The 62,425-nt window shown below is 47.0% G+C and overlaps 2 protein-coding genes across 2 annotated transcripts; both read left to right on the top strand.

Moving 5' to 3' along the window:
* Positions 1–10,056: 10,056 nt before the first annotated feature.
* Positions 10,057–15,089, top strand: LOC119365647 (peroxisome biogenesis protein 6-like). Its single transcript, XM_037631299.1, has 16 exons — positions 10,057–10,335; positions 10,829–11,476; positions 11,621–11,864; positions 11,958–12,099; positions 12,243–12,426; positions 12,534–12,725; positions 12,809–13,075; positions 13,214–13,285; positions 13,416–13,502; positions 13,617–13,739; positions 13,823–13,933; positions 14,050–14,088; positions 14,181–14,302; positions 14,384–14,528; positions 14,611–14,694; positions 14,781–15,089. Exons 1-16 carry the CDS (start codon positions 10,084–10,086, stop codon positions 14,868–14,870), a joined length of 2,802 nt encoding a protein of 933 aa, XP_037487196.1. The 5' UTR covers positions 10,057–10,083; the 3' UTR covers positions 14,871–15,089.
* Positions 15,090–17,827: 2,738 nt separating this feature from the next.
* LOC119368345 (structural maintenance of chromosomes protein 3-like) lies at positions 17,828–26,508 on the top strand. The gene is made up of 28 exons (XM_037633632.1): positions 17,828–17,890; positions 17,964–18,039; positions 18,214–18,252; positions 18,359–18,426; positions 18,506–18,577; positions 18,793–18,872; positions 18,960–19,038; positions 19,112–19,229; positions 19,313–19,488; positions 19,826–20,071; positions 20,149–20,270; positions 20,347–20,491; positions 20,588–20,760; positions 20,854–20,953; positions 21,531–21,670; positions 21,785–21,986; positions 22,710–22,797; positions 22,880–23,029; positions 23,645–23,796; positions 24,081–24,272; positions 24,362–24,545; positions 24,637–24,707; positions 24,795–24,946; positions 25,114–25,282; positions 25,368–25,514; positions 25,692–25,787; positions 25,934–26,108; positions 26,278–26,508. The coding sequence occupies exons 1-28, from the start codon at positions 17,876–17,878 to the stop codon at positions 26,466–26,468; spliced, it is 3,618 nt and encodes a 1,205-aa protein (XP_037489529.1). The 5' UTR covers positions 17,828–17,875; the 3' UTR covers positions 26,469–26,508.
* The last annotated feature ends 35,917 nt before the right edge of the window (positions 26,509–62,425 follow it).

The following is a 62,425-nucleotide window of genomic DNA, read 5'->3' as shown; positions in this document are numbered from 1 at the left end:
ATGTGTGCACGCTGGGTGAAAAAAAGTAGGGAACGTATGGGTGGAGGGGAAAAGAAGCATGACACCCCATGGACACAGATCTCCATTAGATAAGCATCAAGGCACATATGACATCAGAAGCCAAAGAAAAGAGAAAGTTACACATAATACCTTATTTTTTGCAAAGAGGATCCCCCTCCCCCGGCGCACACACACAATGTAAAAGGGAAGCAATTCAGTAAGAATCTGCCACCGGCCAAAACCCATCTCGCCAGCATCGAAGACAGCACCACTTGGGCCGACGAGACCTCCATGGACTCCATCCAAAAGCAAAACTACCTGCAACATGGCTGGGGGAGGGGGGAACTTGCCCCGCCATTCGGCTAAAAGATAGAATGGATCGTCCGAGAAGACCGGCGGCCACGCCGGGCACCGTAACTCTTCCATAACCACCATCCTTGACACTCATCATCCCCATCTGTATCTTCCAGCTCCCTGCAAATCCTGTGATGTACCTCCATACCACGACAGACCTGGTGGCCGAGGTTGAGCTAAGGCCCTCCTTCCGACTAAGGCGGGACACCAGCCTTGTCGGAAGCCCGTATCCGATGAGACACCACACCAGGCACTCGAGCCATGCCATGATTTCCTACCAAAGCCCATTCCATCACCTCAACGTTGATAAGAGAGGAGCAAACGACCACGGTGCCTCGTACCGATGGAACTGCATGCTTATTTGGGGAGTTCGAGCCAGATATGCCTCCCGTTCATCTCTGCCATGGAGGAAGAACAAAAGGACATGCTAGCGGCCATCGCAAGCATCGATAGACTGCACTCCAATGGCATGACACTAGTCGCCATCAAGGCAAATCCAGGCCACAACCTCATACCAAGCCTCTATGTAGGGAGGAGGGTCGATCCTCTCTCACTCCCTCTCTCTGGTCGGCGAGGCCACCGGAAAAGGAAGGGAGAAGAGTCAAGAGTACCGAGGAGACTCTCTAAAGAGGATAGAAGAGAGAGAAAAAGAGAAGAGAAATGAGAGCCCCCACCTATTAGTTATGCATCCTCCATGCAAGCAAAAAATCCAATCGATCGAGTACGTTACCGCGCCCCTCTCGTTGCTCCCGTCTCTAGCATGATGCTCCATCGTTCTCGCTTGCTTACCGCTCCATCCACCACGCCTAGGGCCCCCTCTGCAACTCCCTCTCCAAAGCCCCCTACATCATTTGATCCACGCACTGGTGCCAATCCCAATTAGGCTGTGTTCGGTTGACAGGGAATTGAAAGGAGTTTGACAGGGATTGAAGTGGATTGAATCCCCTGTAAGTCAAATCCCGCCCAAATCCCCTCCAATCCCCTTCAGGCAGGGTGTAACCGAACAAGGCCTTAGTTGGGTGTGATGGTTTGCAACACCAGACGACAACGCGATAGGTTGCTATGGTAGATGACACTCCTTGCACCTGCACTTGTCGATGTTGACAATGGCGGCAGAGGTGTGGCGGACTCAACGGCTCCGTCCAACACTGCCTCGTGTTCTCATATTGGCCTAGGTTTCGATCTATTCATGATTGCAAAGTGAACACTACAAAGAGTGCAATTGATCATCTATTACTGAAGTACAAATTTGGTACTTTTAAACTTTTTTTCAAATCCATTTGTGTTGATATTATTGTACTGCGCAGATTAATCTAATCGGGACCAACCGAGTTTGGCCAATGAAAACTTTAAAGAATGCAGTTTTTTTATAAAACACTACAAAAGTTTTAATAGCAGAACGTGAGTGCTTGCGAGCACGTGGCAAAAAATAAGGATAAATGAATAAACATAAACCAAATTAAGCGCTGTATCTTGGAAATCACTGCGATTACAAAGTCATTGCGGTATATACTTATAAATTAAGTACAAAGTCTTTGGAATAGCTTTGTGATTTGCTATGCATTCCAAAGCCTACCAAGTACTAGTAATCTGCAAGATTCCTCCTACGAGTAGCGGGTCCCAGGCTGAGGGTAGTAGTACGGCGAACTCGCCCCTTCCTCGCGGTGCCGTGTCCCCGGCGGAGGGTAGTAAGAGCCGGCGGAAGGCACCGGCGGGTAAGTGCTGCCGGGGTCATGAAACATGGGCGCCATGTATGGCAGTGCACGATCAACTGACCTTGACAAGACAGGAAACTCTGAGCCGGACTCTGGCGGCGGCGGATAGCTGCTGGCTGGAGGAGGGAAGCTGGAAGCCGGGAACTCCGGGTTCATCCGTGCTGGAGGTGGGTAGCCGCTCGGTGGTGGAGGAGGATAATAGCTCGGCAGTGGAGGTGGATAGCTGCTGATGTATTGTGCCGGAGGAGCCGGGCAGGCTGTGCACGACGGCGGCGGTGGCGGATATGCAGTGGCCGGTGCCGACGGCGGCGGGTAGCTACTGTTTGGTCCGAAATTTGACGACGGAAACAGTGAGCCCGTCGTTCCCGGCGGAGGGTAGCTGCTTGGCGGCAGAACGTCGTGTAGCGACGGATACAATGAAGACCCTGGCGGTAATGGAGATGGTGGTTGTGGGTAGCTGCTGCCGTGTGGCGCAAAGCTTGTTGTCGCCGGAGCTGGATAAGCCGAACTCGACGGCGGCGGAGGGTAGCTGCTGCCGTGTGGAGTAAAGTTTGTCATCGCCGGAGCTGGATAAGCCGAGCTCGACGGGGGCGGCGGAGGCGCGCAGCAAGAGCCGAGGTCTTGCTCCGGCGCGCCATAGATCTGCGGCTGCTGATACGCGCCGCCGCCGGTGAAGGCGTAGACGAAGCTGAGGCTGCCGTTGGGCTTACCGTCGGGGGCGAGCACCTGGTAGCTCGCGCGCCGCGGCGCCCCGCCGTCGCCGCCGAGATGGGACAGCGGCACGCAGGTCGTGCCGACGAGCTTGGTGCCGAGGAGCGGCACCTGCGCCTTGACCTCGAACTGCAGGAGCCCGCCGTCGCCGGCCTCTCCCGCGCCCGCGCCGTCGACGTCGAACGCGAAGACGGCGTCGTCCCAGTCCGGGTTCTCGCCGCCGTCCGGGTCGGCGGGCGTCTTCTCCCGGCGGCCGCCGAGGGACACGGCCGCGTAGAGCGGCGGCTTCTGGAAGGGGACAAAGGACTTGACCCCGCGGCAGGAGACGGACCTCACGGTGATGCGCCGGCCTGCTCCGGCGTCGGCCATGGCCGATTCCTTGAAGAATCCCGACTTTTCTTGGAAGGTTGTTGGTGGAGCAAACTTGTGGGCTGCCGTGGGGAGGCTGGTGGATCTGACTTTGTTTATCATGCAGCCATCAATTGCAGGTGCCGTGACATCATTGTTTGTCTGGTTTATTCTCAGATTGGAATACAGGTGGCTATCTTGCAATTTTGACCCTTTATTATAATGCAAAAATTATTTCGAAGCCTAATTATTGCTACTACTGATAATGAGCAAAATTGATGCAACGCAAAAAAATCTTGCAAAATCTTTGTGATTAAATTTCGGTGGATAGTGTGATTAATTTAGGATCCATAAAAATAAAAGTTACTCCTTTAACCATCACGGGAAGAAAGTCTTGCAAAACTTAGTACTAGCTTGTAGAGGGCAAATTCATTGTACTATCTACCCAAGGAAGCTTCGAGCCTTCGTGCCTGTTGTGATAGCTGCCATTCCTCTCCCAATTTTGTTCTTTCTTGGCAATGTGCCATGACTACACCTGTTTCCTTCCTCGTTTTCTCCTCCCATTCTATACTTGTTCTTTTCGTTCACCCTTTGATGTCATGTGTCCATGGGGTATGAAACATCGTTGTCAACGAGGAGTAAAAACTTAAAAGATGCTTTTTTATGCATAAAAGTACGTGTTGTCGTGGAAGCAACAAGAGATCGGGGGTATCTGCACGATCAAAGACGTTGGCTGCAGAGATGATAATATGTTACTGTAATTTTAATATCTTTTTAGCAAATCCAAGGTTATGGATAAATATTGCTCAAAATATACAAACAGAGGAGACACCATAGTTGAGCAAAGCAACTAGTACTCCCTCCGCCTCATAATGCAGTGTTAAAAAAAGTCTTACATTATGGGACGAAGGGAGTGGATAGCAAGATATATGGCAAACACCATAAATAATTAAGCACAAATAAGAGCGAGGATAGCAATAACCACAAGGCACCGAGACCAAGGTATGTCCCAAATTTACTTCTTTGAAGGGGACGAGTCTCCATTGAAGAGGCATGGGAACACAAAATATCACCAACGATAAAAAGTCCCACCTTTTTCCCCTCCTTTGAGCCTCGGCAAACAAAGTCTAAGCTCAAGGTACGCCTTGAAGTGACCTCCAACCTTTATAAATGTCCAGGGCAACAAAAAATCGGTGTCTCACCCGGTAACATCGACCCCTAGGAGTTTCCAAACTACAAGATTAACAAGATCGAGGGAGGCAGTGAAAATTTCTCAATTCACAAAAGATTGAGTGCAGTTCTTGGACTCCGGTGTATATGTTATCTTTACATACATTCTCTAAGATCCTTGAGAAAGGAGATACTTGGTTGCTCAGGGTCGGGAGGGTCGTGTGGAACTAGCTTGTCAAGGTTGATGGGGATTGTTTAACACGTTAGGTCACATTCTGTTTCCACATGTTGTCTATGTGGGTTCTTCCCGGTTACGTGTCACCGCCACCATTATATGGTGTTGTAAATTACGGAAGGGGGAAATTGTTGTTGCAATAGATATGTGCATGAGTGAGGGAGGGTTTGGTGTGTGTGTGTGTGTGTGTGGCTATGACCGACAACGTTTGGGAGACGTCCACTCATGCAACTCCTATTAGAAACCCAACACCAAAAGTTATTATGAAAAGTAAAATCTCTACTATTAAAGGGGAATCTGCAGTCGTCGTCGTGATGGTTCGACCACCTCGTTCGATCCCCCGCCTCGTACGATGCATCCACCCCTCGATGGCACGCAGTAAGAAAAACGCTGCATCCCGCACGCACAAGAAACCTGAAAAACCAGCACACGATCCCACACATCGTGACTCAATTTTTTTGAGAGAATAAACCGCCCCACCTCTCCCTGAGCCCTCGCTCCCAATCTTGTCACTCTCGTCTCCTGCCAAATACCGTCGCCGCCAGAGAGAGGAAGGAGCGCAACAGACGCACCGAGGAGCAGGGGGTCACCTCGCTCGCTTCTGTTGACCACCGCCACCTCCACCGCCGTCGACGCCGCGGCAGACGCGGTGAGTCCCAAGCCGCGGGACACTGGACGCGGCCACCCTGTCGCAGCGACAGGAAGAGCAGGGCCGCGGGAGCCGGCGACGGCTCCGGCCCGCCCCGAACCTGAGCTCCGCCCCCAGGCGAGCTCCGGGTCCGCCGCCCCGTAATCCGCTTGAGTCGCGCCTAACGCCATGGTTTATTGCAGGTGGAGGTGGAGTACGTGCCGGAGATGCCCGACCTCGGCGCCGACGACCCCCTCCCCCTCGGCGCCTTCGTGGCGGCCCCCGCCCCCAGGCGAGCTCCAGTTCCTCCGCCCCGTAATCTGCTCGAGCCGCGCGCCTAACGCCATGGCGGCGAGAGCATGGGCGGTCGCGGTGGTGAGGACTAACTCGAAGAGGAGGAGTCTGCCACTATGAGGACCTTGTTCAACAACACTACTCGGGCCTCCGGCAATGGCAGGTTGGGGATATCTGAGATGTGTCCTCTCCGCCTCCAGTAAAGATTTTGTGTGATTGTTTGGTTTGCAATATATTAGGCAGTGTTATTTCTTCATGTTATTAGCTGCCCATTTGAGACGTGAGGAAAAGAACAGCGGCAATGGACAACCCTACACAACGCCACTCGTTGTCATCTTGTCGGTCAAGTAGGTGCATCGGAGGCTGCTCCACGCCTCCACCATGGAATCAAATGGGTGAGGTCTTTTGCCCCTTTCCAAATTCAGAAGTCCTTACTTGTTACTCCAATGTTTTAATTAGTATAAGGGTGCATCGGCCATTCTATTCATTAGTTGATCCATCTCCCACTTTATATTGCCCCTCATCTCCCACTTTTTTTTATCACACAATTCAGCAGAAATTCTTTTTGGTCGTATCTTGCCAAACTGAAGTAATATATTCAAGCCAAAAATTGTACTGGCAACAATTGTAAATTCAGAAAGCAGGAAGAAAATAAACTTGCTGATAATGCAATCAGAACAGAGAGTTATGGACATCAGGACATGTTTCTTTACTTTTCGCGTACTTTTGCACCATCAATTATCAGTTGTAAATTGTGATCACTCGGTTCTTGTTGATCTTGGTCGCCGTTTCCAGTTTGCCCTGTCATCTTGCTCATAATGCAGTCAACTTTATTTCACTTTCAGCATCATGGATCATTCGATCCTTCTGCACACTCAATGAACAAGGGAGCTAGAGCGCTGAAACTTCCCGTATTTTTAGTTTGTTGATGCATGATTGTTTTTCTTGCTATCATTGTCATGACAATGACTGGCTAGGATGTGCTGATGTATTTTTTCATCCATGTTAACCACTAACCCACAGCTTAGCTAGACAGAGCTTCTTCTTTTTTTGCTATACAAACGCTTATGTACCTTACATATTCTTTTATTAGCATACAATTAATCAGTGTTGCACACTGATGGCAGGAATTCTACTATACAGGATTATAACAAGGGGAAAGGATAAGGAAGAAGGGGACTCTATGAATAAAGAACAAGAAGGTGTCCCTGAAAAATAAGCAGCTGGAGAACAACAAGCTTATTGTTGGCTTTCTACAGAAAATGTCGTAACACCTGAGAAAATTGCTGGTGAGAACATCACACATGTTCTTATAGTTTTTAAATGAAAAACTTCTTTGTTTATCTCTTTTTTACTAGAATAGTAGATAATGGGGCATACATATTTGAGAAGGCTTAGTGCAATTAATCCCTTTATCTTGCAGTACTTTACACATGGGCACATGGGTTCCATTATCAGAATAGGAGAGCCTAGCAGTACAAAATCAAGGCTCTGTACTATATCGTTGGCCAAAGGTTATACATATGTACCTATACTGATTTATTTATATTTGTAGCATTTGAGATGGTTGGCTTGTCAATGCTACAAATCGGTATTTCTACTTCTAGAGAAATGTATGTTCGTTTTCCGAATAACTGCTATTGACCTTACATGATTCTTTGAAGTCATACTAATTTGGATTTGTTACGACATACACTTGAACATTTATAGTAGAGATATCTGACTTTGTCTGTTGGAAATTGATATCAACCTACATGGATAGTGCTATTGTTCCTTTGCATAAGCCAAATTAGTCCTGACTATTATAGACTGCCATTTCTTATAGCACTAGGAAAAATGAATGTGGTTACTCACTGTTTCAGATGAGTTTGTCAATAATTTGGCAATGTGGTGTCGAAGTCTTCGCCCATGAGGTTACACCTTCAAGGGTGACATTGAAGAAGCATTCAGATGCACAGATATAAGAGAAGATCAACTTGCACGCACAAGTTGTGTTGCAGACGATGGGGCCATGCGGTTGAATGTGTCTGGTCAAGTTGAGCAAGAAGCATGATATCATTAACGAGATGTTCACAAAATTTCTTCAAAGTTTATTTGATGGTGTGGCATATTTTTTCCGGTTAAGTTTTCTGTATATTTCTATATTTATTTGTACAAACTGGAAGCTATAGATGAACTTCATATACTCTGCCAACTTCGTTCAATAAGATCAAAGTATGCAATATGTTTTTGAATAGTATATGTTCTATATGGTTCTGAATAGTATATGTATGTTCAACAATATTCAAATTCTTTCTTTTCAGAGGGAAATAATCTTTTCGATGGTAAATATATTCCAAAGCAATATAACTATCATTGGATTCACTAATTCATGCATTATTGATAGTGGTAGAGGCAGAGAAAATGTTGTCAAATTAGAAGAGTGTAGGTTGTTATATGGTGGTGGGTATGATTGTAGTGTGCAGCCTTGAGGTTTTACATGCCATCAGTACAGGATGCTAGCACTGCCTAAATTTGTTGCTCCGTGGCAACGCACGGGCATTCAGCTAGTATATATAGAAACCCTTCATAGCCAAGAAATGGCGCTGCAAGGTGTTCAACCATTTCTGGTGTGTGGTCGTTTGAAGTTATCTATTCGTGCATGTGTGTTTCGGCACTTCATTGTATGATAAATTGAAGTCACTCTGTATGCTAAGTTATCTATGTGCATGTGTGTAAAACTGATGATTGTTTTTATTATTATAATATGAAATCGAACAATGCCTTTCTTCTAAAGAATCATATATTCATGTGCTTTTTTCAATTCAACTTCCAAAATTGGACTACATTTGGGGTTAATCTAGGACGCTGATTTTTGGCTCATGGGAGCCCAAAAACCTATATTTGTAACAACCGTTATTTACTCGGGGTCTAAGTAAAGGTCCAAAATGTTTTTCCAGGGATATACAAGTTGAATGCACTAGTTAATATGAAGGGGCGGCTGATGTTTGCACTTGCAACACAGTGTCATTGATTTTGTCGCCTAAGCGCGGAGTAACGTGGCATTGGACATAACACCTGATAAAAGAAGATTCGATGTGAACAACATTTATGAAGATATTTAGCATTGCTTGATGTCTAACATCCGTCCATTGAGAATTGACATTGCATTATATAATCTTGATCACAAATTCGATGATGTCATAGATGTCCCAGATAGTTACTAACAGATACTCCCTCCGTTCTAAAATAGATGACTCAAGTTGAGTCATCTATTTTGGAACGGAGGGAGTAGTTACTAACTTAAACATAGGCTAGATTATGGGAGCCGAAGATTATAAATGATACTTCCTACGTTTCTGTTTATAAGTCGGGCACGGAATTTTGGGTCCTTAATTTGACTAATAAAATATGTATAATATGCCACAAATATTATACAGTTAGAAACTTCATTTGATGAAGAATATAAAGATATATTTTTATAAAACAATATACTTGTTTTACTAGTCAAATTGAATACCTAAGAACACTTGCCTGATTTATAAACCCAATCGGAGGGAGTAGAAGGTATCATGTAATTATTAATGTTACATTTAAAATTTAAATTTAGTTAAAAAACTTTTTCAAAAGAATTAGTATCATGCCATCTCACTTTTCTTTTCTTGAAAGAGACATTATTTCCAAGAATTAGTATCATGATATTATCCATAATTAACATCATGGAATTATTTATTTTTTCACTTAAAAGTTAAAAATGAGATTCCATTTACCAGATGCATCTTGAAAACATTCACGGAGCCAGTACCATGAAAATCTTAGTTTTATTTTCCCAGACAAAGATGATATTTGGGAATCAGTATCGCAATATTTACATCAAATATATCATGGAATTATTGGTTAGCCAACCCAACTAGAATTAAGCGTCACATTTATGATTCAAAATATGTGGCAGAAAAGCATCCACGGGCAGGTGGAGCCCACCCGTCATAGGTCAGACATTAGATGGTTCATGATCTACATGTCAACTTACGTTTATCTCCACATTCATAAATTATTAAGAGTTAAATACACATGAGGAAAAGTGACATTTCCCTCAAAAAAGAAGAAGGAAAAGTGACATTAATTTCTTTGAAATGATTAATGCAGGCAAACATAGATACTGGCATATGACCACCTTATGGAGGTCATGATTATTGGCTGCTGGAGCGTATGGATTCAAAGGAATGGGAAGATCTTCAGAAAGTAGCAACCATGACTTGATAGCTTGTAAATTTTTACTCTTGTTTTACTCTGTTTCTTTTCCACATGTACTTATCCCCGTTCATTGTAAAATATAAAATGACACGCTGTTTTTTGCTAAAAATAATATATTCACTATATCCGTCGGCTGACGCGTAGCGTTGCCTTATGTAAGATGGGCAGAACAGACGTTTGATTTGGTTGAGTGAGATCCAAGGAGTGGAGCTCGGATGCAATCACCGGTTAATCTAACGGCAACGCGCCACCGCCACGTCTTCGTCTTGGAATTTCTCCTCCGTTATCTCGTTGTGCTGATCCAAGTCAAACGGTCTCGTCCCCGTCTTCCTCCCGTCCCGTGGGCTCTCGACTCTCTCCGCTCCCTCTCTCCCTCTCCTCGGGGGGCCGCGGCCATGGTGGAGAGGCGGCCGCGGAGGAAGCCGCTGGTGCTCGCGTCCACGCAGGCGCTCCTCGACTCGCTCCCGGGGGAGCGCCGCGGGCCGGCCCCGCCGCCGCCGGAGCCGGTGCGCCTCAGGGCCGGCGTCCTCCGCTTCCCGGCCCGCCCCTCCGGCCCCGGATGCGGCGGCGAGTTCGGCGACCTCGCGTCCTTCGTTGCCCTCCCCGCGTCCGCGCTCCGCCGTCTCGCCGTCGTCACCGGCACGACGGTATGTGGTCCCGTTCGGCGTCTCTCCGACGAATTCCGGTTGGTCATGCTGCATGGCTGTCTGAATAATTATTGATACATTTGGTTCCAAACTTCCAATTAATAATTGTGGATGAACTAGGTGGCGCTTGCTGATTTCTTTAGTCTGACTGAGCTGTAGTCATAGGTATTCACTCAAGATGTGTACAACTTTGTTGCTGCAGGAGTGATCTCTGTGGGCACATATATGTTAACTGATATATATATCCTTTTCGTTTTTGCAATTTTCAGCACTCAAATTGGTAGACAGGACTACCTTCTGTTGAGACTAAATGTATTAAACAGCTAGTAATCTGCAGGTGCTTGGGCACATATATGTTATTTCCCTGTACTTTGTTCGGTCAATTTATTTTAACTGATATATTTCCTTGTTGTTGCTGTTGCAATTTTTTTTAGCTCAATTTGGTATATGAGATGAAATTAGTTAGATGTAATAAACATCTATTAATCTGCAGGTGCTTGTGAAGAATACCGATAATAATGTTGGTAGGATTGTCAAGGCAGTAGTATTGGATCGGCCATCCCTCGATGAGTCCAAGAGAGAGCATCCTGATTCTGAACCTGTGGCCTCAACCTCTTCTTCTGATCATGTGATGGGATTCTTACCTACTCGCTCATTTCCAGCTGATCGCTTTGCACCCTTGGATGAAGATGTTGCTTATGTTAGCCCACTTTTGGCGTTCAACCTGGGAGTGCATATTTCCTGTCTCAAGCTTCTTATCCAGAAAGGGGAGGAGCCTTTCAAGTTCTGCTCTAAAGTTTATGAGGATGGTTCTGCTGTCAGTGGGATTGGTATTTCTCTTCACTTAGAACTTCTCCCATGCCCACAAGTGCCTAAACATGCTTTGCACTTACGGGTTTCTATTGTGAGGATTCCTGATTGTGGTGTGCTTGCTTCCCTAAAGATAAATTCAGCCATTGGAGGAAGTGACTACCAAGATATGATAGATCAAGCTTTAAATGAACACTTCAAGTTTGATAGGTTCCTAGCAAGCGGGGATGTGTTTTGCATACATAATGACTGGAATTGTGGCATGATCTCTTGCCTAGCGTGCAATAAGGAGAATGATAGACTGCATCCTCCTAGCATGATATACTTTAAGGTAAATTACCCACTTTCCTTCATTCAGACATGTTTGAATGAAGAAACTAAGATACATAATAAATGTTATCTATCCTCTTAGCTTAGTTTTGCCCTCATTTTTTATCCATAAGTATTGGGTGTTAATATTGTAATTACTCACCAGGTAACCGGCATGGAACCATCAAATGAGCCGATTCTTCGTGTTAACCGTGATCAAACAGCCCTTGTCCTTGGGGGGAGTGCTTCTGCTCCAGTCCCTCCCTGCAGCTTCTTTTCTGCCAATGATGATTCAGTCCCTTTGCATGGCGAAGTGGTGGAGCAATTAGCATCCATCATCGCACCAGCATTGTGCCCTTCAAACATTTTACCAAGGATCAAGTTTTCCACTTTCTTGTACGGCCCATCAGGTTACTGCACTTTAATTGTAGTCTCATTCCTTTTCACATTTGTTACTTGACTTTGAACTGAACTTTTGTTCAAATCAAATGCTGGGGTTGCAGGATGTGGAAAAAGAACGGTAGTCAGGCATGTTGCGAACCATCTTGGTATGCATGTGGTTGAGTGTTGCTGTCATGATCTGATGACATCATCAGAAAGCGGGGCATCTGCTGCACTTGTGGCTGCCTTCAAAGAAGCTCAGAAGTACTCATCTTTTTGTCCTTTGTTATCTCTACAGAAATTAATTCCTGTCTTAGTTCGTAAACTGTTTTATTTAGTTTGTTTTACTTTTTCCAGGCGATGGTATTTACTTTGTTTCCTTCTTTGTTGAATATTATTTTTTGAAGGTATTCTCCTTCTATAATACTTCTTCGCCACTTTGACGCAATTGGGAATACATCCTCCAATGAAGGCCCACAATCTGAGCAATCTGGCATTGCAGCAAATGTTGAGTCTGTCATTAAGCAGTACACTGGACAGCGTTGGGTTGTGAAAGACTCGCTGCCAGCAAGGGATGTGATTGGAAATTCAGTAGGTCTTTGTTCCCCAAGCTTTTAGGTTTTAACAAGCCCTTAGGATATAAAATCATCTTTGTATCAACTATCAAGTACTTTATTATTGAACCTCTTTGTTTTCAGTACCTTGTGGAACCTGAATGTGTAAGCTCCGTTCAAGTTATACTAGTGGCAACTGCAGACAGTGCTGAAGGAATGCAGCAATCAATTAGGCGATGTTTCCGCCATGAGGTCAACATGAAGACTATAAATGAAGACCAGAGGAAGAACTTGATATCTGAAACACTCCATGGTGTCTCAGCAGTTGCCGATGAGGTGTTTTTTTGTTGTTGTTATGAACCATAAATGGAGTTTTATGCTTTTATTAAAGTTTCGTGCTTATATGGTTTCATTTTCAGAGTATCGATGACAAGTTCGTAAAAGATATATCAGTGCAAACGTCTGGGTTCATGCCTAGGGATATACTTGCATTGGTCGCAGACGCTGGTGTGTCATTTGCGCATAAAGTTGCAGTGGAGAAAAGCAGCAATGATGAGCTTGAGGGTGCTCTTACTGCAAGCTCTTCTACCACTCAGAAAGAAGAAAATTATTTCTGTAAAGAAGATATTTTGTCTTCCTTAGAACAGGCTAAGAAAAGGAATCGTGCTGCATTGGGCACACCAAAAGTAAAACACTTATCCCTGCCTTCCAATATCTTGTATCTTCTAGATTTCAGGCCCATCCGTGTACAACCCATGAAACCGTACATTTCAGCTTTAGCTTGCTTTCTGCAAGTCCTTGATTTGATTTTTTTTGTGATATAGGTTCCTGATGTCAAATGGGAGGATGTCGGTGGGCTTGAGGAAGTGAAGAAGGTTATTCTAGATACAATTCAGGTAAATTTTACTTGATTCATCTCTGAGCTAAGATATTGCATTCTATCGATGCAAATAAGATTTAGCTATACCAGAAGCTGGTTCATTTGGTTTGAAACTGCTAACTGTGTTCTCTTTTGTTGGTATTCAGTTACCTCTGTTGTACAAGCACCTTTTTTCTTCTAAATTGCCAAAGCGATCAGGTGTTCTGTTATATGGACCTCCAGGCACTGGGAAGGTAGGTGTAGTGAGTTTTATACTTTTCTTGAATTGAGTTTTCATTCCATTTGTCAAGTGATGGCTGTATCCAAGAGCAACATGCTCACGAGGATGTTTTCTTTTGTATTCTTAGACATTACTGGCGAAAGCAGTAGCGACTGAGTGCTCATTAAACTTTCTTAGCGTAAAAGGTCCAGAATTGATAAACATGTATGTTGGAGAATCAGAGAAGAATGTCAGGGACATCTTTGAGAAGGTATATCCATCTGCACAAGCGACGTAATTGCCATGAAATATTCACATATACTTAGGTTTTCAGTTTTTCACTGTCAATTTCAGGCTAGATCAGCACGCCCATGTGTGATTTTCTTCGATGAACTTGATTCCCTTGCTCCTGCACGAGGATCCTCTGCAGATTCTGGAGGTGTGATGGATAGAGTGGTTTCTCAGGTATAATTAACTTCATCAATGAGGTGGTGACTGGGTGTCTCAGTTTTCCCTCTTTTTTTTCAATATTAAAATGTTAGGGTCATCTAATTCACTCTCCCCTTTTATCTCTTTACTAGTTGCTGGTGGAGATTGATGGGTTAAGTGATAACAGCCAGGTTATTTCCTCATCTACGATATGCCTTTTTTTAACCTATATTCTCTAGATGCAGTAACATTAAAGGAAACCATTTTCCAAATTATTCTTTAGGACCTCTTCATTATTGGGGCTACCAATAGGCCTGACCTTCTTGATTCTGCACTTCTCCGCCCTGGCCGATTTGATAAGCTTCTCTACATTGGTGTAAATATTGAAGCATCATACAGGGAAAGGTAGTCATCGGTAGTTCTTTCTTTCACCAAATTTCAGGTTCGTTTAGACTAAACTGTGATCTCCCTATAATTGTTATGCAGGATACTGAAAGCACAGACTCGCAAGTACAAGCTCCACGAGAATGTATCTCTCTTGTCGATTGCTCAGCACTGTCCTCCAAACTTTACTGGTGCTGATATTTATGCATTATGCGCGGATGCATGGTTTCATGCTGCTAAGCGTTCCGTGAGTAGCTGTACTTCCCTGCTGCTGCCACATTATGTTTTTCATAGCTGTGCTCTGTCAGACTTACGCGCTTTATTTGAAGGTCAAAACGCTTGAAGCTGACCCTTTGAGAAATAACGAAGCCGGTGCAGAAGAAGTCATTGTCGAGACTGAAGATTTTATGACGGTAATATTCAAATCATTTTTCAGAAAGCACAATAAAAATCTCTGTGGTCATACCTTAGGAGCTTAACTAGTTCTCATATTACACAGGTGTTGGGTGATATCTCGCCGTCATTGTCAATGGAGGAGTTGCAAAACTATGAACAGCTGAGGCAGAAGATCGAAGGACCTTCTAGATGATGTTTGCTAAGACACTTTACTAGAAAAAGTGTGCTTTTCACCTCCCAGCTAATCAACTATTGCCTGAGTGTACAGCCCTCAGCTTTTTTGTGTTGAGTGGAGTTGGAAATAATAAATTGTTGCCAAAGCATCCCAAACTCCTTGCATGAATGACTCGATGGTTTCTCCTTATACAATTTCAGTGCATTTGACCGCGTGTTGGATGCACCTGCCAGTTAAGATTTTGTCATGTCTTCTAGTTTTACCGAGCAGGGATGTAAAACTCTGAAAATACTGTGTATAACCGAACTCTTATATTTCTTTACGGAGGGAGTAGGTTGTATATATATAGCTTAATAAAGCGTGACGATATACAGTCGGGATTTCCGTAAACTACAATGCAAAAGTTCAAAGATGAAAGTACAACAGTACACTACTTTACGTTTTTGCATTCCATGGTAGTCCCAGTCACGTAATTCTAGCTTATTAAAAAACTCGTTAGAATTTTTATTTGGATTGTCTACAAAATTAGAACGACGTAAGACATAAAAGAATTGTAAAACAAATGCAACTATATTGTTTTAGGGTCCCGATAACGTCCACACGTGTGGGCGTTAAGGGATCTGGCCACAAGTTTTGTGTGGTATCTAAAGAACCAGTCCACATGTTTACAGGCCACACGTTTTGTGTGGTATCTAAAGAACCAGTCCACATGTTTACGTGTGGGCAAAACAAGTAATGCCCACACGCCCGGTCTTTTGCCTCGTGGTCTCTCTCATACGTCTACGTGTGGACAAAATAGATAACGCCCACAAGCCCGTACTCACGGCCCTGCACGCTTCACATGACAGTCACCACGCGTCCCCGCAGTTGCCATGGTCCGGACCCTCTTTCATGTTCGTTTAATTGTAGTTGTCATGTTGCTGAACTACAGTTGCCATGTTTGATAACTACAGTTGCCATGGTTGCTCAACTGCAGTTGCCATCTCAGGTCAAGTGCCGGATGCCATTTTTGGACAACTGCGTCTATTGCCATGTATGGTTTGCTCTACTACAGTTGCCATGTTTTGAAAACTTTAGGAGTTGCCACCTATTAACACCAGGCAATTGCCATGTAGCACTATAAAAAAGGCATGGCAAAAACACATGTTCGGGTAAAGAGAGAGTTGCCATCTGCTTACAAGCACGCTAGGACAGTTGCCATGTACCCTGCAAAAACACATGGCAACTCGGGTAAAAGAGAGTTGCCATCTGCTTACAAGCACGCCAGGGCAGCTGCCATGTACCCTGCAAAACACATGTCAACTGACAGCTTTGGATGTGGGAGAGGAGACGGGCGTGTGGGCGAACTGATAAACGCCCACACACCAGCCCCTCTGTGTGCGTGAAAACTGGCGTGTGGGCGAACTGCTAAACGCCCACACACCAACCCCTATGCGTGCGTGAAAACTGGCGTGTGGGTGAACTGCTAAACGCCCACACACCAGCCCCTCCGTGTGGTGAAACGGACGTGTGGGCTACCGGATGAATGCCCACACATCAGCCCAGTCCTACGTGGCATAATTGTTTTTAACAAAATATGCCAAGATTCGTGCAAACACAAACGAACGTTGATCTATACGTGTGGGCGAGATACAAACGCCCACACGTGTGGGCGTTAGTATTTTCGTTGTTTTAACATGCCTAATCACTAGGGGGAGATAAGGTGGGGGGCAAAATAAAGAGAATAAGATCAACTTGATTGTTTGAAAATGCATAGGGAATTCAAATAGGGGAGAGTTTACCTTAGTTACTACTCTCTCCATTCCTTTATGTAAGGTGTATTATTTTTCGGCACGGTGACCAAGGCGCATAATTATAGAGGTATTAGGACAAAATTATCCTTGACAAATTTGTTTGTTAGTGGCAAGTAAATTAGTGAGTCCAGGAAAGTAAGAGATGTATGCAATCGAGAGAGAGATAGTTTCCTACTTTTGATACAAGGAGAGATACAAAAAATCAGGAGAGATACTTTTCTCTTTCTAGAGGGATAAAAAGGGAATTATGAGGATTTAAAAGAAATGCACCTTACATTATGAAATTTTATCAAAAAACAAATACACCTTATATAAAGGAACGGAGGGAGTATGGATGTGCGTGAGCTCTTATCATTAGTCCGGCTAAAACATAGGGGCTTCACCCGCAGAAAGAAAAAAAAGCCATATGTGGTTGATAATGGGTTCATGGTAATGTCGACGAGTTGTTTCGCACTATACAATCAACCTCCTAACCATCGAACCACGTGTTTGTTCACCGAGGCAAGGGATATAAAAAATGTGGTGGAGTGGTAGCCTAGTGTGTTCCTGATGAACGTTTTTTCCACGATGACAATGTCGAAATATATTGCTCGTCTCTCTTCATCAGTTTGGATTTTTGGATGAGTTAAATGAAGTATGAATTCAATAGACAATACACTCATTTCAGAAGGGTAGTAGGAGTACTATCTTTGGAGAAAATATGCTAAAAGGAAATTATATATTTGCTCTCTGGAGCCAAATTAACTCTCCCTCTTTTGCCGTAACTTCCTTTCTCCTCCGTCCTGATTTCCCGTGCCTTTCCTTCCTCTTTCCTCGCGAGTCGTCTACTACCATCGTGTCTCTCAACCCCTCCCGTAGTCCACCAACGGGCCGGATGCCCTAGAGCTCTGCCGCAACCGTGCCGTGCCTCGTAATCGTCATCGCCGACGCCTCCATCCCGCTCCGCGCTCCCACCCCCTCCAACACCCTCACCTCTCACGCACGTCACCACGATCACGTGCAGTTACCGTACGTGCTTCCTCTCCGGGAGGGACACCGCGTTCCCGCCGCCGTCGCCACCTTTCGGTTCTGAACCAAACATCACCACCTTGGTGCGCCCGGTAGTTCCACTCATTTGCCACAGTAGAATTTTTGTACTGAATCTGGATGCTCTCCTCACGACTGATCGTCCTATGTTTGGCAGAATTAAGTTGTGGTGTGATCTCTCTCTTTCTCTCCCGCATCTGAACCATGTATATCAAGAAGGTAACTCTGCTGGGCAACTGCCGTCATATCACTGCTTCATCTTGACGTAATTAATGGCTGTCTACGCATGCAGGTGGTAATCCAAGGGTTTAAGAGCTACAGGGAGGAGACATCGACTGACCCTTTCAGCCCCAAAGTTAACGTAGTTGGTAATCCATATTCCTCCCTGTAACCAACTTTATTGGCTTTAACTGGTGTTGATTTCAAATCTTTCCCGACTGGCATATCGGTTAACTATCAAATTCATTCCAAGTATGATAGAAATACACTTCATAATTTTTGCGCTCTTAATGAACTAACATTGATTTAACTGTTCGTCGCAGTTGGCGCAAATGGATCTGGCAAATCGAACTTTTTCCATGGTAATATTTCCAAACACACGATTATGCTGAATTACTATTCTTTTCTTATGCTTGTTGACACTTACACGCTGCTTTCTTCCTAATTTGGCCATGCTAAATGCTCTAGCTATACGCTTTGTCCTAAGCGACATGTTTCAGAACCTGCGCAGTGAGGATAGGGGAGCTCTTCTCCATGTATGCCTCGTATTTTCTTCGATCAAATCTGAATAGTTGAAACAAGTGACTGGTGTTTGATACTAGTGTCCATTTCCAGGAAGGCGCTGGACACTCAGTTATATCTGCCTTTGTTGAGATACTGTTTGATAATTCGGACAACCGTATTCCAGTAAGTCCTCTGATTTATTCAGCGTTAGTTTATTTGATTCAAAAAATCATCTACTTGACTCTGAAGCTGCGTCGTACTTCACCGAGAGAAGTGTCAATACTCATCCATATGACAGCGTGCAAATCATTACAAATACTACTTTGCTCTCCACCGGTATGGTTGCTCCAGAGACTCAGAAAGTACTCTAAAGTCTAAACTACTCAATTTTCCTGCAGGTTGATAGAGAAGAGGTACGCCTGCGGAGGACGGTTTCTTCAAAGAAGGATGAATACTACCTGGATGGGAAGCATGTTAGGTATGTCTTATACCATAAACCGGTTAAGCATTGTTGTATCTCATCGCTTGCTCGGATCCACTCACTTCTTATTGCTACCATGTTCAGTAAAACTGAAGTCATGAATCTGCTGGAGAGTGCAGGCTTCTCTCGCTCTAATCCATACTATATTTTACAGCAGGGGAAGGTAAAAACTATTCATCTGATTGTTCCCATGACGTATTAGAATATATAATAATTAACAAAGTTTTCATGTGTAGATTGCATCCCTTACTCTAATGAAAGATTCTGAACGACTGGATCTTCTCAAAGAGATTGGTGGTACGCGTGTTTATGAAGACAGACGTCGGGAGAGCTTGAAAATATTGCAAGAAACAGGCGAGTTTATTAAACAGCCAAAAAATATCAATATAATTTTTCTAATGATCTGTTGACATGTCCATTAATAATTGGATTAACAGCCCACAAAAGGAAGCAGATTGATCAAACTGTCCACTACCTGGAGGAAAGATTGAGAGAACTTGATGAAGAGAAAGAAGAACTGGAGAAGTACCAGGAGCTCGACAAAGAAAGAAGATCACTTGAGTATAATATATTGGACCATGAACTGAATGATGCTAAAAATGAATTAGTTTCGGTAAGACTTTCCCTTTTGTTGCATAAACGTTGAATGCTTATTTAGGATATTATTCTGTTCATCAGGCAAATTTGAATAGTCTGATTACAAAATGATAAAAGGCCTTGAGCTGAGTTTTGATGAACACATCATTAACATTTCCCACTCAAATGATCACCTGAGTATCTGTTTGATTTTCTTACGCAGTTCTACTCTGATGAAAAAACCTTGTGGTTGTAGACACCGCACAAGGCATTTTTCTCCAAAATGAGACACCATAGATCGAACGTACTTATATAATTGATCATGTTGTGTCCTGTAATTCTTATTCTACCCACTTCATTTGATTTATCTCTAGATCGATGATGGTCGAAGAAAATTTTCTGAAAGGTTGTCAATTGCGGATAATGAATTGGTAGATGTACGTGAGAAGGTCAGGCGTTTTGATAAGGAAATAAGAGTCTGTACAGAAGGGCTAAATGAAACTAACTCTCAAAAGGAAGATACTGAGGAGAAGCGTATTGAAGCACTAAGGGTAGTCACTCAGATTGAACTTGATTTGAAAGATATAGAAGATAGAATTTCGAATGAAAAGCGAGCAAAGGTGTGCCATTCTTTGGGTTTCTCATAATCTTTAGTAATTTTTGTGTTGTTGCCGCACTAAAAGGACTCGATCGTTAGGATGAAGCTGTGAAGGATTTACACAATGTGAGGAAAGAGAGTGAAAGGTCAAAGTCTGAATTGGCAGAAATTATTAGGGCGCACCAGGCCAAATTACAGGAAGAGGAGGACATAGCAAAAAGGTAAAATGTAGAGTAATAGATAAGTTTTACTTATTGGTGAATATTACTTTTGACACATTACGTTTTGCGGGGATAGCATAATGGACAGCGAGAATCAGCTGAGCATATTGTACCAAAAGCAGGGGAGGACAACTCAGTTTAAGAATGAGGCTGCTAGAGATAAGTGGCTTCAGAAAGAAATTCATGATCTTGAGCGTGTACTTTCATCAAACCGAAAGCAGGTATTAAACCAGTGACCGGTTTGATGCTTGAAGTCATTCTGGACCTTTGTTTTGATTTGCTACTTTGCTCATTACTTGGGTTTGCTACTATGACAGGAAAGCTTACTCCAAGAAGAAATTCAGAAGCTTAAATACGAAATTAGTAACTTGACGAACTACATCGAGTCTCGGACAAGTGAATCAGGCAAGTTAGAGTCTGCTCTTGCAAACAGACAAAAGGATTATAACGACTTTATGCAGCAGAAAAATGCACTTCAAGATGAAAGGAAGTATGCACATTTCTTAACATTTACAACTTTGTGATTTGATTGAAGATGTGTTGCTTTCGGCTTTATATACTAAGTAGAAAGTAAATGTCACAGGTCCCTGTGGAAGCAAGAAAACAGCATGACAGCTGAAATCGATAGGCTAAAGGAAGATATTTTGAAGGCACGGAAGAGTCTGGACTATGCCACACCCGGGGTATGCAAAACGTATCATTTTGTAATTACTTAGGGCTGCTGATAAATTACTTTCCAAGGATTACCCTCTTATTCCTACGTATATGCTTGCATATTGAATCTCAGATATGCATCTATAAATGATTCCTTGGACACAATACCGTATTAGAATTAAAAAGGGCATTCATTAGCTTGACTGTGCATTACTTGGTGTTTTGCTGTTAATAAATGCCTGTGTTTTTCTTTCGTAATGTTGCTGCTGCTTAGCCTGATTATTGGGAACGCGATATACTGATATGTGTTTACTCTAATGAGCCATTCTTAGTGATGCTGGTTCATGCTAGTCAGAAACATATAAACAAAAAAAACTCTGATTGTTGACAAAGAAATCAACAGTACTTTGTTGTGGTTCCTAGTGACCTTCTCTGACCTTGGTAACACTGAATTTGCACCGACGGAAGTGCTTATGACTAAATTTGCACTGGCGGATTTACGGAATTTGCATTGTCATAAGAAACCAGGTTTTGTAATATGCAGAGCTATTGAGTTAATGAGTTAAATCTATCTTTGCATGGTGCTAATTTGGTTTTCTTCCTCAGGAAATCAGGAGAGGCTTGAATTCTGTTAACAAAATTCTCAGGGAGAGGCCTCTTATTAAAGGAGTTTTTGGTCCAGTGTTAGAACTGGTTGACTGTGAAGAAAAGTTTTTTACAGCTGTTGAGGTCGCTGCTGGAAATAGGTCCTGGACTGTCTTTTTGTCTTGATTCCTTTTCCCTTCATTTCACCTTTTATTGGTGAGTGGCCTTTTATTTTTGAGGTGGTTTAGTAACCTATTCTTTGCACATGTGAATAGCTTGTTCCATGTGGTGGTTGAAAATGATGATATATCAAAGACGATAATTGACGTATTGAACAAGGAAAAAGGTGGACGGGTGACCTTCATACCGCTGAATAGGGTGCATGCTTCAAGCGTCAATATTCCACAAAGTTCTGATTTCGTTCCACTTTTAAAGAGGTTAAAGTATCATGCCGATCTTCGCCGCGCTTTTGAACAGGTATCATTCATGTTTTTTTTTCTGTTATTTTCTCCTTCCAATTGATGTCTGCATCTTTTACTGGGCTATCATTGTTAATTTAGTTCAGGCTGTATTTCGATCAAAATTACCCGTCATTTGCATTGAATGATGCCTTTTTGTTATCATCTCTTGTATCTGTCCCGCCTTTGTTTGCTTGAAGTCTTGGCACCCAACAAAAACTCATCTCTCGAGTTACAAGTGCAATGGAAAATTATCAAATAGTGGTATATGAATATCCTTGTTCACGCTGCTCTGCTGCATATTCGAGAAAATATCTTTGTTCGGTGATGTCTTGTGTATGTCCTTGATTGTAGTAGCATCATTTTAACATATTGGCAGGGTGTCAGTTGGATGCCGTTGGAGACTTGTTAAAAATTATACTATTCCCTCCGTTTGGACTAAAACCACGTCACTTATTTATGAGCGAGAGAGTATAAAATACGGTCTTCACCTGTGTAGATTCGAAATATTGTTCCCCTCATTCCCTTGTTCCCATTCGCGCATGTTTACCTTTTAGAGCACTTTTTTTAGAGTGGTTATGGCATTTCTACATGCTTATCAGTGACCCATCCTCATCTAGATTAAGTTGCTTCGCTTCTACAATCACCTAGGCTAGATTTTTATTAACTTATTCTTTCAAAGTTACACTTTTTCCCCCTTATACAATTCGTTTTTAGTAGCTAACTTTGAATCTTCTGCCAGATTTTTGGTAGGACAGTTGTATGCCGGGATCTGGAAATTGCGACCAGGGTTGCACGCAGCAATGATCTAGATTGCATCACACTTGATGGTAGCTCTAAACTTTTGCTCTTGACTTGTCCTCTTGTCATTATAATTGTTAACATATAAATTGACACTCTTATTATTCTCAGGTGATCAAGTTTCAAGGGATGGTGGTATGACAGGAGGTTTCTTTGACTATAGGCGCTCAAGACTGAAGTACATAAAAATAATTAGGGACAATGAAACAACAATCCAGGAAAAGACGGCCCATCTAGATAATGTGGGAAAAGAGCTACAGGATATCCTGATTTAGTTCAATGATATTCATATTTCTCTTGCAAGAGTCAAGTGCAAAGATTGCATGCTTTTTCCTTGTAGTGTCCGCTGCAGCTAAATATATATCTCCTAGTGCTTCTTACTGCAGGCCCGACATGCAAAATAGTTTAGGTTTTTCATTCTACATTTAATTTGAGGTTCCTTGCTTGCATTGGAGCTCATTTTCACTACTATTTACTTAGAAATAAGTATGCACCCTCATAGTAGAAATAAGTATGCGCCCTGCATAGGTTTAACAATTGCAGAATGTATGTACTCCCTCTGATCCATATTAACCGTCACTGATTTAGTACAAAGTTGTACTAAAATAGCGACAGTTAATATGGATCGAAGGAAGTAGTAATGATCTGGTGTTTATGCCACCTTACACTTGATCAAAGCATATGGATGTGTGCATACTCAGTTACCAGTACAACACAGTTATTATGACTTCGTGTTGCTTGCTTCTATTTGGTTGGCTCCATGTCCTAAATAATTTGAATATTTGAAGAAAATTTGATAAGTTATCAAGATGTTTACTGTTTAACTGCAAGAAAACTCTCATACATCCGAGAGCTCTCTTTCTTAACTTCGCATACATATAGATAGAAAACTCATGGATTTAGTTACCAAACATCAACAAGTGGATGCCGAACGTGATCATGCCAAGTCGGAGTTGGAACAGTTTAAAGATGATATTACCAGGGCAATGAAGCAAAAGGGATTGCTCGAGAAAGCCCTTGGAAAAAAGGTACTACTTAATTAGTTCTACCTTTTTTTTGCATTGCTGCTGGTAGATTCCCCTTCTTGTTATTGTTATAAGGAGTATTAGTAGTACTCCCTCCAATCCATATTAGTTGTCGCAGGAAAGGATGTATCTACATATTTCAGTGCTAGATACATCTGTTTGAGCGACAACCAATTTGGATCGGAGGGAGTACTAATATTGGTATAGATGTCTCTACATTTTTGAATCCTTATACACTCCTGATGTAATTGTGGCTGGAATGTAATCTTATAGTTTCTACCTTGCAGGAAAAATCACTCGGCAACATCCGCAACCAAATTGAGCAACTCCAATCTGGCATTGCAATGAAAAATGATGAGATGGGCACAGAACTAATTGACCAGCTAACAGTTGAAGAAAGGGATCTTCTTTCACAGCTGAATCCTGAAATCGCTGGATTGAAGGAGAAGTTTGTCTTGTGTAAAAACAGTCGCATTGATGTTGTCTAATGAAGTTTTGTAACCATGCTTGTACTGAGGCAGAGGTCTCTATTAGCTGTAACTAAAGTACAACTTATTATGTAATGTAGATTGAAACAAGAAAAGAAGAACTGGAGAACAATTTATCAACTAATCTGATGAGGCATCAGGAAGAGCTGGAAGCGATAATTTCATCTGTGGATTCTGAACTCTTGCCTCTTGAAGTCAGATCAAAAGAGCAGCAGCTGAAACAGTGGAAGAGCAATCTTGATGAGTTGACTACACTTCTGCAGGGTATAGCAGCATCGATTGACCTTTCTTTCGCTTTTGTGTTTTACTAGATGGAGATGCCCCTTGACTCTTAAATGATCCTTAACTTGGGCAGCTAATGTTGATGCTATTAATGACTTTATGCGAAAGATGGAGCAACTGAAAAAACAAAGGGATGATCTGAAGGTAACTTATACAGCAAGATTGTTTTCCGGGGTTTTAGTTTGTATAGTGTTTGACTTGTTATATAACGTGTACATATGAAACACACAGGTGGTTCAAGCTAATTTGGAGCAGACTGTGCAAGATGCAGCGAACGACTTGGAACAGTTGATGAACAGAAGGGGCATGCATCTGGCCAAGCAAGCTGAGTGTATGAAAAAGATGCGAGATTTGGGCTCGTTGCCCGCTGATGCTTTTGAAAAGTATGTTTCCATTTTTCTTAAGCTGCTAAACTTGCTGAGTCAGTTGCACAATGTGGAGCCCTTTTTTTCGTATGATTCATTATCATGTACTAGTGATTATCGGCACATAAATAAGGTGGTGCGATGATACCGTGTTAGCTCATCTTTTTTGCTGGCAAAAAATATAGGTACAAGGGAAAAGATAAGAATCTGCTGCAGAAGCTGCTTCATGACCGCAATGAGCAGTTGAAGCAATTTAGTCATGTCAACCAAATGGCTCTTGACCAGTATGTGAACTTCAATGAACAACGCGATCAACTGCGAAGAAGACGGGATGAACTTGCCCTTGGTGACGAGGTAAGCTTTTTGATCACTAAAACTTGTTTCCATTATGATCCTCCTAAGCCTGGAATCTCATAAAATCTGCTGCTTGGAATGGCAGAAAATTCGAGACTTGATATCGCTTTTAGACCAAAAAAAGGATGAATCGATCGAACGAACATTTAAAGGAGTTGCAAGGCACTTCCGCGAAGTGTTCTCTGAATTAGTGCAAGGTGGCCATGGAGCCTTGGTTATGATGAAGAAAAAGGTTTCTTTCCTCTGTTTGCACTGTTGGGCTTCTTATCCATTATGTATACTTCTTTATAAGAAGAATCGTCTTAATCTTTTGGGGTTTCTCTCAACACTCTGATTTTTGTTCTTTCACATGTGTCTTTGAAAGATAAATTATATTCTGGGACTTCCTAAGTCCCCTTGGTTTCTGTAGGATGGTGATGCTGAAGACGATGACAATGATGAGGACGGGCCTCATGAAGCAGATCCTAAAGGGAAAACCGGCAAGTATGTCGGCGTGAAAGTCAAGGCATGTGTTCTTTGCAGAGGTCTTCTATGCATTCATGAAATATATTCTAACCCCATCATGAAAATCCAGATGATGTTGTGATACTATTTCTGAGTTGTTGTGGTGATATCGCCCTGTTTGGATGATCGTGCTCAATCACGTTTCAGGTTTCCTTCACTGGCAAGGGAGACACTCAGTCCATGAAACAGTTGTCCGGGGGACAGAAGACAGTGGTGGCATTGACACTCATTTTTGCCATCCAACGATGTGATCCGGCTCCGTTCTACCTCTTCGACGAGATCGACGCCGCTCTGGATTCTCAGTACAGAACAGCCGTCGGCAGTATCCTTCAACCACTTCTTTTGCTTGACTGTTTATCATCACCATAGAAGAATCTTGATGTGCCTGTTTTTCTAACCAAGTCTCTGTAATATTTGTTCTAATGTTCATTAAGATAAAGCAGTCGTCTCCGAAGGAAGCTTATTGCTGTTTTCCTTAAGTGCCGTTGTAGATGTGGTGCGACGTCTGGCTGACATGGCGAACACACAGTTCATCGCAACCACATTCCGGCCGGAGATTCTGAAAGTCGCGGACAAGATCTACGGCGTGGCGCACAAGAGTAGGGTGAGCTACATCGACGTGGTATCCAAGGAGCAAGCGCTGGGCTTCATTGAGCAGGACCAAGCGCAAAATGCCAGCTGAGGAAAGGTGCCCTGGGAGTGTTTCAGCCCGGACATACTTATACTGTAGGCCACAGTTGATGTAGTTGTGTATATGAACTTGTTTAGGCATGCTTAGGGATCACCTACGTGTGTGTTCGTGGGAGATTCGCAGTGTTGTTCTTCGAGTACTATACCCTACTGATTATCCTTTATGTTGTTTTGCTCTGGAGTTAGCAGCATGTTTCTTTGTTGGTTGAATGTCACTACGCCAGGTTTGAAAGCAAGAAAATCAAGAAAAGTTTTACGTGTTTGGTTTGTTGGGTTATAACATGTTTGTTAGTTAGTCAGAGGTAACAACGCTACTTTGGTTCATAGTATTATTGGAGTAAAATGCACATAACCATCACTTTAGCGTCATAACTCTTGGAAAATCACCACTTAATAAAATGTGACACTTTGCAGTGGCAGAAAACACTGAGAGCGTTTTAACGTCGCCGATCACTCGCGGGCCGACAACGGTGATGGCGCGCCGCTAACGGCCGTGTCCGAAGCGAGGGTCAACCCTCACTCCCATCCCTCGCCATCTATCTTTCTCCTCTCTCGCGCAGGCAGGGCAGCGATGGCGGCTCCAGAACCATCGGCGAGGGAGTGGTGGTGGGGGGCAAGGTGTGGTGAATATAGCCAGCCACCTTGGCTCGCTGGCGTGGTAGGGGGCAACTGCATCAAGGAGGAAGATATGTGCGGCCACAACAAATTCATCCATCATAGAGTGCTCTCAGAGTCGCCACATTTAGAGGAAAATTCATTGAGCTCATGTCATATGGTGCTGTTCCAGCCCTCGGTGAGCTGCCCCCCTCTCTCTACTAGCAAATTTTGTTTGTGGAATTCTAGGGTTGCCAATCTGTAAACAAGTGTTTGCTGGAATTCTAGTAAATTTTGTTACACTGAATCTTGTTGTGAACTTATGCGGTTAACTGAGTATTCTTGTCTGTGACTGCACAAAGTTAACTGAATCTTGCTCTCTCTCACTATACCAAGGTGTTAATTAAACTAGTTAACCGAATCTTGCTCTCTGTGACTGAACCTAGGTGTTAATCCAAACTAGTTAACTGAATCTTGCTCTCTGTGACTGAACCTAGGTTAATTCAAACTACAAGATTCAGTTAACTGAATCCTGCTCAGTGTAACTAAACCTAGGTTAATTCAAACTACAAGATTCAGCTAACTAAATCCCGCTCACTGTGACTGAACCTAGATTAATTCAAACTACAAGATTCATATAACTTAATCTTGCTCACTATGACCGAACCTAGGTTAATTCAAGCTACAAGATTCAGATAACTCAATCTTGCTCACTGTGACTGAACCTAGGTAAATTCAAGCTACAAGATTTCGATAACTGAATCTTGCTCACTCTAACTGAATCTAGTTTAATTCAAGCTACAAGATTCAGATAAGCGAATCTTGCTCACAGTGACTGAACCTAGGTTAATTCAAACTACAAGATTCAGATAACTGAATCCCGCTCACTGTGACCGAACCTAGGTTAATTCAAACTACAAGATTTAATTAACTGAATCCTACTCACTCGGACTGAACCTAGGTTAATTCAAACTATAAGATTCAGTTAACTGAATCCTGCTCACTCTGACTGAACCTAGGTTAATTCAAACTACAAGATTCAGATAATTGAATCCTGCTCACTGTGACTTAACCTAGGTTAATTCAAACTACAAGATTCATATAACTTAATCTTGTTGACCGTGACTGAACCTAGGTTAATTCAAACTACAAGATTCAGACTGTGACTGAACCTAGGTTAATTCAAACTACAAGATTCAGATAACTGAATCCTGCTCACTCTGACTGAACCTAGGTTAATTCAAACTACAAGATTCAGATAACTGAATCCGGCTCACTGTGACTGAAGCTAGGTTAATTCAAATCACAAGATTCAGATAATTGAATCCTGTTCGCTGATGACCCACAAGTATATGGGGTCGATTGTAGCCTTTTCGATAAGTAAGAGTGTCGAACCCAACGAGGAGCAGAAGGAATGACAAGTGGTTTTCAGCAAGGTAATGTCTGCAAGTACTAAAATTTTAAGTAGCGGGGTAGTTTGATAGCAAGATAATTTGTAACGAGCAAGTAACGATCATAGTAATAAAAGTGCAGCAAGGCAGCCCAATCCTTTTGAGGCAAAGGACAGGCTAACATGGTCTCTTATTAAGCAAAGTGTTCTTGAGGTACACGGGAATTTCGTCTAGTCACTTTCATCATGTTGGCTTAATTCGTGTTCGCTACTTTGATAATTTGTTATGTGGGTGGAATGATGCTTAGGTGTTGTTCTTACTTGAACAAACCTCCTACTTATGATTAACCTTCTCGCAAGCATCCACAACCGCGAGAAAAGTATTAAGAATAAATTCTAACCATAGCATTAAATTTTTGGATCCAATCGGTCCCTTACGGAATATCGCATAAATTGGGGTTTAAGCTTCTGTCACTCTCGCAACCCACCATCTAATAACTACTCCACAATGAATTCTCTCAGGCCCAAATATGGTGAAGTGTCCTGTAGTCGACGTTCACATGACACCACTATGAGAATGTCAACATACATATCATCAAAATATCGAACACATATCAAGTTCACATGATTACTTGCAACATGATTTCTCCCGTGACCTCAAGAACGAAAGTAACTACTCACAAATGATAATCATGCTCAAGATCAGAGGGGTATTAAATACCATAATGGATCTGAACATATAATCTTCCATCAAATAAACCATATAGTAATCAACTACAAGATGTAATCAACAGTACTAGTCACCCACAAGCACCAATCTACAATTCTGGTACAAAGATTGAACACAAGAGATGAACTAGGGTTTGAGAGGAGTTGGTGTAGTTGAAGATGTTGATGAAGATAGCCCTCCCCAAGTAGGAGAGTTGTTGGTGATGATGATGACGATGATTTCGCCCTCCGGGAGGGAAGTTCCCCCGGCGAAATCGCTTCGCTGGAGGGCAAAAGTGCTCCTGCCCAAGTTCCGCCTCGAGGCGGCGGTGCTTCGTCCCGAAAGTCATCTTCTTATTTTTTTTTCTAGGTCAAAATGACTTATATACCAGAAGATGGGCACTGGAGGTGGGCCGAGGAGGGCACCCACCAGGGCGCGCCTGGGCCTCCTGGCACGCCCAGGTGGGTTGTGCCCACCTGGTGGCCCCCTCTGGTACTTATTTGCTCCAATATTTCTTAAATATTACATAAAAATCCTCGTGGAGTTTCAACTCATTTGGAGTTCTACAGAATAGGTAGCTTGACGTAGCTTTTTTAGGTCCAGATTTCCAGCTACCAGAATTCTCCCCCTTTGTGTATACCTTGCATATTATGAGAGAAAAGGCATTATAATTACCCAAAAAAGCATTATTATACAATAAAACATCATAAATAATAGTAGGAAAACATGATGCAATATGAATGTATCACTCACCATGACTGAACCTAGGTTAATTCAAAGTACAAGATTCATATAACTTAATCATGCTCACTGTGACTGAACCTAGGTCAATTCAAACTACAAGATTCAGTTAACTGAATCCTGCTTAGTGTGACTAAACCTAGGTTAATTGAAACTACAAGATTCGGATAACTAAATCTTGCTCACTGTGACTGAACCTAGGTTAATTCAAACTACAAGATTCATATAACTTAATCTTGCTTACTATGACTGAACCTAGGCTAATTCAAGCTACAAGATTCAGATAACTCAATCTTGCTCACTACGACTGAACCTAGGTTAATTCAAGATACAAGATTCAAATAACTGAATCTTGCTCACTATGACTGAACCTAGGTTAATTCAAGCTACAAGATTCAGATAACTGAATCTTGCTCACTGTGACTGACCCTAGGTTAATTCAAACTACAAGATTCAGATAACTGAATCCTGCTCACTATGACTGAACCTAGGATGCTCATTGTGACTGAACCTAGGTTAATTCAAACTAAAAGATTCAGTTAATGGAATCCTGCTCACTCTAACTGAACCTAGGTTAATTCAGACTACAAGATTCAGTTAATTGTATCTTGCTCACTTTGACTGAACCTAGGTTAATTCAAACTACAAGATTCAAATAACTGAATCCTGCTCACTCTGACTGAACCTATGTTAATTCAAACTACAAGATTCAGATAAGTGAATGCAACTCACTATGACTGAACCTAGGTTAATTCAAACTACAAGATTCAGATAATTGAATCCTGCTCACTGTGACTTAACCTAGGTAAATTCAAACTACAAGATTCATATAACTTAATCTTGTTGACCGTGACTGAACCTAGGTTAATTCAAACTACAAGATTCAGTCTGTGACTGAACCTAGGTTAATTCAAACTACAATATTCAGATAACTGAATTTTGCTCACTATGACTGAACCTAGGTTAATTCAAACTAAAAGATTCAGTTAACTGAATCTTGCTCACTATGACTGAACCTAGGTTAATTCAAACTACAAGATTAAGTTAACTTAATCTTGCTCACTGTGACTGAACCTAGGTTAATTCAAACTACAAGCTACTCAGTGTGATTGAACTAGGTTAATTAAAACTACAATATCCAGATAATTGAATCTTGCTCACTGTGACTGAACCTAGGTTAATTCAAACTGCAAGATTCATCTTGCTCATTGTGACTGAACCTTGGTTAATTCAAACTACAACATTCAGTTAACTGAATCTTGCTCACTATGACTGAACCTAGGTTAATTCAAACTACAAGATTCAGTGACCGAACCTAGGTTTATTCAAACTACAGGATTCAATTAACGAAATCTTGCTCACTGTGGCTGAATCTAGGTTAATTCAAACTACAAGATTCAGTTAACTGAATGAATGCAGTTAACTAAATCAAATCACAACAATGATGATTCAGTTAATTGAATCTTTACTGTTGTAAGTGAATTTTGATGTCCTATTTGACTGAATTTCAGGATTTGAAAAGGTTAATTATTCTAGGGTTAGTCATTTCACTGATTGATATATGTACTTGAACTATTCTTGTGGACTGAATGAAACCAACACTAAATGCCACTACTGAATTTTGTAGGGTGTTGTGAAGTGTGCATGAGTTAATTTTGGGTTGAGTGACGCAGTTGGACAAGTTGACCACAGAAGGAGTGAGTGAGTGTAACAGGGGTTTAAGTGATTTGGCTGATGTGAAGTGTCAGTAGGTGTGCTCAATTTAATGTTCAAACTGTTCCTAGCTAGGAGAGAACTTGCAATATTCAGACTTGCAATGATCAGACTTTATTAAATCCAACTATAATGATAGGAAAGAACTATAGTAAGTTGAATGGAAAATATCTTAAACTTGGATTTTATGACATTTTATCTTTGAAGTGGCATCTATAGCATAACTATAGTTCTTTGCATTGACACCTACAACATCATAGTGATCACAAAGTTTTGGATACTATGAGCACAAACATTCAGCTACTATGAGAACAACACCCAGAAACCATGACCACAAACATTCAGATAGATAGATATTAAAGATACATGAGTTCAGAAAGCACACATAATGATCTGTTGTTGCATAAATTATGTTTATAAACTAAGTACTTCATGTTGGAGATATGCCCTAGAGGCAATCATGTATGATGATATTTCCTATGTGTTTATGAATAAAGATAGTCCTTGAATGTAATCAATGATACTTGTTGGCAAGTACGTGACTTGTCTGTGAGATCTTGTGTTGTATGATACATCCTAAATTGTCCCTAGTCGCAAGTGACGTGTGGGCACACGTCGGACTAGACTAGCATATGACACGATGGATGGCTCGATCACTAGCCATGGAGCATTGGATGCTAACCGGATAATATGGACTCGGAAGGATCTGGTCAGATTCAATGTAGTCGAATCCGAGTCGAGATAAGGTCCGAGTCGGACAGACCCAACTATGATACACATCGATATGTCATCTGTGAGTCTCTAGTACAACATATGTTCTATGTCCTAAGACCTGAGCTGACGCATGTACTCGGGATGGTAACAGACTTGCTTTGGGCTGACCAAACGCTACTCTGTGACAGGGTAGTTACAAAGGTAGGTTTCGGGTTTGTTCAGTCCCATGCTGCGAGACATGGTCGAGCAAGATGGGATTTGTCCCTCCGATCAGGAGAGATATACTCCGGGCCCCTCGTGTGATCCGACCAGGATAAGCATGGCCATGCGGCAAGGATTATGAGATAATCCGGTTTGTGGTTGGTATCACTAGAACGAGAAAGAGCTCGGGCTAGCACAAGGATGATAGTCTCGCCTTGATCCCGACAACATATATCGTGAGGCAAAGGGAACAGAAGTGTGGCACATTGTATAGGTTCGCCTAACCAGCTTCATAGTTTGCTTGGTGGTTGGCATGCCCTGCTAGAGGCTGCTACCAACCATGCAGGTCGGAGGTGATCCGAACTTTGACCAAGCTGACTTGAACCTAAGGGGTCGTGCGCCTAAGGGAAGGTACCTGTGAGGTCGGATCGGACTCCACGAGTCAGATATCATCCAACTCAGACTCGGATCCTAGCCGAACAGATTTTGGGCTTTAGGGTCCGTGCGAGGCCCAAGTGTTGAGCCCGCGACGGACGCCTATATAAAGTGGAGGTGCGGCACACTCATTCGGTTGATTGCTTCGGCGCTGCGACTAGGGGTTTGCATGTGTTGCGAATAGCCACCTCCACTCGCCGCCAGTTGTGTGATCGAACCTAGAAGTCCGCCGCACGATGTTCCTCCGGCACGTGCGGATACTGTTAGAGGCGGTGCACTTGCGCTGCTCCGGCAAACCTGTTCACAGGATCCGATCAGCTAATTGGGAGACCGGCAAGGAGGAGACGACTCCGGGAACGCGCTACCTCAACTCTACTTCCGATGCATGGCACTGCGGGTCTAGTGGTAACGATCTGCGATCCATCTCCCGTAGCATGTTCCTGGATGTTCTGCACGTAGGAAATTTTAACTTGCAGTCGACGCACCCTACCGTAGAACCCAACACTTCAGACACTATGTTCAGGAACTAACTGAACCCATATATTGGTTCATATCTTGCTGCATAAATTAACAAGGACAGTGTTGCATCAAACTCACTCTTGATGCAACTCTTGCTAAAGCTTCAGAAGATGGAGAGATTGACGAACTGGCCCGATGATGCGAAGCTACTTCTTCTTCCTCAAGCTGCTTGTGCCTATCTCCACCTGCATATATTGCTGCTCAATCTGTTGCTGCTCCATCTTGGGCGCCTCCACCTACACCTGATGCTCCATCTGCAATGGCTGAATCTCGAACAAAGGAGCGAGGGGCAGCACTGGAACCAACCTTTTCGAGCATGTAGTCCACACAGAGTTAGTCGCGGTTATGGTACATGTACCAGTGTGCCCTCTAGTATGGATCCAAGGAATCCCTCGCCTCCCCCATCGCCTAGACGAAGTTCTTGATCAGTAGGCGGTGGAGGTCTAGCAATCAGGCGTACTCCTCATGGTTGGCAGCCACCCTCACTACGCGCTCATGGTTCTTCAGGATTTCAATGCTGGCATACCAAGTACTCACCTTGCATGCGTAGGAGAGCTTGGTGCTGCTGTCGTCGAAGATCTCTTGCATCATTTTGTCCCATCCGAGGCCAAATGCCATGGCGCGATGAAGGAGGTTTTCTTTGGTTTGGGTGGGAAAGAGGAAGTTGGATGGAGAAGAGCGATGGAAAGTGGTGGGTATTTGTGCCAGGACGGTGAATGTGAATGAATGCACTGTTTTTATGTGGAGACTGGGGTATTCTGGAGAAACCAAACGAGCACCTTCAATCGATCGAACTACCGCTACATTTTTTTAGAAGAATTGATCGCCCAGTAATTAGGAATGATTGAATGCATGTAGCCCAGCTCAGCCCAGCAAACCATCGAACGCGCCCAACCCAGCCCATCCTACCAGCTTTGCCCCGAGCCAAAAAAAGGCCGTGAACATCCGTTAGCGGTGCGCCGTCACTGTTGTCGGCCCGTGAGTGACCGGCCATGTCAAAACGCTCTCAGAAAAAGAATCAGTGTTTTTTGCCACTTTCAAAATTGTGGTGCGGTGCAAAGTATCATGTTTTTTAAGTGGTGGTTTTCCGAGATCTATGACGCTAAAGTGGTGGTTCTGTGCATTTTACTTGTATTACTGAAAGTTTGAAACATATCAAAAGGGAAAACACTAGTGTGCTTTTTTTGTTATGTTAACACATGGATAAGTGTTGATCTAGTTCCTAGTGTCGCCCCCTCCAGGGACCACTGTGTGCGTAGCGCCGTGTATTTCGTACCCGACACACAAACCGGTAGAATGCGATTTTATGCATAACTTTGTTTTGTAGGTTTGATGTGAGTAGTATGGCTCATGTGTATGTGATGCATGTGTGTAATTTATATATGGCCTGCGTGTCATGTTTGTCAGCCGGCAAGAGCCAAAGTGCTGTCATTATATTGTATAATGACCTGCGTGTCGACTTGTGACTCTATGTAAAATCCATTACTAGTTGTAGTAGTTGGATAATAGAGATCAGGTTGGTGGCTTGGCGTCCCAGCATGACAAACAAGATGGAGTTTCTAGATGGTCATCGGAGTCGGAGCCTACCTGGAAGAATGTCCATGAAGGAGTCATACTATTTCACAATATGTGTTTATTTGTGATTGTTATGCTTCTTTGTTTCTATGCATGTTAGAATGGTAGAAAGATCCCTCATGAATATCAAGTAAATTGCCATTCCCGATGTTACACCTTCGCACGTCAAGTACGTCTAGTAGTGGGCTCATAAAATTTGGGTGCTACTAGGTGTCCTTGAACTGAAGGGTTCGTGTCGGACATGGACATGCACTGCATCAGGTTAACTTGACAAGGCTATCAAAACGGTTTTGGGCCTTGTGGCAAAGAAGGCTGGGAGTCGGGGGTATAAGATACCTTCCCGATCGACAAGAGTCGTATAGAGATGCGATTAGGAAGGAGTTGCTTACCGAATAGGTATGTTGGCTAGCAGTGATACTAAAGCTCACTAGTCGCATGCTCTAGTCGGATCCTGAATCACTGAGAGTCTGCGGAGGGATGCTGACTTCAGTGGGAGTATTTCTGTTTAGGCTTGAATTACTCTACATAAACACATTGCATAGTGATTGCATATTTTTTGTTGTAGATCAATGGCACCACCTTCTCAACCCAACTTTGCATTGAAATCAATTCTGGAAAAGGATAAACTGAATGGAAAAAACTTTACCACCTGGTATAGAAATTTGAGAATTGTTCTCAAGCATGATAAAAAGGAACATGTTCTAGAGGATCCACTTCCAGAGGAACCTGCCGATAATGCTAATGCCACAACTAAGAATGCCTACCAGAAACTCGTTGATGAATCAACAGAGATCAGCTGTCTGATGCTGGCTTGTATGGAGCCCGATTTGCAACAGCATTTCGAAAATGTTGAGGCTTACTATATGATCGAGAGTCTCAAGAGCATGTTTCAGACACAGGCTTGGACCGAAAGGTTCAACGTCTGGTGATCCTTGATGGATTGCAAGCTGAAGGAAGGTGATCCACTGAGCCCACATGTGATCAAGATGATCGGATATGTGCAAGCTGTGGATCGGTTGGGCTTCCCGCTCTTGGATGAGCTTGCTACAGATGCAGTTATGGGTTCTATTCCGCCCAGCTATGGGACGTTCATCTCAAACTATCATATGCATGGCATGGATAAGAAGCTCACTGAATTCCATGGGATGCTCAAAGTGGCAGAGCAGGATATTAAGAAAGGCAAGCATCAAGTGTTGATGGTGTAGAAATTAGCTAAGTTCAAGAAGAGTTGGTCCAAGAAAAAGCCTAAGGCAAAGGGCACGGAGACGGTAACCTCCTCCGTTGTGTCGAAGTCTGGACCGGACTCGAAGACCGTTTGCTATCATTGCAAGGAAACTCGTCACTGGAAGAGGAACTGTAGCAAGTGGCTTGCAGAGCATGGCAAGAAGGCCGAAAATGCTTCTTCAGGCAAAGGTACACTTGTAGCATATGTTATTGACATTTATCTTGATGACATACCTAGTAGCTCTTGGGTATTTGAGATCGAATCGGTTGTTCATATTTGCAACTCGATGCAGGGGCTGGTAAGAACTAGGCGTGTGGCACAAGGGGAGATTGACATCAGGGTCGGCAACAAAGCAAGAGTTGCTGTGTTGGAGGTCGGCACGATGCAGCTCTAGTTTCCTTCCGGATTTATTATGGAATTGAATAATTGTTATTGCATTCCTGCACTTAGTCGGAACATTATTTCTGCCTCATGTTTGATGAGTCGAGGTTATGAATTCAATTTAAAGGACAATGGTTGTTCGATATTTTTGAATGGTATGTTCCACGGCTATGCACCCATTGTTGATGGACTATTCATTTTGAATCTGGAAACGGAACCTGTCTATAATATGAATGTCAAGAGGCATAAGCCTAATGATATAAATCCGACATACTTCTGGCATTGCCGGCTTGGACACATTAGTTTGAAACGCATGAAGAAGCTCCATGTTGATGGGCTCCTGACTTCGTCCGACTTCGGGTCGTTCGAGACATGTGAATCATGCTTGCTCGGCAAGATGACTAAGTCTCCTTTTGCAAAGAGTTGCGAGAGGGCGTCCGAGTTGTTGGAACTTATACATAGTGATGTGTGTGGTCCAATGAGCACAACTGCCAGAGGCGGCTATCAGTACTTCGTGACTTTTACCGACGACTTGAGTAGATATGGATATATCTATTTGATGAGGCACAAGTCAGAAACTTTTGAAAAGTTCAAAGAGTTTCAGAACGAGGTTGAGAATCAGCTCGACAAGACTATAAAGCTTCTGCGATCTAATCATGGAGGTGAGTACATGAGCCAGGAGTTTGATGATCATCTGAAAAGTCGAGGTATAGTACCTCAGCTCACACCTCCGGGTACGCCACAGAGAAACGGCATGTCAGAACGGAGGAATAGGACCTTGTTGGACATGGTCCGGTCTATGATGAGCAAATCGGATTTACCCTTGTCATTCTGGAGATACGCTCTAGAAACTGCAGCTTTCACACTTAACAGGGTACCATCAAAATCTGTAGACAAGACACCATATGAGATGTGGACCGAGAAGAGTCCCAGTTTGTCTTTTCTAAAGATTTGGGGTTGTGAAGCATTTTTCAAGCAACTTATGTCAGACAAGTTGACACCCAAGTTGGATAAATGCATATTCGTGGGATATCCGAGGGAAACCTTGGGATATAGCTTCTATAACTGGGAAGAGAACAAAGTGTTTGTTGCTCGGAACGGGGTTTTCCTTGAGAAAGAGTTTCTCAGTCGGGAGGCCAGTGGGAGGATGGTTCGACTCGAAGAAATTCGAGGACCACTCGGGGACGGCTCGGCTGGTGATGAGATCATACCGGAGTCAGTTAGGGAACCCGTAGTGGAAGCGGCACCGGAACCACGAAGGTCGGAAAGATTGCGCAGAGTGCGCGATGTATTTTTGCTAGAAAGCGACAAGCCGGCCACATATGCGGAAGCGATGGTGAGCCCAGATTCCGAGGCATGGCTGGAGGCCATGAGATCCGAGTTAAAGTCCATGGATGAGAATCAAGTCTGGGACTTGGTTGATCCGCCGCCTGGCGTAACAACCATTGGTTGCAACTGGGTCTTTAAAAAGAAAACCGATGTGGATGGAAATGTTCAGATCCACAAAGCTCGGCTTGTCGCTAAGGGTTATGGACAAGTTCCATGAATTGACTACGACGAGACTTACTCGCCGGTAGCGATGCTGAAGTTGGTGAGGATCGTACTAGCTATAGTTGCATATTTCGATTATGAGATATGGCAGATGGATGTCAAGACGGCTTTCCTTCATGGAAATTTAACTGAGGACGTGTATATGATACAGCCCGAGGGTTTTTTTGATCCGACTAGCGCTAGTAAGGTATGCAAGCTCAAGAGATCCATTTATGGGTTGAGGCAAGCATCTCGGAGCTGGAATATTCGTTTTGATGAGGTCGTCACTAGTCTCGGTTTCATCAAAAGCAAAGAGGACGCTTGTTTATACAAGAAGTTAAGTGGGAGCTCGATAGTGTTTTTGATCTTGTATGTGGATGACATATTGTTGACCGTGAACAATGTTTTGATGCTAAACTCGGTCAAGGAGTCATTGAATGGTAAGTTTTCGATGAAGGACCTTGGTGAGGCAGTCTATATTTTAGGCATTAAGATCTATAGAGATAGATCGAGGAGGCTGCTCGGCTTGAGCCAGAGCACGTACATAGATAAAGTGTTGAAGTAGTTCAACATGAGTGAGGCGAAGAAAGGGTTCTTGCCACTCTCACATGGTATAAGGCTAAGCGAGACCCAGAGTCCTTCGACATCTGATGAGCGAAGCAGGATGAGTAGGATTCCGTATGCCTCGGCAATCGGATCCATCATGTATGCCATGATATGCACTAGGCCTGATGTTGCTTTTGCAATAAGCCTAACAAGTAGATACCAGGCCAACCCAGGTGAGAGTCACTGGGCAGCGGTAAAGACAATTTTGAAGTACCTGAAAAGCACTAAAGAGATGTTCCTAGTTTATGGAGGTGAGGAAGAGCTCGTCGTAAGGGGTTACGCCGATGCTAGTTTCCAAACTGACAGAGATGATTGTCGATCACAGTCAGGATTCGTGTACGTCATGAACGGAGGAGCAGTGAGCTAGATGAGTTCCAAGAAAGATACGGTGGCCGATTCTACCACAGAAGCCGAATACATTGCAGCTTGTGAAGCTGCAAAGGAAGGTGTTTGGGTCCGGAACTTTCTAGATGATCTTGGTATTTTCCCAGCCTCGGTAAAACTGTTGTACCTTTATTGCGATAATTCTGGTGCCATCGCACAAGCCAAGGAGCCGAGGAATCACCACAAGGTCAGACACGTAGATCGGAAATATCACCTGATACGAAAGATCGTAAAGAATGGTGATGTAGAGTTATGACAAAATTCACACGGATGCAAATGTTGCGGATCCGTTGACTAAGCCGCTTCCACAACCCAAGCATGAGGGGCACGTTAGAGCTATGGGCAATCATGTATGATGATATTTCCTATGTGTTTATGAATAAAGATAGTCCTTGGATGTAATCAATGATACTTGTTGGCAAGTACGTGACTTGTCTGTGAGATCTTGTGTTGTATGATACATCCTAAATTGTCCCTAGTCGCAAGTGACGTGTGGGCACACGTCGGACTAGACTAGCATATGACATGGTGGACGGCTCGGTCTCACTAACCATGGAGCATTGGATGCTAACCGGATAATATGGACTCGGAAGGATCTGGTCGGATTCGATGTAGTCGAATTTGAATCGAGATAAGGTCCGAGTCGGACAGACCCAACTATGAGACACAACGATATGTCATCTGTGAGGCTCTAGTACAGCATACGTTCTATGTCCTAAGACCTGAGCTGACGCATGTACTCCGGATGGTGACAGACTTGCTTTGGGCCAACCAAACGCTACTCCGTGATAGGGTAGTTACAAAGGTAGGTTTCGGGTTTGTTCAGTCCCATGCTGCGAGACATGGTCGAGCAAGATGGGATTTGCCCCTCCGATCAGGAGAGATATACTCTGGGCCCCTCGTGTGACCTGACCAGGATAAGCATGGCCATGCGACAAGGATTATGAGATAATCCGGTTTGTGGTCGGTATCACTAGAATGAGAAAGAGGTCGGGCTAGCACAAGGATGACAGTCTCGCCTTGAGCCCGACAACATATATCATGAGGCAAAGGGAACAGAAGTGTGACACGTTGTATAGGTTCGCTTAACTAGCTTCATAGTTTGCTTGGTGGTCGGCACGCCTTGCTAGAGGCCGCTACCAACCATGCAGGTCAGAGGTGATCTGAACTGTGACCAAGCTGACTTGAACCTAAGGGGTCGCGTGCTTAAGGGAAGGAACCTGTGAGGTCGGATCGGACTCCACGAGTCAAATATCATCCAACTCTGACTTGGATCCTGGCTGAACAGATTTTGGGCTTTAGGGCCCGTGCAAGGCCCAAGTGTTGAGCCCGCGATGGACGCCTATATAAAGTGGAGGTGCGGCACACTCATTTGGTTGATCGCTTCGGTGCTGCGACTAGGGTTTTGCATGTGTTCCGAATAGCCACCTCCACTCGCCGCTAGTTGTGTGATCGGACCTAGCAGTCCGCCGCATGACATTCCTCCTGCACGAGCGGATACCGTTAGATGCGGTGCACTTGCACCGCTCCGGCGAACCTGTTCACGGGATCCGATCGGCTATGTGGGAGACCGGCAAGGAGGAGACGACTCCGGGAACGCGAGGCGACTCCGGGAACACGCTACCTCAACTCTACTTTCGCTGCACGGCACCACGCGTCTAGTGGTAACGATATGTGATCCATCTCCCGTAGCATGTTCGTGGATGTTCTGCGCGTAGGAAATTTTAGTTTGCATTCGACGCACCCTACCATAGAACCCAACACTTCAGACACTATGTTCAGGAACTAACTGAACCCATATATTGGTTCATATCTTGCTGCAGAAATTAACAAGGACAATGCTCCATCAAACTGACTCTTGATGCAACTCTTGCTACAACTTCAGAAGATGGAGAGCTCGACGAACTGGCCCCATGATGCGAAGCTGCTTCTTCTTCCTGATGCTGCTTGTGCCTATCTCCACCTGCATCTACTGCTGCTCAATCTGTTGCTGCTCCATCTTGGGCGCCACCACCTACACCTGCTGCTCCATCTGTAGTGGCTCCATCTCGAGCAAAGGAGCGAGGGGAAGCACTGGAACGAACCTTTCGAGCGTGTAGTCCACACAGAGTTAGTCGCGGTTTTGGTACTTGTACCAGTGTGCCCTCTAGTATGGATCCGAGGAATCCCTTGCCTCCCCCATCGCCTAGACGAAGTTCTTGATCAGTAGGCGGTGGAGGTCTAGCAATCAGGCGTACTCCTCATGGTTGGCAGCCACCCTCACTACGCGCTCATGGTTCTTTAGGATTTCAACGCTGGCATACCAGGTACTCACCTTGCACGCGTAGGAGAGCTTGGTGCTGTTGTCATCGAAGATCTCTTGCAGCCTCTTGCCCCATCCGAGGCCAAATGCCATGGCGCGATGAAGGGGGTTTTCTTTTGTTTGGGTGGGAAAGAGGAAGTTGGATGGTGAAGAGCGATGGAAAGTGGTGGTTATTTGTGCCAGGACTGTCGGTGGAAACGACACCTATGGGATCAACTGGGATCCCTACTACGGTTACGGGGTGCGGGGTCGAGAGAAGAGCGGGATCGACAATCAGTTCAAGCACACAGATCGTTTACCCAGGTTCGGGCCGCGAGGATGCGTAATACCCTAGTCCTGCTTTAGTGTCTATTTGAGTGTTCTTGGAGTTCTTGAGCTAGCTATGATGAGTAACTTGTCAAGGGGTCCGAATCCCTCTCCAGTATGCCTCGACCCTCCTTTTATAGTCAAGGGGATCGCCACACTGGCACACAGGAGGTGGCATCGGTGTACAGTGGCTAAGCTTATCGCTAGCCATTAATTACGGGACAAGACGCATTTAATGCATCCCTTAGGTGTCCCCCTCACTTTATCAAGGACGGAAACCAGCCCCTGTCCCGTTCGTCGCCGCTCCACCTTGCTCCGACATGCATCCAGGCCAGTGGTGTGCATGGTGCCATGTAGGTTGGCAGGCTGCCGAGGTGGTGTGGTGGTAGGGCCTTCACGAAGATTTGCATGCCACCACATAGGCGCTCGTTGAGTTGGCCTGGAAGCCTCATGTCGACACGCAGGTGCCTGCCTAGCTGGTGGGCTGGCAGCTGCATGGGAGTGGTGATGGAGCTTTGGCGGGTGCGGGCCTGGATGCGGCCCCATGGATGTCCTTGGCAAGGGCCTTGCCGAGGCCCCGGCAAGGGTCTTTCCGCAGTACTGTGGTCGTCCCCGACAAGGATCTTACTGGAGGTCTTATGGATGCCTTCGACAAGGGTCTTGTCAAGGCTCGTCATCTTCTGATCTTTGTCTTCACAAAGATCTGCATGCCAGCATGGAGACGCCTCCCGAGCCTTGGTCCCAATATGGTTGGTGGCATTCGGAAACCTTGGGCTCAGGGGCGGCGTGCTCTGCTGGCGTTCGGGCGAGTTGCCCCGGCAAGGTTCCTGCCGGAGCTGTGGATGCCACCCCAGCAAGGGTCTTGCCGGGGGAGTCCACCTTGCCCTCTTGGCCTTTGCGTTCCTAGTCTTGGCGTTGCTTTGACCATCTTGTAGCTTTGACTCCTTCCTCTGCCCTGCTAAGTGTGGCCGTGGGCGCGGTTCTGACTGCCCTTGCACAAGTAAGTGGTACAAAGGAGCGCCCCTACTTTAGTACACCGATAGGAGCCCCCGGGCCTGGGCCACACATAAGCGCAACGCGTTGTTGGGCTAGGCCCAGAACGGTGCACGGGCAGGCGGGGCGGTTTTTACCGCAGTAACCTTTTTCGTATGCTGCGGTTCCCCACGACCCGTGTTGAATGCATGACGTGGGGATCATGCGCGGGGATGACCGAAACATGCTTGCGTCATCCCGCAGTGAAATAGTGAAGGCGGCCTGCGTGTCCTTTGGAAACCACAGGGTCATCGTTCCAGGTCTCCCACTACGCCCGCACCTCGCGCCACGTACACCGCTTGCACGGCGCGGGGTGGGCGACTGGCGCATGGAAAATGGGAAGGCGTGCACGCATGGGTCGACACCCATGCGCCTTCAATTGGGTGAGGAGGGCGGTCGATGGCCTCGCCTGCTGCCACTTTAATGGACCGGACTGGCTGAGAGAGGCGGCCGAACCCCGACCCCGTCCATTTATGAGGGGAGGGGGAGGGGCGGAACCTGTCAACCTTTCACCATCTTCCTCTTCTCCTCTTGGCTTCTTTTCCCCTTCCGCCATGACAAGAGGACGCGCCAGTGCTTCGACGGTGGCGTCGAGGGTCGCTGCCGTCAACGCGCCCCCTTCCCAAGAGCTCACGGCGGCGGAGCCATCCACAAGGGGAAGGGAGAGGGGGCGAGGCCGAGGCCGCCGTGGCGTTCGAGGAAGAGGAGGACATGGCGGCGCGTTGCCCTCGCCTCCATCAGCGGTCCCTCCCCCGATGGAGGGCCATGTCGGGGATCAGCCCCGTGAGTTCTTCATCAGGCTGCGCCAGCCAGCGCATCGCCGTCTTTGTCTCCCCACTCCATTTGCTCGGGAGATGGAGCTCGACCCGCCGCAGGCGCTGAGATTGCATATGAGGGGCTGCGGAATAGCGGCACGCGGGTTGATGTCGACTTCCTAGCTCCTCATGTCATGTATCTCCACCGCGGATGGAAGACCTTCGCTCGCATCCACAGCCTGGCGGCGGGGCTCGTTCTGTACTTCAAACTGATGGATAACGGCATGTTCTCCGTCAAGGTCTTTGGAGACTTCGGGACTCGCCTAAAGTGCTGCGTGGAGAGCTCCTCCTATGACGAGGATTCTTCCTCGAGAGAGAGTGACGAGGAAGACAGCGACAGCAACGATGAGGGTGTTAGGCGGGAGGATGACGGGTACGACTAGGCGCCGGACCCATCGTCCCTGGGCGGCGATGACAGCTGCAGCATTTGCACCTGGCCCCCTCTCCTAGTGGGTCCAGCTCCTTTAACTTCTCGGGGTCGCCTCCTTGGGCGGCTGGTGTAGGGAGGCCGAAGAAGGCGAAGAAGGCGGGTAGCGGGCCGTCAAGTCAGAATACGATGGCACCGACACCTTCATAGCGTATTGCCGACACGCAGCCTCATCTTCCAGCTCTTCTCTCGGCACCATCATCACTAGCCCCCTTCCGGACAGCCGCCGGGATGTCCTCTTGGCATCTTCTGCTGCTTGTGCCTCGCCTAGGTGCTCTTTTTGCCCCCTGACATGTTGTTCCGTTTCCTGAGGAGAGGGACAAGAAAGGGATTACGGGCATCTTATCTCTTTTTAGCTTGTAAACCCACGGACCTTAGTTGAATTTAAAATTTGTAATCCCCTTGCTCATGCTTACATTCTGTATGATCTGCACTTGTATGGGACGTATTAATGAAAAAGGGTGCTTGCAGGGTCCCTTGTGTGTGATCCAAGCCCATACCAAGGAATGAATCCTTGTTATTCTCAATATAAACAATGTCGCCCGGCAACAGGCCTTGCCGCTCCCTTACTCCATTCGACCACACTCATGCTTTCGGTGGAGGCAGGGTGAAGTAGGGTTAGGCCCTACGTCTGTTTCCTTGCCGCCACGGCTACAACCAGATTCTGCCCCAGGAAATGATTCTTTTGGTACAGAAAAAAGGGGAGCACGGTAGACTAGAAACAAGACGAGGCTTCACATGCCCCTAGTTTCATACGGGAATGCAAGACAGGGGATGAAAACTTATCTGAATCTGCGGTCCTCTCCCGGCAACCTTGGCTTGCTGGGGTCGGATCCTTGTATCTTCAGCCCCCGACAAACTTGGCTTGCCGGGGCCGGAGCGCCAACTTGTTATCCTTATTCCACATGGCTCAACAGAGATGCTCATGTATCCTGTGAACCAAAAAGGACAGAGAAGAACAGAGAGACGCAGACTCGACCTCTATGCTAGGGGTTAGTCGCCGCTAAGCACTATCAACCCTAACCGAGGGAGAGACTCAACCTAGCATGCATGCTATAACTTAGGGCGCCGGCGCTTCATTTATTTATGCTCAGGGTCTGCGCCTGGCTTTGTACAGAGGGTTACATGCTCTATCGACAAGGCTCGTACAAAAGGTGGCTTGCCAGGAGGCCTGGCAAGCCGCGCCTTATGGGTAAAACTTGCGAAGATGTTCAATATTCCAGGAGTTGCTCACTGGAATGACATCTTTGGTCTCCAGACGGATTGCGCTGGGCCTGGTGACTCGTATTACCCTATAAGGGCCTTCCCACTTTGGCGTCAACTTGTTGGAATTCTTGGCCGACTGAATGCGCCGAAGAACAAGGTCGCCTTCCTCAAAGCTTCGGGCATGCACCTTGCGGCTATGGTAGCGGCGCGAGGCTTGCTGGTAGCATGCTGCTCTCACAGCCGCCCGAAGACGATCTTCCTCAGGGAGCGTTGTGTCATCTTGCCGCAATTGCTCTTGCTCAAGCTCATCATAAGTGAGCACTCGAGGCGACCCGTATATGAGCTCTGTGGGGAGAACTGCCTCTGCCCCGTAAACCAGGGCAAAGGGTGTCTGGCCAGTGGCTTGATTTGGCGTCGTTCTGATTGACCAAAGAACCACCGGCAACTCATCGATCCAGCGCCTTCTACTCTTGCATAGCCTGTCAAAAGTCTTCGTTCTTAAGCCCCACAGAACTTCAGCATTTGTCTCTCTGCCTGGCCGCTGCTTCGTGGGTGTGCCACGGAAGCAAAACAGACCTTGCTGCCGAGATCCTCGATGTACTGCATGAAGGCGTGGCTTGTGAACTGTGTGCCGTTGTCGGTGATGATCCTGTTTGGCACACCAAAATGGAAAACTAGCCCCTTGAAGAACTTGATGGCTGAGTGCGCTATTATCTTCCTCACTACTTCCACCTCAGGCCACTTTCTGAACTTGTCAATTGCAACGTACAAGTACTCAAAGCCCCCGACAATGCGAGGGAAAGGGCCCAGTATGTCGAGCCCCCACACCGAGAATGGCCAGGAGAGAGGGATTGTTTGAAGGGCTTGAGTTGGCTGATGAAGCTTCTTTGAATGGAACTGACACGCTTCGCACTTGGTTACTAGTGTCGTTGCATCCTAGAGGGCTGTGGGCCAGAAGAAGCCTTGCCGGAAAGCCTTGCCGCCAAGGTCCCTCGACCCTATGTGGGAGCCACATACACCTCCATGTATCTCTGCCAACAGCTCCAGTCCTTCCTCCCGGGGGATGCATTTCAACTTCACACCGTTTGGTCTTTTTCTGTATAGAACGTTGTCAACGTACTGATACATGGCAGACCGACGGGCTACTTTCTCTGCTTCTTCCTGTTCCTCAAGAAGTTCCCCCGTCTAGAGTAATTGGACGATGTGTTGCGCCCATGCCAGAGCATGGGGCTTGACGGCAAGGACTAAAGGCATCTCCTCTGCCACGAGAGCAGTCGTCTCTACGGCCATGGCCTGAGGCCCTGCAGGAGTCGGTTGCCCCACGACAAGATCGGCATTCACGGCAACATCTTCACCAGCGGCTCCAGGGAGCTCGGTGGGGAAGTACTTGCCGGGGCCTGATCTCCTCTGCTTGCTCTGCTCTATTAACGGTTCAACGGATGGTTGAGTTAACCGAAGCACAAAAGTACCTGGTTCCACATGTAGCTTGAGGGCAGCACGTTTCGACAGGTCGTCGGCGATGTCGTTCTCCATTCGGGGGGCATACTCCGCCTATATCCCGTCAAAGTGCTCCTACAGTTTACTCACTTCATATACATAAGCTTCCATCAACGGGCTTTGACAATCCTTGTTAATTTGCCTGACGACAAGCTATGAATCACCCCTGACGATGAGCTTTTTGACTCTGAGGTCAGCCGCGATCCTGATACTGGCAAGCAACCCCTCGTATTCGGCAGTGTTATTTGTTGACATGTCCCTAGGAAAGTGCATCTGGATGATATACTTAAGGTGCTCTCTGGTGGGTGCGACAAGCAGCACGCCAGCACCGGCGCCTTGCAGTGAGAAAGCCCCATCAAAGTACATAATCCAGTTGTGACTTGTTTCCTTGCCAGGGAGAGTGGTCTCCTGGACTTCTTCGTCGGGCATCAAGGTCCATTCCGCAATGAACTCTGCCAAAATCTACTCTGGATTGTCGAGGTACTTTCAAACTTCAGACCAAAACTTGACAGCTCCAAGGCCCATTCCACAATCCTCCCCATCATGTCTGGGTTATGCAGTATCTGTTGCAACTAGAGGCGGGTGACAACGGTGATCTCGTGGGCTTGGAAGTAATAACGCAACTTTCTCGAGGCCATAAGAAGGCCGAAGAGCAATTTCTGCACACCAGAGTACCTTGACCTAGCCCCCTGCAAGAGGGAGCTGACAAAGTAAACCGGATGCTGCATCATCTTCTTCTTCTGCACCACTTCACCTGGTTGTGTAGGCCCTATCTTGCTGGTGTCAGACTCTGCCGGGTGCCCCGCCTTGCCGGGACCGGGCCCTGTCGGGGGGAGCTTTGGCTCATCATCCTCCAAGCCCGTCGTCGCTACTGTCTCTTTGTCGACCTCCCTTTGCGCAACTAGTGCGGCACTGACCACTTGATTCGTCGCCGCTAGATATAGCAGCAGTGGCTCTTGTGGTTTAGGCGCAACTAGTATCGGCGTGGAGGAGAGGTACTTCTTCAAATCCTGCAGCGCTGCCTCGGCCTCTGGGGTCCACTCCATTGGGACCGCCTTTTTCAAGATTTTGAAAAGGGGAAGGGCACGCTCAGCCGACTTGGAGATGAATCTGCTCATGGTGGCAACGCAGCCAGTGAGCCGACGGACATCCTTGATCCGCTTAGGTGCCTCAATTTGCTCGATGGCCTTGGTCTTGTCGGGATTCGCCTCAATCCCCCGCTGTGACACAAAGAACCCGAGAAGCTTGCCGGCCGGCACGCCGAAAACACACTTCTCAGGGTTCATCTTGAGGTTAATTTTGCGCAGATTTGTAAATGTTTCCTTGTCCTTGGTTTTGACCACTATGTCATCCATATAGGCTTCCATATTTCTATGTAGCTGGGGCTCAAAACCAATTTGGACTGCTCTCGCGAAGGTCGAGCCAACACTCTTCAACCCGAAAGGCATCTGTAGAAAGCAATATGTACCACATGGGGTGATGAATGCTGTCTTCTCCTCATCTTCTTTCGTCATGAAAATCTGATGGTATCCTGAGTAGGCATCGAGGAAAGACAACAGGTCACACCCGACCGTGGAGTCAACAATCTGGTCGATGCACGGCAATGGGAAGGGTTCTTGTGGGCAAGCCTTATTGATATCTGTGTAGTCAATACACAGCCTCCACTTCCCATTCGCCTTGCGCACCACCACCGGATTGGCCAACCACGTCGGATGGATTACTCCTCTCACCAAACCTGATGCGTCTAGCTTTCTGATCTCTTCCGTGATGAACTCCTGCCTCTCCAGAGCTTGCTTCCTGACCTTCTGCTTGATGGGCCGTGTGTGAGGACAGACAACAAGATGGTGCTCAATCACTTCCCTAGGAATGTCGGGGATGTCGGATGCTTGCCATGCAAATACATCAACATTCTCCCGAAGGAAAGCAACGAGCTCGCCTTCCTATTTGCTATCAAGGGAGGAGCTTATGGTGAAAGCCCCTCCCGTGCCGTCCTCCTCGACGGACACCCTCTTGGTCTCTGGTGGTGCAGCTCTGGTCTTCTTGCTCTTGCTGATGGAGCTCTCTGGCACGTCCTTGACGGGAGCATAGCACTCCGAAGAGGTGCACTTGCCGAAGCAGGTGGGAGAGGTCTTGCCGGTCTTCTTTCCTCCCTGGGCTTCAGCGGCAGGAGCAAGTGCCTTAGCGGCAGTTGCTGTCGGTGTTCTGGGAACGGGGGTCCCCAGACTTGCCTGCCTGCGGGCCGTGGCGTGGCTCCACGAGCGGCCCGGTGCGGCCCATCTTCATCAACCAAACACCCAAGACCCTTGCGAGGGGCCAAGCCTCACGGGGCGGACGACACGAGGCCTCCTCAGGAGCGGCCTCATCAGGAAGGCTCACGAGGGAGGCAGAGACATCAAAGCAAGGGGTACCTCGCGAGGTTCCCGTGATGCAAGCCATGACGACCAAGGCCAGGCGGGCGCCAGCCGCGCAGTGTACTCGTTTCCCCTTTGGTGCTAAGGGGGCAGGCGCAGGCGCGGAGTACCAAGGCATCAGCCAAAGGTTTCCATATCGGTGCAACAAGACCAGGACTGGTGGGACGGCAAGACGGAGGTCACTGTGGAGCCAAAGACGGTGCCATCACCAGAGCCTTTGGCAGGCGAAGGCCACCTTTAGTCAGGATAGCTTGTACTAGATGTCCCCTTTCAAAATGGCCGTTGTGCGATCCCTTCCCGCTCAATATTTGGGAAGAGGACCAGGGCCTCTATAAATGGGACTAGTGACCACCAAGGCAGGAGGGATCGACCCATGACCAGAACCACCACCAAACACAAGAACACCTTGCCTCAGGAGGTTGTTCTTCACCTTGTACTGTTCATCATTAGCCCAAGAGGCAATCCACCACCAACACACTGGAGTAGGGTATTACACCACAATGGTGGCCTGAACCAGTATAAATCTCGTGTCTCTTGTGTTATGATTTCGTCCAGTTAAGCTTAGGGATCGCGGCGAGGCTGAGAGCGAGATTCGGTTGGGAGAAATCTTCATGCGCACCCCAGAGTTCGAACCTTAAGGGTTTTGCTGGAACCCGATATCCGACATTTGGCGCGCCAGGTAAGGGTGCGCTGAAGTCTTATTTCCACTGATCCGCGTCCCATCGCTTTGTCACATCCATGTCCGGCGATCCAATAACCAGCACCGACCGCCGGGCGGCCTGGCCAGCCCGAGCCACGCTGCCTGCCCAAGAAGATCTCACCCACTCGCTCCAGGCGACTCGTGCGCCGCAGAGCGCCATGGGCCGAGGGTGGCGCGGCCGCATGCCGCCTACCCTTACTCCGCGGCAGGTGTGGGCAGCTGCAAGGGCCTCAAACCACGTCACGGCCACAGGGCTGCACTCCCGACAGGAACAAGCAAACACGAGAGCCGCCCTCACGGTGGCACGGGAGCTGCTATGGTGTAGGTTAATAGAGAGCAGTCAGGATGCGTTGTTGGAGCGTGTTGCCGAGCTCCTGGACGCCGCGGCCTCGGGGTCGCCGCCCTTCTGCTTCCAACTTCCACCCAGGCCCCGGCCAGATCGCACGGCGGGCCTCTCCGTGCACGCGTGCCCCCAAGCGCGCCGCAAGGTTTCATCAATGCCAGTTCGACCATCGGCGCCGGGCGCCATATCACGCCACCACCACCTCCGATGCGTCAGGGCATGCGCATGGCCTACGGCCCGGGCGGGCCGCCATCGCTCTACCATCCTCAAGACGAAGCGCAAGGCCAAGCGACGTGGAGTGTGGGGCACTATGGCAAGGTCTTCAAGGCGGCGGTTTTGGAGGCTTACGTGCCCCGCATGATGGATCGAGAATATGCACCTAAAGACGACCCTGGCTTGTTCCTCGGACCAGGCTGGGAGGAAGAGACGCTTGTCGGATTTCGGGTTTTGGCAAAACCCTTAAGGTTCGAACTCTGGGGTGCGCGCGAAGATCTTCTCCCTAACGATCTGCTCCCTCACCTCGCCGCGGTTCTAAGCTAACAAGATGAACAACACAAGGGACATGAGGTTTATACTGGTTCAGGCCACCATTGTGGTGTAATACCCTACTCCAGTGTGTGGTGTGTGGATTGCCTCTTGGGCTGATGAGGAACAGTACACGGGGAGGTGTTCTTGTGCTGGTGTGGGTGGTTCTGGTTCGAATCGATCTCTTCCTTGCTATGGTGGTGGCTAGCCCTATTTATAGAGGCCTTGGTCCTCTTCCCAAATGTTGAGCGGGAAGGGATTCCTCAATGGCGGGATTTTGAAGGGGGGCAACCAGTATAGGATATCCTGACTAAAGGTGGTCTTTGACTGCTAAAGGCACTAGCGATGACGCCATCTAGGTCTCCACGATTGAGGGAGTCCTGGATAAGGGGGTATCCGGACAGTCGGACTATGTACTTTGCCCGGACTGTTGGACTATGAAGATACAAGATTGAAGACTTTGTCCCGTGTCCGGATGGGACTCTCCTTGGCATGGAAGGCAAGCTTGGCGATTCAGATGTAGATATCCTTCTCTGTAACCGACTCTGTGTAACCCTAGCCCCCTCCGGTGTCTTTATAAACCGCAGGGTTTAGTCCATAGGACACAACAACAACAATCATACCATAGGCTAGCTTCTAGGGTTTAGCCTCTCTGATCTCGTGGTAGATCAACTCTTGTAATACTCATATCATCAGGATCAATCAAGCAGGAAGTAGGGTATTACCTCCATCGAGAGGGCCCAAACCTGGGTAAACATCGTGTCCCCAGTCTCCTGTTACCATTAGCCTTAGACGCATAGTTCGGGACCCTCTACCCGAGATCCACCGGTTTTGACACCGACATTGGTGCTTTCATTGAGAGTTCCTCTGTGTCGTCGCTATAAGGCTCGATGTCTTCTCCAACCTTCAACAATGCTGTCCAGGGTGAGACTTTTCTCCCTGGACAAATCTTCGTGTTCGGCGGCTTCGCACTGCGGGCCAACTTGCTTGGCCATCGAGAGTAGATCGACAGCTACGCCCCTGGCCGTCAGGTCAGGTTCGGGAACCTAAACTACATTGCCGACATCCGCGGAGACTTGATCTTCGACGGATTCGAGCCCACTTCTGGAGCACCGAACAATCGCCGCATGACTTGGATCTCCCGTCCGACAGTATTCGGGATATCGCGCCTGCCATGGCTCCGGACTTTGATCCAGAGCAGATCGTGCCATCTGAGGACGGGTGGATGGACCCCGCCACGGAGGCCGCACACCTATCGGTGTTGGAGCCGAACATAGACTCCGCTTCTAAGGAAAGCTGTGTCTCCAGACCCCCGGACTTATCTTCGGTCATAGGTTCCGACCGCGTGCATCCATGCCCATCGAATCTGATTGGGCTCCAGTCATGGAATTCACCACCGCGGATATCTTCCAGCACTCCCCCTTTGGCGATGTGCTAAATTCATTAAGGTCTCTCACTCTGTCAGGGATTCCTGGACGAACAATGTTCGGCTTGAGTGGGAAGCAGGTGACGAAGAAATTCGTCTCCCATCCACCACCCACTTCATAGCCACGATCGATGATTTGACCGACGTGCTTAACTTCGACTCCGAAGACATCGACGGTATAGACGATGATGCGGGAGAAGAACAGGAACCACCGCCCACAGGGCGCTAGACTGCCACCTCTTCATATGATATATATATATGGTGGATACTCCCAAAGAAAACAATGGCGATGAGGCAACAGGAGATAACCCCTCAGGGAAGAAATGAAAGCATGGGCGTCATCGGCGCCGCTCCAAGCCCCGCCACAGCAACACCGGCACTGGAGAATAAAATAATCCAGATGGCGCCGAAGAGGAATACAATGTTGATCAGCCTACCTTCGAGCAGGACGAACAAGAACACGGGCAGGTCAGCCCAGATGAATAGGCGACTGATGAATACTTGGAGGACGATAGCTATATGCCTCCCTCCGAAGACAAGGTGAGCCTCGGTGACGACGAATTCGGTGTACCGGAGGATCCCATAGAGCAGGACCGCTTCAAGCGCCGGCTTATAGCCACTGCAAGAAGCCTGAAAAAGAAGCAACATCATCTCCAAGCTGATCAAGATCTGCTCGCAGACACATGGACTGAGGTCCTGGCGGCCGAGGAATACGGACTCGAGCCCCCCATTAGGGGATACCCAAAGCACAAATCACTAGAAGAAGAGGGTGAAGAGCCTGAACTACCAGCACAAGATGAGGCTGACCGGCCACCTCGTGGCCGGGATAAAATGACGTACCAGCCCGCACCCCCGCGCCGGTTCACTACGGCCTGGGGCAATACGCAGGACCTGCAAGACACATTGGAAAACAACGCAGGACAACCAAGATTGATCTACGGATCACGAGGGCGCGCCACAACACATGAGGATGATCGTCATGCCGGATACACTAATAATAAATCCAACCGAGCCGAACATTACCGAGCAGACCTAGCCAGACTGCGTCGTGACATAGCTCGGCACAGAGGCGCCGCACACCCCCTCCGCTTCACTGATGAAGTAATGGAACATGAATTCCCAGAAGGGTTTAAACCTGTCAACATCGAGTCATACGATGGCACAACAGACCCCGCGGTGTGGATCGAAGATTTCCTTCTCCACATTCACATGGCTCGCGGTGATGACCTACATGCCATCAAGTATCTCCCCCTCAAGCTTAAAGGGCTAGCCAGACATTGGCTGAATAGCCTGCCAGCAAACTCCATTGGTAGTTGGGAAAATCTTGAGGACGCATTCCTCGATAACTTCCAGGGCACCTACGTGTGATCATCGGATGCTGATGACTTAAGTCACATTACCCAACAGCCCGGAGAGTCAGCCAGGAAATTTTGGACTTGGTTCCTAACTAAGAAGAACCAAATTGTCAATTGTCCGGACGCCGAGGCCCTGGCGGCTTTTAAGCATAATATCCGCGACGAGTGGCTTGCCCGACACCTCGGCCAAGAAAAACCGAAGTCCATGGCGGCCCTCATGACACTAATGACCCGCTTTTGAGCGGGCGAGGACAGCTGGCTGGCTCGCAGTAACACCGCGCCAGGAAACTCTGGCACTTCAGATGTCCGCGATAGTAACGGAAAGCCACGACGCAATAGACATAAGCATCGGAACAATGGCGACAATGCCGAAGATACGACAGTCAATGCCGGATTCAGCAACTCCAAATCCGGTCAGCGGAAGAAGCCGTTTAAAAGAAACAATCCGGGATCGTCTAGTCTGGACCGCATACTCGACCGCTCGTGCCAGATTCAAGGCACCCCCAATAAACCAACCAATCACACTAATAGAGATTGCTGGGTGTTCGAACAGGCCGACAAGATAAATGCCAAGAACAAGGACAAGGGGCTGCACAGCGATGATGACAAGGAGCCCCGGTGTCCGAACACTGGGGGATAGAAGAAATCCCCCCCAGGCGAAAATGGTAAACCTGATCTATGCCACCCACATCCCCAAACGGGAGAGAAAGCATGGACTTAGGGACGTCTATGCGATGGAGCCCGTCGCCCCAAAGTTCAACCCATGGTCATCCTGCCCGATCACCTTTGATCGTAGGGACCATCCCACCAGCATCCGTCATGGTGGCTCAGCCGCATTGGTCCTTTACCCAATCATCGACGGATTCCACCTCATGTGAGTCCTCATGGACGGTGGTAGTAGCCTGAACCTGCTCTATCAGGACACAGTGCGCAAAATGGGCATCGATCCCTCATGGATCAAGCCAACCAAAACCACCTTTAAAGGTGTAATTCCAGGGGTAGAGGCCCGCTGTACGCGCTCAATAACACTGGAAGTGGTCTTCGGATCTCCGGATAATTTTCGAAACGAGGAGTTAATCTTTGACATCGTCCCTTTCCGTACTGGCTATCATGCACTACTGGGACGAACTGTGTTCGCTCAATTCAATGCGGTACCGCACTATGCATACCTCAAGCTCAAAATGCTAGGACCCCGCGGGGTTATAACAGTCAACCAAAACACAGACCGCTCCCTCCGTACGGAAGAGCATACTGCGGCCCTTGCGGCCGAAGTACAAAGCAGCATTCTTCGACATACAGACCATTCGGCAACAACAACCCCGAACACCTTCAAGCGAGTCCGGAGCACCCCGCAGCAGGATGGTCAGGCGCACCAAGAGCTCGATTAGCAATCCGGCATCCGCGATAGACCCATTAAGGAGGCATTTGTGCCACGCGTACACAACTACGCACTCAAAATACCATGGACATATGCGGAGGCAAGTCGACGATGCAGCTCACAGTGCGATTCAGCCCCCACGAGGCCCGCACATCTTTCAACTTTCTTTCTTTTCAGGACCCTACTTTCGGGAAGCCCCTTCAGAGAACTGGACTATCGGACTCATCACTGAGGGGAACACCAAGGAGGCAAGAGGCTTTGCACACAAGGGAATACCCAGGTGGTCTCTTTCAATGATCGTTATACCTGTTTTTACATACCCGCATGCAGCCTGCCCTTGGATAGGACATGTCAAATAGTCCTATTTCTTTCTGCTTAATGCATTAATTGTACACATACGCCTTGCCGTATTATCCAAATAACAAAGGGAAATAGTATACAGCGTCATCTTCTTATTACTATCTTCATATTTTCCCTTGAATATTTATTTAATGTTGGATCCATACACTTTGGTACGATCTGTTTGCCAGGGGCTTTCTATTGAGCCCCATAACATGGCAATAAAAGTCCAAACACTTTCGACAGTGCGGCACCACGAACTTATAGCATTATATGCATCAGCTCCGAATCATGTCTTGGGTCAATAGTTGGGTTAGCCCGGCTCCCTTGTTTTGGTACCTTACGTTCCGTTATATCGGCTAAGGTAGCGCATGGAGAACTACTGCGATTGTGTCCCGGTTCTTCCGGACGAGCACCTCAGTAGAGAAAGCCGAAAACTGACTGTCATGATGCGGCGAGAGCTTGTCGCTGTTCGAGAGGTACTAAATCCTTAAAGATTTTTTCCGCTTAAGGAGAGGAATCGGCCTTGTTCGATTTAGGCGTGTATAGCGCCCCAGTTCGGCCTTCCGAATACTAGGGGCTTCGCTGAAATTTAAAATTATAGACTTCTATGGCCAAGTGAGAGTTATAAAGCCGTATAGTCTGATTGCCTCGTTCGCTGCGTCGAACACCTCCTTAAAGGACCAATAACTTGGATAAACAGTGTTTGGGTTTTCCACGAACACCCCAGTACTAGCTACACGGGGGCGGAAGCCGACGACTGGCCTACTCTCAGAATTTTATAAACGGCCGCACAGAAGGTAACATTTTAAATCAACAAAGCGTTATATAGCATACACAAAGCTTGTTTTTACATTACAAAGATGACATGAGTTCATTTACTCAAAGATTACATTCTTGGGGCATTCATCGTCCACAAGGCGAGCGCCTTTCATGATGCCATCATAATATTTCTCGGGGCAACGATGCTCCTTACCCTCCGGGGGTCCTTCCTTCACCAGCTTCTCAGTGTCCAATCTGGCCCAATGCACCTTCGCACGGGCAAAGGCCCGGCGGGCACCCTCAATACAGACGGACTGCTTGATAACCTCAAGCCGCGGGCAGGCACTTACCATCCGCTTTATAAGGCCGAAGTAGCTATCGGGCAGGGGCTCACCAGGCCACATCCGGACTATGAGGTCCTTCATGGCCAATTCGGCCGCCAGGTGGAGTTCGACCAACTGCTTCAGTTGGTCACTCAGAGACATTGGGTGTTCGGCTCCAGTATACTGGGACCAGAACAGCTTCTCCATTGAGCTCCCCTCTTCGGCACGGTAGAACTCCGCGGTATCTGAGATGCTGCATGGCAGACCTGCGAATGCCCCTGGAGAGCTCCGAATGCGGGTGAGTAAAAGAAATGTCTCCTCCACATGCTTGCTTTGCATAATAAATGCCTTACCCGCCGCTATCTTCTTGGCCGCTTGGATCTCCTGGAGGGCCTTTTGGGCTTCGGCCTTGGCATCTTTCACACTCTCGAGGGCTTTGGCAAGCTCGGACTCTTGCGTCTTTAAGTCATGCTCGAAGGACTCGAACTTCTTGCCGAACTCCTGGAGCTCTTGATGTACCTCCCCCACCCGAGCATCTTGTTTCTCACGCTCGGTGCGCTCCGTGGCTGCCTTGGCTTCGGCTGCGGACAACGCTTTCTTCAGGGTTGCCACTTCGGTTGCCGCCCCTATTAAAAATCATGATGCTTCTTGTTAGCATCACCAATTTTTCTTCCCTACAAGACACACGAACGGGGTATCACTTACCTTTGCTCTCCTCGAGCTGCCTCTTCACGAGGCCGAGCTCCTCTGTGGCTTACCCCAGGTCCTGCCTGAGTCCGGCAACCTCCGCTGTGCGTGCAGCGGCGGTCAGCAGCAACGCCTGCTCATTACCATAGACAACAACTGTCAGACTCCTGCGGATTAATAATTGACCCTCTGTTTGGCTTTTTCTTTCCGAACACCAAACAGAGTATCAAGGGCTACTGTCTATTGGGTGATATTTTCTCACGCTTTTTTACTTACCTCAAAGCCTGTTAGAAGGCTGGTGCAGGCTTCGGTCAATCCACTTTTGGCGGACCGGACCTTCTCAATCACCGTACCCATGAGAGTACGGTGCTCTTCATTGATGGAAGCGCTGCGAAGCACTTCCAGCAAATTAACCGACACCTCCGGTTGGACAGAGGTCATCGGCATGGCCGGCTCGCCCTCCTTAGCGAGGGGCTGCTCGCTTGAATCCGGAACTTGTGAAGGCTCTGGCGCAGTAACCGGCGGAGAGCCAGACTTGTTGTGACTCCTGTCCGCATAATCCATGGGGATCTTACCCCCCATGTGCCCAGCGTCTGGGATTTTGCCATGGGGCGTCTCCGGAAGCGTCGCCCCTTGCTCTGATATCCTTTGGGACAACACCTCGGTGTCATCCGCAGGTCACAGGGAGGTGGCCGTAGGGAGCGAATCCATCTCCGACGCACTCAAGGACCCATCCGAAGAAGATGCCCTGAGATTGGACCTGGACGGACTGCATACACGTGTTCGGTGTTATTACGAACCATAAAGTTAGAGTCGCACGAAAATATTACAAAGCGCGGATACTCACGACTTTGCCCGGGGCTTGCGCCTGGGTAGCCACTCCTCTTCTGTCAGGACCCCGACTCAATGCCACACCAATCTAGCATGTAACACCTCATATCACTTTGCGGCCTCACGCACGGTATTCCCACGGGTGTCGCCTTACCAGGCCCGGGACCGTTTGCGCCTTTTGGCACACGTATATGATAGTGTCGCTAGCATCCATATGACAAGGAGCCCGGGCTGACATGGCTAGTCGTGAACCCAAAGGGGAACTAACTTACAGGGACATGCATACATGACCCAGCAACGAACGTGTCGGTCATCAACGAGTGAATCCGGGTTGTAGCAACTGGGCTAGCAGGACTCCGATAAACCGGGCTGTAGCGGCTAACAGGACTCCGGTAGACACCGCGTGACATTTCCTCGAAGGGACAGACACATGAACGAACAAGGACACATGCCAGCCAGCCTAAGTGTTCCGGAGCAGTAGCAAGCTACCAAGGCTCAGTGTAAGCACTAGGAGACATTTCCCGGTAAGAGAGACTACCAAGGATAAACAACTAGATAGTAAGATCCCACACATACCAAGCATTTCAATAACATACACACAATATGATCGATATGTGCAAATACAACATGGCATCACAACATGACTCTACAACTCAAGTATTTTATTCATTAGGCTCCAAGGAGCGAGATATTACAAACATGAGTCTCATGACCCAACATTCACAGCACTTAAGTCAAAGCACAAGCGGAAGCTTAACATGTCTGAGTACAGACATCTAGAAATGAAAAAGGCTGAGAGGCCTAACTATCTACCAGATCCTGCCGAGGGCACAAGATCGTAGCTGAGGTAACAAGCTAAACGTCGAAGTCCATGCGGTACTACTAGTGAGACTGAAGTCTCTCTGCAAAAACATAAAATAGGCAAAAGTGAGTACAAATGTACCCAGCAAGACTTACATCAGATCTAACTACATATGCATCATTATCAACAAAGGGGTGGTGGCGTTTAACTGCAACAAACCAGCTTTGACTCGGTGGCTATCCTGAACTACGACTACAAGTAACTCTTTTGAGGTGGCGCACACGAGTCCACATATTCACCATATCAATACACCACTATGGATCCACTCCCGTCTCCCTACGAGAATGCCATCCATAGCACTCACGCTTACCTTGCGCGTTTTAGAGTATCCACTTTCACTTGTCTATGAACTGTACAGGCAACCCAGAAGTCCTTTTCCCTGGACACGGCTATTCGAATAGATGATGTTAACCTTGCAGGGGTGTACTTCTTCACACATGCTCTCGCCACTTACCGCCATGTACATGTCATGTATCTCGGCAACCTTCAAGCGGAAGCCTGGCGAGGGTGTCGGCCATGACCTGACTAACCACACAAGTCTCTCGTCCAGGTTTATCGCCTATTTGGGTTCCATCCGCAAGGAGATCCGGCCGGGGTGTCGCTCACGACCCTAAACGATGTGTGCAGGTTTCCCAAGCCCATCTCGACGGGTGGATCTACGCTTGGTACACCGTGCCATGGTGCCTAGTCTGTCCCAAGCCCACCTGTATCGGGTGCCACTTGGTAGACTACTAACACTACCTACAAACACCAGAAACTAGTTGCAACTCCTAGACAGAGATCATGTTGATTAATAAGTCGAGAGGGGTCGAGTTACCGGAACCCAATGTGTGGTAGTAACTGTTCATGGATCACAAACACAGAACTCAGTTCCTGAGGAAGGTTTCAATGAGACAACCCACCATGTACTCCTACATGGCCTCTCATTGCTACATTTACCAAATCGTGTTCACACACTTAGCTCTCAACAGTAGGACATGTTTACCACATTCCAATTCATCCCCGATGAATCAGACCTGACACAACTCTAAGCAATAGCAGGCATCACAAACAAGCATGAATGAGTAGACACATCAGGGCTCAAACAACTCCTACTCATGCTAGTGGGTTTCATCCATTTATTGTGGCAATGACAGGTCATGCAAAGGAAAGGGGTTCAACTACCGCAACATGTAACAGTTGAATCGTTGTTGTCCTAATGCAGTAAAAGAGAGCAGGAGCGAGAGAGTGGGATTGTATCGGAATGAACAAGGGGGTTTTGCTTACCTAGTGAGGGAGTCCTGGATTAGGGGGTGTCCGGATGGCCGGACTATGACCTTTGGCCGGACTCCCGGACTATGAAGATTCAAGATGGAAGACTTCGTCCCGTGTCTGGATAGGACTTTCCTTGGCGTGGAAGGCAAGCTTGGCGATATGATATGAAGATCTCCTCCCATTGTAACCGACTCTATGTAACCCTAGCCCTCTCCGATGTCTATATAAACCAGAGAGTTTTAGTCCGTAGGACGAACAACAATCATACCATAGGCTAGCTTCTAGGGTTTAGCCTCTCTGATTTCGTGGTAGATCAACTCTTGTACTACCCATATCATTAATATTAATCAAACAGGAGTAGGGTTTTACCTCCATCGAGAGGGCCCAAACCTGGGTAAAAACGTCGTGTCCCTTGTCTCCTGTTACCATCCGCCTAGGCGCACAGTTCGGGACCCCCTACCCGAGATCCGCCGGTTTTGACACCGACATTGGTGTTTTCATTGAGAGTTCCACTGTGTCGTCACCTTTAGGCACGATGGCTTCTTCGATCATCAACCACGACGCGGTCCAGGGTGAGACTTTTCTCCCCGGATAGATCTTCGTATTCGGCGGCTTCGCACTGCGGGCCAATTCACTTGGCCATCTGGAGCAGATCGAAAGCTATGCCCCTGGCCATCAGGTCAGGTTTGGAAGCTTAAACTACACGACCACATCCGCGGGGACTTGATCTTCGACGGATTCGAGCCATGGCCGAGCGTGCCGCACTGTCATGATGGGCATGATCTAGCTCTGCTGCTGGACAGCGCCCAGAGCGCCGCTCAGGTGTCCGCTCCGACCATTAGCTCGGAGCCGACTGCGCCAGTCGGGGACGGACGGTTGGACGCTGCCCCAGGAGCCGCAATCTCTACGGGATAGAGCCAAATACCAGCCTAGTCCTTTGCGAGGCCTGTGACTCCAAGGTGTCGGACTCTGTTCCGGACTCCGAATCTTCCGCACCCCTTCCGATCGAACCCGATTAAGCTCCGATCATGGAGTTCACCGCCGCGGACATCTTTCAGCACTCGCCCTTTGGCGATATCCTGAATTCACTAAAGTCTCTCTCTTTGTCAGGAGAGCCCTGGCCGGACTATGGTTGGGATGCGGATGATGAAGAAATTCAAAACCCACCCACCACCCACTTTGTAGCCACTGTCGACGATCTAACCGACATGCTCGACTTCGAATCCGAAGACATCGACGGTATGGACACCGATGAAGGAGACGACCAAGAACCAGCACCTATAGGGCACTGGAAAGCCACCTCGTCATATGACATATACATGGTGGACACCCCCAAAGCAGGGGATGACGATGAAAAAACGGAGGACGACCCCTCCAAGAAGCAACCCAAGCGCCAACGTCAGCGGCGCCGCTCTAAATCCCGCCAAAGCAAAAACGGCGAGTTCGGCACTGGAGACAACAACACCCCGGACAGTGCCGAAGACAACCCCCTCCAGCAGGATTCAGCGCAGGAGGACGGAGGAGCCAGCCCTCATGAGATAGCGACAGACAGGTAGGTCAAGGACGACAATTATATGCCTCCCTCCGAAGACGAGGCAAGCCTCGACGACGACGAATTCGTCGTGCCAGAGGATCCCGTCGAACAAGAGCGTTTCAAACGCAGGCTTATGGCCACGGCAAGCAGCCTCAAGAAAAAACAGCAGCAGCTTAGAGCTGACCAAGACTTGCTAGTCGACAGATGGACTGAAGTCCTGGGGGCCGAAGAGTATAAACTCGAACGCCCCTCCAAGAGCTACCCAAAGCGCAGGCTGCTACCCCATCTAGAGGAGGAAGCAACTAAACATACATCACCAGCGTATGATGCGTCCGATCGGCCACCCCGTGGCCGCGACAGAGAGGCCTTTCGGCCCTCAACTCAAGCCGCACCCCGGCGCCGCTCCAAAAATACCAGAGCACGGGGAAACGCAACAGACCTGCGAGACATATTGGAGGATAAGGTAAGGCAAACAAGATCGATCTACGGATCGCGTGGGCGCCCCACGTCACGTGACGATAACCTTCATGCCGGATATGATAAATACAGCCAGGCCGAACACAATAGACAAAGCTCATCCGAGCTACGTCGCGATATAGCCCAGTACAGGGGCGCCGCACACCCACTATGCTTCACAGACGAAGTAATGGATCATCAAATCCCCGAGGGTTTTAAACCCGTAAACATCGAATCATACGATGGCACAACAGATCCCGCGGTATGGATCGAGGATTATCTCCTTCATATCCACATGGCCCATGGTGATGATCTACACGCCATCAAATACCTCCCGCTCAAGCTTAAAGGACCAGCTCGGCATTGGCTTAACAGCCTGCCAGCAGAGTCAATTAGTTGCTGGGAGGACCTGGAATCCGCATTCCTTGACAACTTCCAGGGCACTTATGTGCGACCACCAG

Source organism: Triticum dicoccoides, chromosome 2B (assembly GCF_002162155.2).
Source record: "Triticum dicoccoides isolate Atlit2015 ecotype Zavitan chromosome 2B, WEW_v2.0, whole genome shotgun sequence".
NCBI classification, from domain to species: Eukaryota; Viridiplantae; Streptophyta; class Magnoliopsida; order Poales; family Poaceae; genus Triticum; species Triticum dicoccoides.
Note: the sequence above shows the minus strand (reverse complement) of the source record. Positions and strands in the feature narration are given on the sequence as shown.

Excerpts from the sequence above, each read along its gene's own strand:
- LOC119368345 (XM_037633632.1), top strand. Across the intron at positions 20,271-20,346 it reads GAGGAGGACATAGCAAAAAG|CATAATGGACAGCGAGAATC; the intron begins GTAAAATGTAGA and ends TTGCGGGGATAG. Across the intron at positions 25,515-25,691 it reads TGGTTATGATGAAGAAAAAG|GATGGTGATGCTGAAGACGA; the intron begins GTTTCTTTCCTC and ends TGGTTTCTGTAG.
- LOC119365647 (XM_037631299.1), top strand. The coding sequence starts at position 10,084 with ATGGTGGAGAGGCGGCCGCGGAGGAAGCCGCTGGTGCTCGCGTCCACG. Across the intron at positions 10,336-10,828 it reads CCGTCGTCACCGGCACGACG|GTGCTTGTGAAGAATACCGA; the intron begins GTATGTGGTCCC and ends ATTAATCTGCAG. Across the intron at positions 11,865-11,957 it reads TTTCTTGTACGGCCCATCAG|GATGTGGAAAAAGAACGGTA; the intron begins GTTACTGCACTT and ends CTGGGGTTGCAG.